Source organism: Myotis myotis, unplaced genomic scaffold, assembly GCF_014108235.1.
Source record: "Myotis myotis isolate mMyoMyo1 unplaced genomic scaffold, mMyoMyo1.p scaffold_m19_p_15, whole genome shotgun sequence".
NCBI classification, from domain to species: Eukaryota; Metazoa; Chordata; class Mammalia; order Chiroptera; family Vespertilionidae; genus Myotis; species Myotis myotis.
The window spans coordinates 28,644,059-28,716,147 of NW_023416319.1; positions in this window are offsets into that span (position 1 = coordinate 28,644,059).

The window sequence follows — 72,089 nt, forward strand, 5'->3', positions numbered from 1 at the left end:
ATTTAGTTTTGCATATCTTAACGTGCTTCAGAATTTTAAACATACCAGGACAAAATAAAACCTGAAGCACTCCGATAAGCAGTGTCAATTGAAATAAAGAATGAAAAAGGAAAACTTGGTAAAGATTGGGGAGACGTGAAAAGTGGCAATTCATGTGATAATACAAATTTCCACGCATTGTACTGAATGTTTGGTTTCTGAATGTTTAAGTTCAGCTATTACTAGTAGTTGGAGTTTGTCGGTGGCTATATGTTAGAACTGAGCATAGCAGTTTTAGAACTCACTTATCGTACTCAAACAGGCCTTTCTCATTCCACAGTCAGATGTTTTAGAATCCACAAAACAGCAGAATTCACTGGGAGTAAACTACTTTGTAGTTGCCCCATGAAGCAATAGGAATCACACAACTTTCATTAAACTGCTGGGGGTAAAGTGGATTGCTGGCCTTTTATCTTTTATCTCTGAAATTGGTCTCTTAGTAGTGGCTTTGTTAAATCTGACACATCTTTTTTGTCTTTTTAAAATGCAAATTTAGCAACTAGTGGTTTTAACTTTTCAGCACCTAATTTTTTTACATTTTGGAGAGACTATTTTTAATGACCCTATTGATAAACACACACACACACACACACACACACACACACACACACACGCACACGCACACGCACACACGCACACATTTCAGTTTTTACCAGGTTCAATTGGAAACTTTCTCCCAAACACAGAACATGCACTTACAAAACAGACAAAAATAAAAGATGAGAGGAATAAGTATGGATCATCTGTGATATATGGAGATATATTTTGAAAAACAAACAAATAAGCATTAAGAACAAGGAAGGGAAGTTTGTCCAAAACATTTAAAATAAGCAATAACCTGACTTTATATACTTTTGCTTGTCTCTTCTCCTGGCACCTGAAGAAGTATTACTTTTTAACTGTTTTCACTAAAAAAATAAAAACCCATACACAACATATACATTTATCGTCTATCAAGCGCCTCAGAGTTTTCTGATTCAGATGGTTTCATTTAAGACCGACTAAATAATTGTTAGAATTTTTATTTTTACATTTTCAATTATGTTATTTTAGAGGATAAATTGTCAGACTCAATCAGCTTTCGAAACTGATTGTTTTTGCAGAAGCTCATTTAACTTTAATGTATTGGTTGCATTTCCTTCCTCAATTGCTAATTACCAAAGATTAATGTTTTCAAACAAGGCCTTTTCTCCATATAATCCATCTCCCCTTCCTGCTCCAGTCGAGCAGGAAGCCTGCTGAAAGCGGTCATAATCCTTTTGTTTGCAACGTTATAGCCTGTGACACTGGGAGTGTTTAGTGTGTAATGGTTGCAGTGAGAACATTTGTGAATAAATAGAATGTATAGATCATGAAAGAAATGAAAGTGGGTTTCTGTGGTGGGCAAATTAACTGTGATGGATTCTTTTCTCCTCGATGTAACTAACCCAGTGCCTGGAATAGGTAGTTTACTTCATTTATAGAAAAAATAGCATGATTTTTAGAGACTAGGCCATCCAAAAAAATATTAAGCATGAATAAGAAAACATTCAGCTGTATAATTTACCAATATGAATCTCCATTTGGGAAGTACCTGCAGTGTAGCAAATAAGGTATTCTAAGAAAAGAACTTATTATAGCTTCTGAATGCTCACCCCACCCATACATCTCACTTGGGTGAGTACATGTGCACGTGTGGATACGCACACACACACACACACACACACACACACACACTCAGACAGGTCATGGTCAGGGAAAGAAAAATTCCTCTTCCTGACAAGGAATAAGGACTACCCTCATCTTGCCATTAAAAGTCTGGGGGTCTAAATCATTAGTGTTCAAAGTAGAGTGTTGGAAGAAAATAATATAACTTTTTATATTTCTTTTTTCATCACTTATAGCGGTTCTCAACCTGTGGGTCGCGACCCCTTTGGCAGTCGAATGGCCCTTTCACAGGGGTCGCCTAAGACCATCCTGCATATCAGATATTTACATTACGATTCATAACAGTAGCAACATTACAGTTATGAAGTAGCAATGAAAATAATTTTATGATTGGTTCACAACATGAGGAACTGCATTTAAAGGGCAAGAAGGTTGAGAACCACTGATTATAATTTTCATTTTATGTTTTATACAGTGCACACTATATTAGCAAGTGGCACATTCCTTTTTTTAAATAAATATACACATATTAAAAAAAAATGTTTAAAATGAATAGTTTGGAGCCCATTGAGTTAGATAAAGAAACAACTGAATGTTTTCATTTAGTAGGTAGCTTGAAGAAGAAAGATAAATACACATAATTTGGCATTCAGTCTCTAGGGTTTTTGGACTGAAGTTTCACACAATGGCTACTGCTTATGATTATGTACAGTGGGCTTTGCACAGTTCTAGGAGTTACCCTTCATGTCATGGTCATCGTAGATTTCCACAGCTATTCTATTCTCAGGAACGTGGCGATGAATTTTCTTGAGGAAAGGGCACCTTTTCTTGCAAGGTAGAGAGCAGGGTAGCCTTCCACACATGGTGCACTAATTCTGGTACTCCTAATACTCCTATGCTCTTGCCCAGAGATTGTGAATATGGGGCCATGAAATCATATACTCTGGTTCCTCAGTTAAGATATATCTTCAGCGTTCCAGAAAACAATGTTAGACTTTGGTCATTTATTATTGCAATCAAGATATTATTTCCTTAATTTGCCAATCCAATGGTAATAATCAATACTACTAATAAAAAAATCATTGCCTTGCATCATATGACTAGGGGCCTCGTGCACAAAATTTGTGCACGGGTTGGGGGGTCCCTCAGCCTGACCTGCACCCTCTCCAATCTGGGAGCCCTCAGGGGATGTCCTACTGGTGGCTTAGACCTGCTCCCTGTGGTTCTCTGCTCTCTGTGGACCTGCCTGCTTGATGCCATCGCAGGCCCTACTGTCTGCTCTCTGTGGGGGCCCTGCAGGAGACTGCTTGCCCCTCGCTGCCACGGCCAGGGGCAAGCAGTCCCCCGTAGTCTGCTGTCTGCTTGCTGCAGGGGACATTCCCACCCTGTCCCTGGCCGCGTGGCGCCTAGGTGCATAGGCTTGGAGTGGCCGGGAGCGTTCCGGGACTCCAACCACTCCGGGCCTAGGTGTGGGCCTACAGGCTCAGAGCAGCCTGGCTCCCGAGGACACCTGTCCCCGGGACGCAGGCTGCTTGGTGCCAGTGTGCACACAAGTGCTCACGGGATGGGAACATCTGCCGTGTTGCCATGACAATGCAGCAGATGTTCCCGCCCCACCCCTGGATGCTTGGCACCTGTGCGCGTAGGCCCGGAGTGGCCGGGGGTTGTTCAGGACCCCAGGTGCTCTGGGCCTACAAAAAGGCCTACAGGCTCAGAGTGGCCTGGGTTCTGAGAATGCTAGTCTCCGGGACTCAGGCTGCTTGGCACTGGTGTGCACGCAAGCGACCGCCCCGCCCCCGGCCACTTGGCGCCTGTGTATGAAAATTAACACGCCATCTTTGTATGATTAATTTGCATATTCACTCCTGATTGGCTGTGGGGCGTTGTGAAGGTCTGGTCAATTTGCATCTTTCTCTTTTATTAGTGTAGATTTTTAACAAATCTTTGCTTCTAGTGAGCTCTTATAAGCCATAGCTTTAATTAGCTGTGTCAGAAGTTTTTGAGAATTATGTAAATATATTATTTTGCAATTTTGGAAATGCACCACTTTAAAAAAAGTCAATACAGTCAATATAATGCTCAATTAATGTTTAATCACTTTGAAAGAAATGTAAATATTTAGATAATTAGCACAATGGATTTTCTAAGTTGGCAAATGCTTACTGACAATATCATATTTAACAAGAAATATTTATTATGCATCCACAGAGGTAAGACTGTAAATATTTCATTATGGACAATGCCCAAAGGAAGAGTCTTTAGTTTGCACATTCCATGGTTTAGTTTTTAATTTATGGGCTTTAGTTTTCTTGTATTTTGCTTTTTTTGTTAAACCTCACCCAGGGATATTTTTTTTCATTGATTTTTAGAGAAAGTGGAGGTGCAGGGGAGAGGCAGAATGAGAGAAACTTCAATATGAGAGAAATATATCACATAGGTTGGTTGCCTCCTACTGGTGCCCTGACTAGGGCCGTGATCAAGCCTGCAACCAAAGTATGTGCCCTTGACTGGAATCGAACTGAAACCCTCCAGTCCATGGATGCTTTCTCCACTGTGGCAAACAGGCTAGGGCTATGGTTTAATTTTTAATATATATTCTCATCCAAAGGAGTTCTGTGCAGAGAAAATGCCCATCTTAGTCTTAGATCTGCTGTGTACCAACCACATAAACTGGAGTAAATTACCTGACTACTTAGAGCCTCCGTTTTCTCAACTATAATTTGGGAAACATAATGTGTCCCTCAAAAGGTGGATGTGAGGATTAAATCATATAATTTACAAAGGAAACGACTATAATTCTTGATACCTACCCATGAATAGAGATTGTATATGCATGTTTATATTACTGTTTAGGCCCCTTTCTCTGTGCCAGTCAGTAGGGTGCCTCTGTCCCATCCCATTCAGTCACCCTCCTTTTTCTGGTTCTAAGAAATGTCAAGGAGACCCTGTGCTGAGGCTCCCAATGACCTTGTTTCTCCTCAGACTGCAGGACCCCTTTTGAAGTTAATTTCAGTTCTGTTTTAGAAAAACACATATTTAAAGGAAGGATGGAGCACAATCCCTGGATTTCATGCTTCCTGATTTATGAAAATACTCTATCACTGTGTTGCTGTTTTCCCAGTCATAGTACCTTGCTTCATTTAAGGGGAAATTTTAAAAAAAATAATAATCCAAGCTAAACAGGAACTCTTTAATAAGCTCCCATTAGGGGGTGCCATGTGGTTCAAAGGACTATTATTAAACATTTATATAGCACTTTGTATTTACAAAGTAGTTTATAATTACTTTTATAAGTAATTTATAATTCACAAAGACTCTCAGCTAAATTGATATTATCTCCATCTGATAAACGGGAAAACAAAGGTAGTTAACTAAAGTCATATAATTTGCCTAAGTCTTCAAAAAGGAACTACCTCAGAGCTTGCACTTTTCCTAAAGCAGTGTGGTCTCAAACTCTTTCTCCTATGGGGGCGGGGGGGGAACAAGTAAAATAAAATGCAGCACCTTACTTATCATAGTCACATTACAGGGTCGCTTTTATTCGGGTTGGCCATTTACCATTTGAATTTGGCTTTACATTCCAGATGTTTGGAGCCTTTGTCTGGCTCATTTGCCCTCATCAGAAATATCTTTCACAAGAACCTAAGTGAAACAAGGAAGTTTCTTTCCAAAAACAAACCTTTTCATCATGCATCCCAACCCTTACCGCTCTGCAATTAGTAGTGTGTTCCCTGTAAGCAGTAGTTTAAGGGGCGCGGTAAGGAGTGAGGTACTTCCAGTGGAAGTCTAGAAGTCCCCAAATCGGTCTACGAGCAACATGTCTCCTCCCCTCCCTCACATATTGGTTTTTCTTTTCTGCATCAAAAAGTCTAATGGGTAAGAACATTTTCTTTCTTTGAAAGTTAACTCAGTTATCCACAGAGTCTCTCCTGTTAATTAGCCCCATCCCCTTCCTCATACTATCCAAACTGGTCCCCAGTGCTTTAAAATGCTATGTGCCCATGGCTAGTCAGAATCCAGCCTGCAACCTACTTCCAAATGGTTTAGAAAACAATAAATAAATGTATTTCAGAAAACAAAAATGTTTACTTAATCTTCACAGCCATGCTTTGTGTGTGTCTGTAGCATATACCTACTGATGTATTTATATAAACAATCCTATATAATAAAAGCCTAATATGCTAGTGTCTAGTCATCCATTGCCCTTTCAACAAATCAAAGCATAATATGCTAATGATATGCTAAGGCCGCTCAACTGCTTGCTATGGCGTACACTGACCACCAGGGGGTAGACGCTCTGACCGGTAGGTTAGCTTGCTGCTGGAGTCTGGCCAATCGGGACTGAGTGAGACTGGCTGGACATGCCCTGGAGCCATCCTGCAGTCCCTCCCTGGCTGGCCAACCTCCTGCATCCCTCCCCAGCCCTCCGATTGTGCACCACTGGGGTCCCTCAGCCTGGCCTGAGCACTCTCACAATCTGAGTTGAGCCCCTCCCCCCCCCCGCCCTGAGTGCACAAATTTTGTGCACCTGGCCTCTAGTATATACTTAAAAAAACTATACATTAAAAAACTATACATTTAGATATATTTATACATTAATTAATATAACATACACATATGTATAATGTGTACTATATTATATGCAGATATACACTGAGTGGCCAGATTATTATGACCACCTGATGTTTGTAGGCAAATCAGCCATACACTGCATCATATGGGATATGGAAGCCGAAGGCCTGTTTGAACACCTTTGCTGTCTGCAGTTACCAAGATAAAACGTCTCCAATTCGTATAGGAACACAAGGGTTGGACAGTTGAGCATTGGAAAAAAAGTCATGTGGTCCGATGAATCACATTTCCCGTTGCATCATGCAGATGTCAAAGTGAGAATTTGGTGGAAACAGCATGAAAGCATGCACCCCACATGCATGAGTACAACCCTTCAAGCTGTTAGGGGCATTATTATGGTTTGGGGCATGTTTTGGGCCCTTTAATTCATGTGGAACAACGTCTGAATAGCACAACATACCTAAGTATTGTTCCTGATCAAGTTCATCCTATCATGTTGATGGTGTATCCCAATGGAGATGGCTTCTTCCAACAAGACAATGCGCCATGCCACGGTGCTCATATTGTGCAGGAGTGGTTTCAAGAACATGCGGGAGACTTTACCTTGCTTAGGTGGCCCCCACAATCACCAGATCTCAATCCAATTGAGCATTTGTGGGACAAAGTTAAAAGAGCCATCAGGTAGCTGGTTCCACAACCATCAGATCTCACAGAACTGGACAGTGCTATTCATCAGGCATGGTGTCAGATTCCTCGCATCATCTTTCAACATCTTGTGGAGTCAATGCCAAGAAGAATCACCACAGTATTGAAGGCAAAAGGTGGCCCAACAAAGTACTGATGGAGTGGTCATAATAATCTGGCCACTCAGTGTATATTATATACATGCCTAATATATAAAGGTATGCATTATGCACAAGTATTTTATATTATATATATACTAGAGGCCCAGTGCATGAAATTGATGCATGGGGAGGGAGGGGGGTTGTCCATAAGCCTGGCCTGTGCCCTCTTGCAATCTGGGACCCCATGGGTAGGATCCCTAGGCCTGGCCAGCGATCAGGGCCTATCGGGGCTTTCCTTCCCCAGCTGCCAGCAGCTGGCCCTGACCCGACTGCTGCCACTGCTTGCCATCTGTGCAGCGCTGCCCTCCTCCCCCGCCACCGGTCACCTCCCTTTGCGGGCCACAAGCGTGGGGTGCAATCGCTTGGCTGGCCTGGGCCTCCCTCTGTGGGGCAATCACTGGCCAGCCCTGCACACTAACCACAGTGTCGCTGGCCAGTGGTCTGGGCCTCCCTCTGTGGGGGAATTGATCACGGGGCCCCCAGATCCATAGCCCTGCAGAGGGAGGCCCCGCCCACCTGCTGCAGCACTGCCAGCTGGGTGCCACCCCCTTCTCCCCAATCAATCACCCTGCTGGCTGGTAGCCTGGGCCTCCCTCTTTGGGGCGATTGATCACGGAGCCCCCCCATCTATCACCCCACAGAGGGTGGCCTGAGCCTCCCTCTATGGGACAATCATGGGGTGATGGCGGGGCCCCCTGTCCAATCACATCACACCCACCTTGGCTGGCCTGGCGCCAGTGTGTTTCATAGCGTGGTCATCTGGAAAGTTATCCAGATGGTCGTTCTGCTGTTCGGTCATTTGGTCAATTTGCATATTATGTTTTTATTATTATAGATAATATATGTATTGATTTACACAAAATAAAGACATTTTATGAACATGTATTTATATTAATATATGATATACAAACATATTTATATATAATATATAAATATTTACATTATAAGTATGTATTTAGTATTTAAATATATAATGATCATTTTTCTAGAACCATATTTTATGTAAATATATTACTTTTAGATATAACAAGTAAATTTATTTATTATATTGCAACCATTTGAAATAAAGTTTTAGACATCACAACACTAGAAATATTTCACCTTTAAACATGGCATACATTTTCTAAGAATAAGGTCATTTTTCTATATAACCATATTACAATGATCACACCTGAAAAGCATAACAGTAATTCCTAATATGTTCTAATACCCAATTCACCCAATTTCCCCAACTGTGACAAGAACTCTTTGACAGCTATTTTTGTTTGTTCGCTTTGTTTGGAATCAGGAATCAGACTGAGGTCAGATGATTTCAAACTTATTTGATGACCTAACTCTCCCCTCCTCTACAAACCATTTCTTTAGGGTAAGTGTTTTGTGGAATACACCTGAAGAATCATGAACATGGAAACATTTCTGAAAAACAACAACAACAAAAACAATCCAGCATAAGACTGGCACAGAATGTGAATTAAATAACAAATTATCAAATGAACAATGAGTTGGGAGAGTTGAAGCAAGGCCAGCCAAGGAGGCATGACAAAGTCACTGCTTTTTAGGTAGGAAGGAAAAATAAGTCCTATAAAATGAGATATGGCATCAAGCACACATTTTCCCTTGTTTACAATTCGCATCTCTGGAATTGTGCATGTGCTAAACAGCTAGACAAGTCCGTAAACCCTAATAGATATCTCTAGGCACACACACATATATGCACATACATGCTCACATACACATAAGCTCATATAGAGAGCCAGTGGGGAGAAATAGAGAAGGAAAACAATAATGGAAGGGAGGGATGTAGGAAGGAGGGGAGGAAGGAAGGAAGGGAGAGAGGGAAGGAGGGAGGGAGGGAGAAAAGATGGAAGGAAGGAAGGAAGGAAGGAGAAAGAGGGGAGGGAGGAAAGGAAGTAGCACAATTGATTATATAGAGAGAGAAAATTTGGAAAATATAGGAAAAAAGAAAAAAAAGCAATGAATTGTTTAATACTGATTATTATCCTACCTCAAATAAAACCTAAGATGAAAGTCAATTTTGTAGAGTTTGGAATGAAGGGTAGGGAGAGCCAGAAAAAGTAAAGAGAGAGAATATTATAGAAATTTAGGGTGATAAATGCCATACCCAAGAATGAGAGCTTTGCCATTGTATGTTGTTCTTTACTCGAAATACCCTTGCAATTCGAGATCTGGGCCTTGCTTGGACATAATCTGTCATTCTTGCCAAATGTGTGGTATTTTAGGGATGTGGACAAATATCCACAGGAACTTGGCTGAGACCTACAGATATATTTTTACCTCCAAAGGCAAACAACCAGGGCATTAACTGGCTCTGCCCATTTAGCACTTAACATCTGAACCACAGGGGACCAGTCTAGTGCAGTCCTTCAAAAAACTGAAATTCAGAATGCTGTCATCTGCTTTTTAGGTTTTGATTTTCCCCAGAGTCACAAAGAAGGAGATCACAGAATTTAAAGCCAGATGAACCCTCAGAGATATAACTCCTTTGTTTAATAAACGGGGAAAACTTGATCCAGAGGAAAGAGCACAGGGTAGAAAGCTGGGGATTAATTAGCTAAAAAGTTCTAGGCAAATCATGTAACCATTCTGTGACTCAGTTTCCTCATCTGAAAATTCATGTCATTGAGCATCATAAGGTCTAAGTGTCACTTAGATTTAATATTTCAAAGATCCAGCAATCTATGCTTTTGTGATTATATGAAAGTTGAAAACAAGTAGTTTTACTATAATTATTCACCTGGAACTTTGACTTTTTCTTTCTTTTTCCTTTGATCAAGGCATAAGGACTACCTTGGGGGTGGGTATGCTGAACCAAAGGTGAAAGGGTCCCATAACCTGCCATGTCTGACTTGATAGAGGGTATATGAAAAAAAAAAAGGATACTTCATAGAGTAACTCAATACTACTGACATCTGCCCTTATTTTCTCTTTTCTAATTAAAATGGGAGGGTGGAGGGATTGATGGATAAGAACAGATATATCACCTCCAAACGAGGATTGATTTTTCGCATTTATAAAGAGTAGGAGTGGTGCCCTAGCTGGTTTGGCTCAGTGGATAGAGTGATGACCTGCGGACTCAAGTGTCCCGGGTTTGATTCCAGCCAAGAGCACGTGCCTGGGTTGCAAGTTTGATCCCCAGTGTGGGGCATGCAGGAGGCAGCCGATCAATGATTCTCTCAAATCACTGATGTTTTTATCTCTCTCTCTCCCTTCCTCTCTGAAATCAATAAAAATAAATAAATAAATAAATAAATAAATAAATAAATAAATAAATAAATAAATAAATAGTAGGAGTGGTATAAAAATATCTGCATGTATTAGAAATATTCCTTTGGCAATTGTCTAAAAGATCATTACTCTTGAAATCATCAAGTTCAGAAAAACAAGGAAAGGAAAGAAGGAGAAAATGAGACAGTCAGGGTGTATATTCTTTTACTGAGTACGTACAATTTTGAGAGTAATTGGCTCATTCTTAGAGATAAGAAAGCTGCAGCTCCCAGTGGTTAAAGTAAATTGCTTATTTTGCCATAACTAGTTAAAAAGAAAAGCTGAGATCTCAAACTAGTCCTGCCTAATCATGTGGATTATTCATTCGTTAGGAGTATCTGTTTGGCAGTCTTTGGAAAACTCTTTAGTTCCTCTGGCCAACCAGGTCCAGCACCTGCACCATATGCATCCCCATCTCTGAAACGCTGCACACAGTTTACAGTGTCTGGAATAAATATGACCCAACAAAACCTACTTTCTGTGCGAGATCTCTCCTGATTACCCAGGACTCTGGGCTCTCTCCCTTTTCTAAACTTTATGGCATTTATCTGTGCTTCTCTATACTGAGCATTTCATTTTTTGAGTGTGTTCTTGGTTCTCTTCTCAGTGGTGGGCTTCTTACTTGAATCACATTGTGAATCTCTTGAGAGGAGACCTTTTATTGTTTAGAAAAGGTGACACATGGTATAGCTTCACCACTAATGCTGCTGCAGGTACATCTCTCTCCATCAGCATCTGAGATTAAAGGGGCTTGAGTTCTAGTTTGCATGGGTTTGGGATGGGTTAACACTGGGGCTGATTTTCTATTCTATCATCTTATATTCCCTAGAAAGTGATCCACATTTTCAAAGAGAAATAAATGACCACCGTATCTGCAATCCTGCTTCACTCTGCTCTTAATGAAAACGTGGTTGAAAATTAGAAGGCCCCTCTCTTCCTTTTGTCTTTTGAAGACATAAACACCACATGGAAAAAGACATAGGTTATACATATTCACCTATTCTAGTCAATGATTTAAATGTAAACAGTTAACAGACAAAGAAACAAAAAAATGAGGGAAAGCATTGATTAGTGAACCTTGTACATCCTGTTCAGAGATCAAAGGGGCCAATGAGCAGGGATCAAAGTGGGAGAAAATACAGAATGTAGCACCCTTGTGAAGCAACGTTTCTCACGATGTGGTATGGCTTAATCAGAACCACTCCATTCAACAGCTGCAAAGAAGAAAAGAAAAGCAACCCTGAAAATTATTAATTAGGTAAGCTTATGCTCAGTGTGCCTTTAATGACATAGAGTCATTTCATTAGCTTCTGCCAGCTTTCAGTGGAGAGGCATTTTTGGAGAAGGCCAACCTGCATTGCAGGTAGGTTTCTTTTAGAAATGAGCACAAAAGCACATTGTCACAGCAGACATACAACCACACCCAGCTTGGCTCAGGTCTGCAAAATTCCAATATTTCGTATTATGTCTGGGGCTTGGTCACACCACAGGAACATGCTTCACAGCTACTTCATCCATGAAAGGCTAAAAAATAAAGTCTTAAAACAATAGAAATACATTTCAGAAAGTTATAAAAATTGAAGTAAAAATGGATGTCAGGATAGTGCTTCATAATTTTCAAAATACTTTCACACACATCTTTTCATTTGCTCATAACAACCTTACTTACCTGAAGGTTAAGCAACTTGCCTTCACACTACACAATTGGTAATTAGAAAAACAAGGGCTTTCATCATGGTCTGTTGAGTGCAATGAAACTTCTACCTGTGCTAGATCAGAAAATACATTTCAGAAAAAAATATTGGCAATGTCTATGAACACAAAGTTCTGAGGAACTTGGGGAGGAACGGTAATGAAGGAGGCAGAATGCTTAGATCAGAGCAAAGCAATGTGTTGACAAGCCTTTGGTTTCTAAGGCCATACATTGTACGTTCTGTGCTGAGCACCATCGCCTTTCGTTATCACATTCGGTTCTCCAGAGCACATTAGTTGGGTAGGTTTAAGCTTTTGTTATTTATAATCCCATTCCAGACACACCTTTCTGAGGGCCCTCTAGTCAGCCATTATCAATTAGAGTGAATTCTTCCTGAAAGTAACTTATCTCATTCATTATTCTGCTTTTCTCTTAATTTTATTCTTTTGTTGTTGTTAATCCTCACCTGAGGATATTGTTCCATTGATTTTTAGAGAGAGTTGAAGGGAGGAAGAGAGAGAAACATCCATGTGAGAGAGGCACATCCATTGGTTGCCTCCCATATGAGCTCTGACCAGGGCCAGGGATTGAGCCTGCAACCTGCAACCGAGGTACCTGCCCTTGAAGGGAATCAAACCTGGGACCCTTCTGTCTGTGGGCCTATGCTCTATCCACTGAGCCAAACCATCAAGGGCTTAATTTTATTTTTAATTTCCGGATTGAGGAAAATTGTGCCATTAACACATGGCTTTCATGACACAGGTATTAAAGTCATGAGCATTTTGTTAAATTATTCTTTATTTTTTCTTCTTTATTTTTCCTGAGTGTGTGTGTATACACACACACACACACACACACACACACACACAGTGGGGCCTTGACTTACAAGTTTAATTCGTTCTGAGACCGAGCTCGTTAAGGAGCTCGTTAACTCAAATTACTCTATCAACTCAATGCAAAAAATCGGCCAAGAGACAGCTGGTATCTCAAAAAACTCGTTAGCCGGGACACTCGTAAGTCAAGGCCCCACTGTGGATATATATACATATATATATACTGTTTCTCTTAGGTGCCTCCCTGATTTCTTCCTCTTGTGGATAATTTAGTATTGCATTTTAAAGATTCTAAACTCTATTTGAGTTGTCTTTTATTTTGTAATTTCAAGATATAGTCATGCTTATTTTTCTCCAAAGTTTTTAAAGTCAACTGTCTGTGTTCATACCCCACTTCTACCATGCTACCATGATCATTCTTTCTCATTCAGCTTTAAAACCCATATTTGTCTGCAGCATTAAGTTTTCTTATTACTTCTTATGCCTTCTTCATGAATAAAGTTAAAACATGATAAGAACCTGTTGACTACACTGGTTTTAGTTTCATGACTTGAGTTGGAGTCCTTCAGTGCTGCTGGACCTTTCCTCCATGCCAGTTTGGTGAAGTATAGTGCGTGTAGCATCGTTTCCTCATGTGGTCAGATAATCTGTGTCACTTCTATTGTTCTCTTTTTAGTCAATCACCTCCAGTATGCTGCAGCTTTCCTGATCATGAATTTCTCCATACGCTTTATTGATTTTCTTAGGGACCTAAGAGACCAGAGAAGCTTTCTGAGGACATGTTATTATAGTCATGGTGATGGTGGTGGTGGCAGTGGCTTTGCTGTCGTGTTGTTCAGCACTACAAGCACAGGAATTTAGAATACTCCTGGCCCCTCTGCAGTGATTCCTACAGAGTGATGAAGTCACCAGAGATATGGTGGATGCGAGACTCTATGCTCAAATATAAAGGTGAAAAGCATAAGGATAGCACATGTATTTTTCCCCCTTTGTTCCCCACCCTGGAAGAATAAATACCAGCTGTCTCAGCTGGAAAATATTAATCCAGGAAGTTTGACTGTCCCTAGAAATTCCTTATGGAGATATATATATATATATATATATATATATATATATATATATATATATATATGACTTGCCTGCAACTATTTCCCCCCTTTCCTTCTTTAAATTCTTCATTTTAATTATCCTATATTTTAAACTTATTTTATGTTCTTTTGGATGATTTAGTATGTGTTAGCATAGCTCTTAATGTCCCTGTTTTCTCTTTAGTACCTGATGACATTGACTTTCAATATTTTGACACCTTTTTGTCAAATGTTTTTCTCATGTACATGATAACTTTTAAATTAACATTTAGCATTTTTATGTAACTTAGTCTATTTTCCCCTACCTGGCTTTGCAATACTTATTATTAAGTCTCATTTGTTTTATTGATGTTTTCTCATTTATCTATTAAATAAATATGTATTCATTACCTGTAATATGTCAGATTATTTATTCCTTATATGTGTTCTCAGAAATAAAATATGTCTTAAACAAACAGCACCAGTATACTTTTTTTCTCCCCAAAAATCTGTTGCTATACATAACACAAACATTTTATATTATCTTATATAAATTTTAAGTTTTATTCTAAAGGCTTTGAGTGAGTAAACAAAACCTCAAATTTACTTTTTTTGTCATGCTCTGTGCATTGTTATATGAAGATCTAAGATGAAAAATATCTGTATTCTTTTTGGTTCTCTTCCAAGTTTATTATTTCTTATTATATCACTGGATACTTTTAACTATTCCTTCCTTAGATATTCTTTCCAATCCCTTCTGATGGTTTTGTTGATTCTCATGAAAGTAAAACGGAGTGGACAGTGGTCCCTGTGGGCTGTTACTTCCTGAATATGTGCGTCAGAAGAGCAGGACACTTCAATATTGGCCCATTGGTCCACTGGTCCATCAAGCCTCTGACGGTGTCAGTCACCCTCCATATATTTTCCCCAGACCACATCAGTTTTCTAGAACTTGGGGGCAGTCCCTCCTTATTAACCTGGCCATCTATTCATTCAACAAATCTTTTTTAAGGAACTTTTATATGTAAATTCTGTAAGAGAGAGTCTTGCTTTGAAACACCGGATTTGTTCTTCATGTATGAGCTCGACATGTCAGTGACTCTCCAGGAGGTCACTCTGTTTTCTTGTTCTCTTCTGTGCATCCTTCCAAAATGCTGCGGTAAAAACAGGGTTTCTATTTCTCTTCTTATTTGACACTACATGTTTTTACTAAATGTTCTTTGTAATGGTTCCGAGTCTTGACTGTGTAATCAGAATCCTGGTTTTCTGACTTCCTTTCTGAATTATTATGACCTCTCTTCTACTAAGAAACGCATCCTCTCTAACACACCAGAATGTCAAGAGGCCTAGCTTTTCAAGCAATATGGCCTCATAGCTGGTACTCGCAGCAGAAGGAAGACAAATGTAACACATTCCCTTCAACTGTTTAGAAATAGGCCCCTTGGTTTCTCTATTTTTTTCTTGGTTAGTGTTAAATCTCCAATGGAATTAGCAAGCTTTGTAACTCCCTTGATAGCTCCCCCTTAGATGACTCTCTAAGTGAACAATTCTCGCCTATTTGGTTCAGGCTTTGATCTTCTGGAGTTATAAGAGTTTGCTTTATGTATGAACCACTCCCTTCTCCCACTATCCTGAACTGTTTTCCTCTACAAGGTAATGCACAGTTGGTTGGCAACTGCCAGCAAATGACACCAATCGCCACCAAACTTCTAGCTCCTCAGAGCAGCCACCAGATTGCAAGAAAGTTGCTCACCTCTTCCAACCTCTAGCCTCTGCTGCAAAGGCAGTCTGTATTGGTTCATTATTGGGTTCATTACTTTGAAATGGCAGCCCATAGAATAGAGGGAGTTCATCCTAGGCTCTGGCTGGTTGAGATCAGGTGATCTCAGCATCCTAGAGAGAGAGAGAGTTTAAGGAAAATAGGAGGGATGGCTAATACTTCACTGGCTTGTCAATAACCTCTTACATTTTATCTGGGGAAGATTTTTTTTTTTTTCTTGCTAACAAACATTGTTCTATATTTAGATGGACATGTGATTCACTTTATAGAAACACACTTTGTGTTTAGTAAGAACTGAATAACAGCTTGTTCTGAAAGTTTATTTGAAAGAACACTCAATATGCCATGTAAAAACGAGAGATTTTGTCAAAATATAGTAAATTCAAACAAATTTTTGGAAATCCAAATGCAGCAGAATCACTAATAGGCACTCATGAAAATGGGTGTCTCATATCAACAATGATTATTATCAACAATAATTGAAATAATAAGATTTTAATTATAGTGCTCATTGTTTTTTCCGCGTTTGCTGCTTTATTACCATTGATATGGATATCAACATTAAAGAGATAATTTGAGTTCATCATATCAAGTTATTATACGTTACCTCAAAGTTTAAGTAATTTTACCTGTGATACTATTTCCTTGATAACGATTTTATTTTAGGTTATTCTTTTACTTTTGGGAAATTAAAGAATGGGCCTCAATTATTTTACATGATTGATACAAGAGAATTGTGACAACTGCTTACTCATCTACACTAGTCCTATTGAATATTTTGTGAAAAAGAGTTATATAGTTCAGTAAGTTTCAGAGATATATGCTTCCTTATCTTGGAGCATGGTTTAACTTAGCGTATCTTTCTCAAAACTAAGTTTAAAAAATACATAGCTGATAGTTTCCTTGAACTATTCTGTCTTTATAGTTATTAATTGTCCTAAGCACTCCATGTTTTAAGCATATTTTATGGATAAAAACCCATCTCATTCATCTTTTTTTCCCCAAGCTGTACCTTGTAAGAGGACCTAGTAAAAATTCCTGTACATAAATATTATTTCAGAAATTAATATTTATTTAGGGTCTTTTGAATTATATCTGTCTTCTTTGTCACAGTGTAATTTTCATCAAATATACATTTAATCCAGTGAATATGAATCATTAAGGTATTAATTCATTAGAGATGATTTGAAATGCTTAATGTCAAAATTAAGGACAAATACAGAGAGAGGGTAGGATATACTGGATTAGAAATCAGGAGCTAATTTCTAGTTCTATTAAGTCTGAGTAAACGACTTAAGTTCTTAAAATATTAGTTTCTTCATTCCTGCCTTTAAGAATACGTATAGTTTGAACTTTATACAATATGGGTCTGTGGAACATCACAGTCTTCTTTTATTTTACTAAATAAATTTAATTTGTTTCAAGATCCTGTTCACTAGGTAGGCAGGAAATTAAACCACCACCCTTATTGGGAATCCCTCACCACCCAATCCTCCAGGTTGTATAAGAGTCTGGAGTTCTTATATAATCCAGCCCATCAGGGAGGAGCCTCTATCTTTGCCCACATGGTAGGTGAATGAATGCACATTGTCCAAGTGAGCTGGTCCTTTGAGGCCAGCAATTCTGCTTGTTTGGGATGGAGTTGGGGCATAGAAGTTTTTGCCTTGGCTGGAAGTCCTAGAACTTCAGATCTGGCTGCCCTCAAGGCATGGCAGAGTCATGCCCTCTGAGGCTTTGCCATTTCCTCAGGAAACCTGGTGCTCAAAGAGTCTAATGGATAAAATTGCCCTGAGCTGTTTGCATCAAACAGACCACACTGGGATATTACGATCGTTTCTAGGAACAGCTGTCAGGGAGGATGTGGATAGGTCCCTACTATCCAAGAAACTCGCAGAGCTTTATCCCCACTGCCTTTGAAGAGATGCTTCCTCTTCTCCACAGGTCAGGTCTTGCTACTTTTTCACTGCTCGTTGCCAGTGTTTCTTCCCCATCAGATCTCCTTATGGAACCCCTCTTTATCATCTTCCCTTTCGGGACCGATAGAAATGTTATGTTGGCCTTTTCTTCCTACAGGTGGGCTTGGACAGAATGAGACCCTAAACATTTTATGAGTGTTTAGGAATGACATTCTGAAACAAGTCAGGCCCTCCCCGCACCCTTCCAATACCAACTTACCTTGGTATAGGTTAAACTTAACAGTGTTCAAACAATAGTGTATCGGAAAGAAGACAACTTTTCTTACTTAGAGAAGTCAGACATCTCAGATGGTTTTGTAGACATGACTCCCTTTCTCAGGTTATATAAGTGGCTCCCAATTGTATCTTACACTTGCTTTTCATATCTGATTGTGTCTTTATTTCTCACTTATCCTTCTGCTTATAGTTCATCCCAGCAGATCCTTGGTGCAGATCCTTTGATTCCCTCTTAATGTATCTACTATTATATTAGGAAAAGAAGAAAGAAATGTTAGGAAAGAGTTGGGATGATATTGTCATTCCTAAGCAGAATAGCATGAGGATTCAACTGGACCATAGCTTGGATAGAGCTAAAAGGATAATGAAAGTTTTGGGTTTAATATTAGGGAAGAGATTTGGGGAACACCATATAAGTTATCTTGTTCTATGTATTGTCATTGTGTGTGTACGTGTGCATGTGTTTTTAATAATTTAGTTTAGCTCTGGGACACTAATGGTGGATATTATAGAATGAAATTGCAACTTCATAATAAGGAAATATATTTTTCCAAAAATGAAGTGGGATGGCTTCTAAAGTAGTGAACTTTCTGTCTCTGAAGATGTTGAAGTGAATTCATAATACTCATGGGCCAGATAGGGCATAGAAGTGATTCTTAAATTATATCTATAGCCATACTACATGACCTCTAAGGTCATCCTTTCACCCCCCCCACACACACATACACACATATGCCCACACCACATTCACTTATTCCTTTGTACTCCCTTCCCCCCAATCTGAAGTCTCTAAATGGTCTTGGATCCATAGATGACTCTCAATTATTGGATGATAAATGGTAGTGAGTTTTTTAAAGCAAAAAATTTTTTACAACCCCCCCCCTTTTTTTTTTAACTCTGTAGGGATGATTTTAATAACATTCTCTTGGTCTTTCTTCCAAGGTCAATTCCACACATATATGACATTGAATTAATACTTAAGTCTATTACTGTGCTGAAATCCTAGTAGACATTTCCTGCCACTTTCACAATTTCAGTTTGCAAGAAAATACAAGTCACCAGATGCCCTGACCTATGCCAATCACACCCTGCATTTTTGTTTTGTTTCTTGGAAACCATAGAGGCCCAGGTTTCTTTTTCTGCTTCAAGTCTCAGCCTAGGCATTTTCTGTGGCTTTTTCCTATTCTGTTTCTCTTAAATTTTAAAAATGTCATTTCAACCATTTCCTAGTTGCTTTCTTCTTCCTGCAAAACCAGAGAGGGGAAAGGGAATATATGCATGATCATGTGACCTCTGGGTACTTGCCATGTACATCCTGATGCCCTTCTCCACCCCCACTCCTAAGGTTAAGGAGCAAAGTAGATTTTAACTGAGGTTTAGAGCTGGGCTCTAGTTTAGGTGTTCTCTTCCTTTCCCCTGCCTTTTAAGATGGCATTCAATTGTTTTGTTGTATTTTTAACTAAAATAATCTTTACTGACAAAGAAAATTGTGTCAAATCTTAAGCCATTAAAACCACCAGTAGACAAACAGACTTGGTATTTGTAAAAGGGACAAGACTCTTGGAAAAATGTGGGTACATTTTGAATATTCAATTCAATATTTACTCATAATGGCCCAGTTAATCCCCAGAAATACCCATGGTCCCCGGTAATATTCTTGCCAGTAGGAATATCATGAGCTGCCATCTGAAAGAGTGAGAATGATATTCTTTTATATCTAGTTATTCCTAGAAAGAGCATAAGTTGGCTCAGAACCTTAAATTATGACAATTGCCCCATCTAGTATAATCTTTTTAGCCCATGATATTTAGTTCAATTGAATTAAAATCCTACCAGATTTGGAGAACATCGGACAAAACTGAACATAAACAAATAGTTAAAAGAACATATAGGTTCAAAGAGTTACTCATGACTTCTCTTTGCTCTTAACATGAATTTAAAGTTACCTGTGCATTTGGTGGGAAAAAAAACATGCAATATGAGTAAAGTTCTATAAAAAAAAGGCAGCATTATTTATGAGAGAGAAAAAAAGTTAATTTGAAATGGATAAAAATACATTAGGGTCATGGGGGATCCATTCAGAAGCAAATTTACAATTGCTGTGAATGTCATCTCTTTGGTGGCCAGCATTCCATAAATGCTGCATAACAACACATTCATTTTTCATGTTAAGCAGTTCCAGGGTTATTTTAAAAGATATTTTCTCAACACATGAAGTTTAAAGTTACAGCATTATGAAAATATCCCTTGGTAAATTCATGTGTTTAAAATTTACTTTAGGGGCATTTGTGCCTACAGCTCTGCCTTTGTGAGCAGTATTTAGGTGGTCCAGACTAAGCATTCCATATCTATGGGAAATTGTAATTTGCTGAGGAAAATAAAAATAAAAAATTGCAGTTAACCCACTGTTGGCATTTCTGCCTTACATTTCATTAAGCTGTTTTGGGGAATGAGTAGTCAGAACTTTTCTGTTGAAATAAATGATGTAAAATATAATCCTATATAATAAAGAACTAATATACTAATTAGACTGAACAGCAAAACAACGGTCCCGATGACCTTCTGGATGAAGCTGGGGCTGTGAAGACCGGCCAAGGCTGCGAGGGGCTGCGAGGGCCAGTGGGGCAGCCAGGGCTGCAAGGGCCGAGCCCCTTGCACAAATTTTGTGCATTGGGCCTCTAGTCCTACATAATAAAAGCCTAATATGCAAATTGACCAAACAGCGGAACAACTGGCAGAACAACCAGTCACTATGATGCTCACTGACCACAAGGGGGCAGACGCTCAATGCAGGAGCTGCTTCCTGGTGGTCAGTGTGCTCCCACGGGGAGTGCTGCTCAGCCAGAAGCTGGGCTCACAGCAGGCAAGCCCAGTGGTGGTGGCGGAAGCCTCTCCTGCCTCTGCTGTAGGCAGGTGGTAAGGAGTGAGGGGTCCCAGACTGCGAGAGGGATGTCTGACTGTCGGCTTAGGCGGACATCCCCTGAGGAGTTCCAGACTGTGAGAGGGCACAGGCCGGGCTGAGAGACCCTGCTCCCCTCCCCCATTGCACAACACTTTGTGCACCAGGCCTCTAGTTATAACTATAAATGAAAAATGAAATTAATAAAACTTTGTCTTCTTTTTCTTTGAAAAAGATTTAAATTTATAGAAATGCAGACTTTTTTCTTTATGCCACCCTCTTACCCCTATTACCTGCTCATAACGTATATTAGAAGTAACTTCTATTTCATAATTTTCATTTAAATTTGAAGTTTCAATGTACCAAAAATTTATGAGATTTTTTTAAAATTGCAGATATAATACACCATCACATATAAAAACTTTATTGTGCATTTCACCAAATCAAGGATAATCTCCAACAAAGCACAATGTAGCCATCACAATTAAGAAATCAACACTGGTACAACCGACAGACCTACAGTAAAACCTCCATATAACAGACTCATTCTGTTAAAGCCGAAAGCCCATTACATAATAAAGTAGGTTTTCTGAATGTGTATGTTTAAAATTTGACAAATTAGTTACTTTACCTGTTTTTACTTATATAGACATGTTTGTGTAATTAAAAATATCTGAAAAGTTTAATTTCACAGGAAAGTTTTCTATATGTACTACAGTAATTTTAAATTTATACTGAGACTCTAGTAGATGCGTGCATTCACCAGACACTGTGAGCAAACAAATGCACACGGTATTTGATCCTATGTTTTATGCATTAGTGTTAAACTGGCCTTGGGTTTCCCTAGTCACTTAGCTTTCTGTTTATTCACTGTGCCATCTATTTTTTTTGTGCTTTTCTTGGATTTTTTCTGGTTTCTTCACCAGAGTTCATACACTGGTATCCCAGGGCCAGATTTGGGAAGTAAATTTGTTTTGTTTGGCACACACAGGCTCAAATTTATTTTCTAAATCAGTTGTCAACATTTGGAGATTTTACATAAAACTTGGAAAGCAAACTCTTTAAAAATCAGATCAAGCAACACTGGTCCTTGCATGACAACATCCCGCTGGAATCAGTGACAGCTGGTCACCTTTAGATGGGCTGTAGAGTCTCCAATTAACTGTGGACTCCACCAGTACACATGACCTTTGTTCCAGTTTGCTTTACTATTCTGCTTCTCCTTGCTTGGTCTTTTGGGGCATTGGTTTGCAAGTTTTGCTTTATGCTCTTAAATCACAGCACATAAAATGTTAGCTACAGAGCACGCGCTAACTTTTATGTGCCATGCTGCTTATAAGAAATCCATAAGCAAAAGTGAAACAATTTTTTAAGTGTGACACTTCCATAACAATCTACAGGAATAGCAAAAATTGGATGGCAATATTTATCGCACTTTAAATTATTAGTAGCAAAAAAGGTCCGATTCATAATCTGCGGTAGTGCCTAAGAATTCCAGTTCGACTTATGTACAGGCAGTACGGTTTTTCTCCCGTTTTCATACAATTTGATCTTCAAATCAAATTGTATAATATTCAATATATTTTGATTCCATTCCTGTTTTTAATGAGTCCCTATATACTCTGTGTTCTGTCCTATATTCCACAGACCATTTGGATTTTTTCTCATGTTATAGTGTTTTGCACACCAAATGAGATTCTATGCTTAAGCAAGCCTGAGTACTTTAGTACACTCTCAAAATGGTCTTTATCTTTAATGTCTGTTAGCATTCAGTCATTGCATTTCCACCCCCCGCCCCACTTTGGTAAGGTACTCGTGGCTTCTTCTCAAAAGCTAGTTGTTTATTTCTTAGACAATCAGGTAAATAGGTAAATAGTTACAAAATAGCTTTCAGATGATCTCTTAGGACAACCTTAGATTAATGGTGATGTCTCAGGTATTTTGTTACTTGTGTTTAGGTATGAGTGAGGATGATATCCGGTAAATTCCCTTAAAGTGAAATAATGATGTGAGGTATTAAAGAATCCGCCTGGAGGAACTGAATACATTGCTCTCATCTACATCAAATAATTATTTCCAAGCAAAAGAGGTTTAGTAGCTAAACCTCCACTGGACAGATTTTATTTGCATGTCTTCAGACAAGAATTACTTTTGGTTACTATCAGTTTTCTACAGCTTACGGAGTTGTAAAATAGCTCCCCACAGACAATGCATGGTTTTCCAGTGAAGCACTAAATATTCCCTAATACTTATAGCAACCCTGTACCATCTACATTTCCCCTCTTTGTTTCTTTGCTTTCTCTCTGGGGATATTCAGAAGTAACAATAACTTAATCCTTGTCAACTCTTACTAGAATTAAGATTTTTTGAATGACACTGATACATGTGGAAATAGACACATTTCAATTTTGAAATTTGGTGTTTTGCCTTATAAGGTTTTTATCTGAATTAAAATAAAAATTTAAAACTAAATTTTAAAAAGTGTTTATGAGAAATTTCTTATTGTTTGGGCCTGGATAATACTGATGAATAAACGAAGATACAACACATTTGCTCATTAGAGATTATAATTAAAAGAGAACAGACCATTGTATCAAAGTTGAAACAATATGGAAATTCCCTTCTGCTAAAATATACTTGGCTCCTGCAAGTGGGGAATGCCTGCATATTTGTCTAAATATTTAAATTCCCTTTGGGCTTTGTCTCATGATAAAATGATATTGTCTGTTCATTGTTTCTCTATCTGTTGGTTTCTTCTCTTTCCAAACCCAAAGGGCATGTCTGAAAGGGTCTTGCCCATTCCCTGGATGAATAACACATTTGGAATAAGCGTTTCTTTGTTAGAGGGTGGAGTCATTTCACAACATAGTCATTGATATTAAGATAGTAAAATTTGTGAGCTTTTTCATGAATAGAGGCTTACAATTACTTTTAAAATGACTATATAAATAGACTATGGAATTTGACCAGGACAGTTTTGAAAAAATGGTGAGATTAGCTGAAATACCTGGGAAACTTTCTAGTTCTGAGGCTTTATTCCCTTGAAACATTCCTTTTATTTACAACCTCCTTCCAGGGTCAACTATATCTGATCCCTATTACCAGAATTGCATAGTCCAGAGCCTATGTTAGGCTGTGAGCTCTCAGGTTTCCATATTTCCAAGAGTTTAACTCTGGTTTATTTTTGATCCCATTATACACTGTAATTTATCACTTCTACATTTTACCTCTTTAGAATCAGATTCTTCCACTCTGGACCTTCATTGGTGTCAACTGGATAAATCTGCCTTGCTTTTGTATCTGCTAAAATCAGTAATTGCTTTCTGTAGCTTAAATAGGATGTTAGTTATGTGGAATTCTACATGTGCTGCCTATGTCTCAATTCCCATCTATTCCACAAAATGCTAAAAATAAAAGAAACTAATTGGTAACCAAATCATGTTAATGCATGGAAAAAATTATTTTCTCATTTTACTAGCAGGTGAAAAAAAAAAATATATATATATATATATATATATATATATATATATATATATAAAATCTATCTATCTATCTGGTCTATGTATATACATATAGTCATATTTTGCATGCCCCTTTGGAGATCATGTCTTTGGTTATTTTCTTTCCCTAAAATTATTTTTTCTCACTATTACAATACTGGTATTACCATTCTTATAAATGTACCAATGCCATTTAAACCAGTTGTTTGTTGCAAAATTATCTCATGGCCTCTGATTAAAGAAAATAATTTTATAGTTTCTGTGAATGACTAGAAATCATGCTGCTTTGTAATTATCTCTCTATATAAAGGCCTAATCGACCATCTGACCGTTCAACCATTTGACCATCCAACTTGTAGCTATGATGCACACTGACCACCATGGGCAGACGCTCATTGGAGGAGCTGCCGAGCTCTGGTGACTTAGCAGCTGCAGTTCTTGGGTGATGCACCCAGAACCAGAGAGGAGGGAGCCCGATTCAGGGGTGCGTCACCCAAGAACCGCCCTTTCACAATCCAGGACCCCTGGGGGATGTTGGAGAGCCGGTTTCTGCCCGATCACTGCAGGCTAGGCCAAGGGACCCTACCAGTGCACGAATCCATGCACCAGACCTCTAGTAATTCATAAGCATCAATGACAATCATATTCTATAACTCTTTCCCCAGGAAGAATTGATTAAGCACCTATTTTGTCTTCTGCTTCATGCTAGAGTTGAGGTTTTAAGATATTTCTCTAAATTGTGATTTAATAACCCAAAAGCTCTGAAAATATTTTTATAGGTTTTCAACACTCCCCAAGCTTTAGATGGCCCTCATGACCACTCAGTGATAGCTGGTGGGGAAAAAAAGAAAAATTACAGAATGCAGTTTTAATAAGCCACCTTAAATTTCAGCTTGAAACCTGAGCAGTCCAGTGAATAATGTCAGCCTTTTTCTTGCTCCACAAACATCTGTGGAATACTTCTGCCTCAGGGCCTTTGCACATTCTCCTCTTCTTCATTTATCATTCCCTTACATTTTTCAGTCTTCAACAAAATGTTATGATTTCAGTGTTGTCTTCTTTTGAACAATTATTTTTAAATCACAGAGTATGCTTTTATCATCACTTGTCACCATTTAACATGTATTTTTATTTTCTGTCTCTCTCATTTGATTAGAACCTCCACAAGGTCAAGAATTGCTTGTGTTTGGTTCATTTTTGGTTCTTCATGACCCAGAGCAGAGCATGGTACATAGTAAGCACTCAGTAAATACCTGTTAAATAAGTGAGTGCATTTGAACTTCCTAGCCATGGATTAGCACACAAAAGCACATTTGACTAAAAAGCATTAAGACCAGCTATTGTATTGACTCAGGGAATTTGCCTTCCTCCCATAAGAGAAGCCCTTATTCTATCAGCAGCTTCCAACCTCAGATTCTTAATGGTGTCAAGAGAGTAAATGATTCCCAGTATTTTAGAACCTGAAAGGAAATTGTTTGTACACGTATGCAAAGATTAAATCTTCCCTTCTCCCCCTCCACTCAGTATGAGTATGGGGAAAGTTGTGAAATAGGGTTTTTCAAGAAAGCTTTTTGCCAGATATAAGTATGTCTGATTCATTAAAGATGGAAAAATAAATTATGTAACAAATACAGTGTATTTGACTTTAAACCACATATTTCAAACATTTTTCAATGGTGAACATATTAAAAGGGTGTTTAGTAGTAAAAATGTGAAAATTTTCATTTCTTCTATTTAATTCAGAATTAATATGTCCTTATAAAATATTAAAGTGGTATGGAGGAATAGTTTATTGATTAATCCTATATTTCAAATTGTTTACAACCTATTTAGAACAATAGAAGATATGTAATGCTAAAATATGATATATATATCAATACTATATGTTATACTTTTACTTATTTTTTAATATATTGTATTGATTTTTTACAGAGAGGGAGAGCGATAGAGAGTTAGAAACATCGATGAGAGAGAAACATTGATCAGCTGCCTCCTGCACACTCCCTACTGTGTATGTTCCCGCAACCGAGGTACATGCCCTTGACCAGAATCGAACCTGGGACCCTTGAGTCTGCAGGCCGATGCTCTATCTACTGAACCAAACCAGTTAGGGCACTTTTACTTATTTTTTATCTTGTATAAATATATGTATAAAACACATAGATGCATATATAAATGTATGAATTATATATGAAAATCACATGTGTAATAAAATGCATCTCTGAAATATGGCATTAAATGAAACCATACACAGAAAACGTAAGTGTTGATAAAAAACATTTGAATAATCCAAGTGTTACTTTAAGAGCACAGTGTCCAAATCAATTTTAAGAGAATTAGAATATAATTTAATCTCTCTAATGATCATTGAGCACAGCCTCGGGAACTGTAGGCGATTCAGCTTTGTAATTATAGAGATAACTACATTGTACTTTGTACAAAGACCATTCTGGCGGTGCCCACCTTCTAGCTACTTCAGTTCTGATAAATGGAAGAGCATTGAACAAATGGCACCTCTAATCCTCCAGGTGAACCCCTTTCTCTAAGTCAGCCAGGAATCAGCATCCTTATGATAAGATCTCTGAGAATCAGGCATCCTGCCAAATTCCTACTCAGATAATTACGTTTTATCTAACTAAATCCCCTATGTAATTGCCTTGGAATAAAGGCTTAGTTTTCCATCCATTAGTTTAATTTTATTTTATCTTAAAAGTGTTTGCATTTTTGTCATTCAGAAAACAATTCCAAAAAAAAGATATGAGCTTCCGGTATGACCTGGAGCAATGGAAAGCTATGAAGATGGACATCTGTTTTCTCCAGCCTTCCAATACCATGTCTCCTTTTTCTGAGAACAGTTCAGTGTCACTGGAGGAACATGCCAGCCCCTCTCTCAATCTGACATGTAATAAAATGTCTCTAAAATGTGGTATTAAACAAACTATGCACAGCAACAGAGGTTTTGGTGGAAAAGCATTGATGAGATTTGGGGTAGTGCGATCACTTGACCTACTCGGTATTTTCCTCGCCCCTGGCCTCAGTGATTGGTGCAGGGAAGACAGGTGTCCTAATTTAGCTCAGTCTGACCTCAATCATTTATTCAGTTAACGGAGCAACCGCTCTATGGCAGGCACCGTAGGTTCTGGGGATGTAGTAGTGAAAACCATCTCTGCCCTCATGGGCGAGTGGGAAATGTTTCCTGTGGTAAAAAAGGCTTTCTTTTTTTTTCATCTCTGGAGAAATAGGCATTCTTTCATCCTGTTGGACTTGGAGCATGTAAGGCTGGAGCTTATGGAACCTAAGAAAACCACAATTGAGATAGAAGGGAGGGAGCTCACATCCTGGAGACCTGAAGTCAGAATGTCCACAGTCCTCTTTTAAACCCTGGGGCACCTACAGTTAGCTCAATGGGGTGTCAGTGATGTGAACCAATGAATTCTTCTGTGCCTCTGACTGGAATCTAATGGAGCTGTAGTCACTTGCAGCTGGAAGCCCCGATTAGCCATGTGCCTGCAATGAGCTGGCAAGTGCAGCCCCTCATTGTGGCGAATGGGATAAGTCAGACCTGAATAATCAATAATCACCCCAGGGCTCCTTGCTGGACTTTTGATTGGCCTGGCCTGGCCGGAAGAAGGGAAGGTCAGGGGCCACACTCCAGGGTAGGTGCCTGGTTTGGTGCCAGTCATTTTGCTAGAACGACCCGGGGACACTGAGGTGGGTTACAACACTTCACCACAGTGTTTTTGTTATGCTTTACATTTTCAATTGCTTTTATTTTCAAGTATTTTGTTATGTCTCAATAGATAACCAATACTTATATAAACAAAGAATTCATGTCAAGGGCAATATACTCATTCAACAAATATTTTAAAAGTTTAGCTAATAAAATGCAAGTGAAAACCTGAAAATAACCGATTTTAGATTAAAAAAAAAAAAAGGCAAGTTGCCGAACTCTGTAGATAAACAGTGTCCCCACTTTTCCAAAGCCCACTTTAGGCCAATTTGCTTTTACGAAAGCCTTGCCTTCGTACCTGTTTTTGTGGACCAAAAGAAATGTGAAAAGCACGGGTGCTTTCAGGAAGAAAGGCGAAAGTAACGGTCAGCATTTGGCCTGCAGGGAGCCCTTCCGGAGGCGCCGGCAGCCCCAGCAGCAGCGTGGCCGGCCTGCTCCTTCCCTTCCCCGCGGGACAGCATCTCAGCCTCCGGCGCCAGCTCCACCTCGCCTGTGAGTCTCTGCGTTGTCTCAGGTTTGTGCATTCGTTGGAAAGACGTGTCTACGTTAGTTCCGTCTTCACTTTGTGACATTTTGGCTTACAAAAGTTCTCACAGGAACGCTCTACTTGCAGAGAGTGGGGGGAACCCATCCAGCAATGGTTTTTAATGTTTTTAAATAATTCAGTTTGAGAATCTGATCCAAGCTGTAATTGTCAAGTATACAAATTGTAGTCAGATTTTTTTCATACGCCTTCAAGGATTACCAAAAGTCCCTATAGTTTTAAGTAATGCTCTTCCGTCCTTTTTATTTTCGTGTCCTAAAATTCTCAGTACAGTTTATTCAATGTCCAGATTTTTTAAAAATATATTTTTATTGATTTCAGAAAGGAAGGGAGAGGGAGAAAGAGACTGAAAAATCAATGATGAGAGAGAACCATTGATCCGCTGGCTGCCTCCCACTCTGGGAATCCAGCCTACAACCCGGGCATGTGCCTTGACTGGAAATTGAACCGGGACCTCCTGGTTCATAGGTTGATGCTCAACCACTGAGCCACCATAGCTGGGCAATGTTCAGAATTTTTTTAAAGCTTCCCTGTACTTGCTGCATTTCCTTATACCTTCACTTTCAATGCTCTTCACAGTAATGAATGCCTACAATTCATGTTATCTTCCATGCACTCCATACCACTTCCTGTCTCTTGCAAAATAATAGCTAACCTGTATGAGCATGCACTAAATGTTATAGGACCATCTCACTTAATGTTCCCAGCTGTCCTAGGAAGGAGTAATATTATTGTCCCCCTTTGACATATAATGAAACTGACCCTTAGAGGTTAAGTAACCCATCCAAGGTCAGTTAATTAGTAAGTGAAAAAATTAATTCTTAAATCCAGATCCATTCATCAGTGTACTTGACAATTTTACAAATTCCCTTTCTTCCTGCCTATATATTTTCTGGTTCCAATTTGTAGACTTTTTCTTCTACCATATATGCCTTTAATGCTGCTCTCATTCATTGGATCATGCTGCCTTTGAGCTTGCCTCCCTTGTATCGCTGGCCTCCTTGTGAAAAGGCTGCACACACTGTATGGTTCTGCTACTTATTTTTTACTTAAGCCATAGTGTAGAAAAAAAAAAAATTCCTGCAGGAAATAATGAGCTCTTTAGATCAGAGAGCACTGTTTCCTGGGAGTGTCTAGGACAGTGGTTCTCAACCCTGGCTGCACATGAGAATCACCTGGGAATCTTTTGAAAATCCTGATTTCTGGGCCTCACCTCCGGAAATTCTGTTTCTTTGTTACTAATGTTGTGGCCCCACCCCATAACAAAGAAACAGAATTTCCGGAGGATGAGGCCCAGAAATCGGGATTTTTAAAAGATTCCCGTGTGATTCTCATGTGCAGCCAAGGTTGAGAACCACTGGTCTAGGAGACCATGCCCATGAGAAATGAAATTAACTTTCCTATTATAATGCTTTCTGCTTCTCTTCTTTAATGTGACTGCAAATACAGAAAAAATGGCCAGTCTTTATCCCATATTCCAATGCTTACGGTCCACAGATTGTAGTTTGAGTAGCCAAGTTTTAAGTAGTTGTTCTTAAAATCACCAGAAGCTTTAAAATGCCCATGACCAAGCAGCACCTGGGACTAATTGAATCAGAATCTCTGGGGATAGGACCCAGGCATCTGTACTTTAGAGAACTTCTCAGATGAATGTCTTATGCAGCCAGGTTTGAGATGCAATGGTGTGAGGCAAGGGTGGGGAATGTCCGGCGCACAGGCTGCATAAGGCCCGAGAAATCATTTGATCTGGCCCTGCCAAGGCATTAGGGGTGAGCCAATTAAATGTCTGACCAAATATAACAGGCTAATTTTTAAGTTGATAATTTTGTCTGGTGTGCCAATTATGTTATAAATATCCAAATGGCCCTTGGCAGAAAAAAAGTTCCCCTCCCCTGGTGTAAAGTGATGATTCTCAAACTTTAGCCTGCTCCAGAATTACTGGGGAGGGCTTGTTAAAACAAAGATTGCTGGGGCCCCACCCTGGGTAGGTCTAGGGTAGAGCCAGATCATTTGCATGTCTAACAAATACCCAGATGATACTTATGTTGCTGGGCTGGGGCTACTCTGAGAACCACTGATGTAAAGTCTTGGTACCACAGCCTGGGAACTTCCTGTAAAGTTCTTAGAGATGCAGAATCTGGAGGCCCATCGCAGACCTACTGAAGCAGAATCTGCATTTTAACAAGATCCCCAGGTGATCCGAATGCGCACTAACATTAGAGAAGCTCTTCTGTGAGGCACTCGGGGCGGGGCGGGGGGCGGGGGGGGGGGGTGGTGCCTTTAGTTGCTAATCCAGTTGAGAAAGACATTTTGTCTTTGCAGTGGAATCACTAGTGAAGATGCTGGACACAACATAGCTCCTATGGCACAAAGTTACCCTAGTGCAGTGGCTCTTGAAGTGTGGCTCTCCACCTGCAGCGTCAGCAGCACCTGGCCCACCTGCAGACTCTAGTTCTAGATCAGATATTCTGAGGGTGGGGCCAGGCAAAATCTTTTAACAAGCCATCAGATGTTTTCTTGTGTTTGTTTGTTTGTTTTGTTTTTCATGTATGCTCAAGTTTTAAGAACCACTGACTTAGCCCACTTGTGTGGCTCCGTGGTTGAGCCTTGATGTATGAACCAGGAAATCATGGTTCAGTTCCCTGTCAGGGGACATGCCCAGGTTGCAGGCTCGATCCCCAATGTGGGGCATGCAGGAGGCATCTGATCAATGATTCTTTCTCAGCATTGATGTTTCTCTCTCTCTCCCGTTCCCTTCCTCTCTCTGAAATCAATAAAAATTTTTTTTTTTTTTTTAAAGAGAAGAACCGCTGACTAAGTGGTCAAAGAGGTGTACTTTGGAGCCAGATGTACCTAGTTCAAATCCCAGCACCACTGCTAAAAAATCACTAATAACATTATGATTTTGACTTATTATGTTTTTATACTGATTTATTTCCAAACATTTTTGGAATGTCATATCTTCAAAATTCTTTAACACAATTAAATCTATATTTTAGGAGTTTCTTCCTAAAATAGTAGGGACTGTATATTCAGTCATGTTCTCCTATTGCACTTGTCTCTTAGCTCAAAATTTATGTTAAAATGTCAGTCATGTTTAAAAACCTCTAGAGTTTTTAGTACAACTAAAGGTTTATGTGAATCAGTTTGTGTTACTATTTATTCATTTCAAATGAAAGAGGAAAGGATGAAAAAAGCTTTCAAACTTTTTGGCTGTTTCCCTAGTAACACCTTTTCATTTAAACATTTTGAGACTTTTAAAGTTCTGAGAAATGAGCTACAAAACGTAAGCCTTCCAAATGAAAATCTGAAGCAAGAGAAAGAAAAGTCTCTTTCTTTTTAATAAATCATATTCAGGAGAGGTGCATTTTCTCTAAATTCTGTTCTGTTTACTATGAACTAAGAGAAAACTTGGCAGGTGGAGAAGTGTAGGCAGGCACACACCTGGGCTATTTGAAATTAAACCCAAATAGGGGGGAGGGAAAGTCCTAGGCACTGATACAGACTAAATCATAACCTATAACAGTCTATATTTCTGCCCCATTCAATATATGCAATTTTAGATTTTAAAGATATTTCCTAGATTACTATAAAAAGTAAATAAGTAACTGCGAAAATCAACTATATGAAGATAAATAAATTTTAAGCCGATGTAGCAATACAACAGTCCTCCTCTATGCCTGGTTTCGCTTTCTGTAGTTTCAGTTACTGGTGGTCAACCACGGTCTGAAAATATTACATGAAAAATTCCAGAAAAAATTCCTAAGTTTTGAATTGTGCGTCATTCCGAGTGGAATGATGAAATCTCGCGCTGTCCCACTCCGTCCCACCGGGTCGTGAATCATCCCTTTGTCCGGTGTATTCAGGCTGTCTACCCGCCGTTACTCACTTGTAGCCATCTTAGTTATCAGATTGACTGTGGTGGTATCTCGGGGCTTGGGTTCAAGTAACCCTTCTTTTACTTAATAATGGCCCCGGGAATAGTGATGCTGGCAATTTGGGTATGCCAACGAGGAGCCAAAAGTGTTTCCTTTAAGTACAAAGTTAAAAGTTCTGGATTTACTACAGTATTTTATCAGCTCACATCATCCCAAGAAGGGTGAGTACCACACAATAAGATATTTTGAGAGAGAGAGAGACCACATTCATATAACTTTTAATAAGTATATTGTTATAATTATTCTATGTTATTACTTATTGTTGTTAATCTCTTGCTGTGGCTAATTTATAAATCAAACTTTATCATAGGATGTATGCATAGGGAAAAATAGTACATATTGGGCTTGTGTTATCCTCAGTTTTAGATATCCATTGGGGGTTGCGGAAGGTTTCCCAGGCAGATAAAAGGGAACGACTATATGTATTTCATTTAATGCTCTTTGTATTTTTAATGAGTTTTTGTGATATTTTGCCAAAGAAAATTTTTACAATTCAGTCATCCGTGTGATGAATTCAAAGTTGCATATTCTTCCAATTGGAATGTACTGTATTAATTTGTTTCCGTTTCACACTACTAAGCAGGATGTCACACTTTTAGAAAAATCAGAATAGCAGCAGAAAGCAGTAAATGTAAAACTCTACTGAGAAGTTTCATGTTCTGGCACAATCGGATGTGTTTGATTTTGTTTGTTTGTATTCCATACTATACAATAAGCACTTTTAGAACAAATTGAGAACTGGAGTCCTTTTGTTTGTGCTTTATGTATGCTTTATAGAAACCCCATTGTCTCTTCGACTGTCAAAGACCCACTCTGGCTCAATACAGCAGGTTTCAGTGGAAATGCAGTGTAAAGTCCTGGGAAATCATGTCTCATGCTGTGTGACCTCACGATACTCACACACACAGATTCCCCACAAGTGGAAGTGGTAGAACCTCCCTGCAGGTGACTGAGGCTATTAAACTGTCATTTAACAAGTGAAAATAACATGTCAAAGGGGACACTTCTGAAATGATCGGTATCTTGAGTCAGGCCACTGCACTGGTTCAAATATAATTTTATATCCTTCAGAAGAAGGAAGGGAGTAGAAAAATAATTTAAAATTTAGCTATCATAAAAATGCATTTTAACTAAATAGAATCAAGTTGGAAGTTGGGGGTTGTGCTGGAGAATGGGAAGGAAGGAGTTACTGGCCCATCTCTCTCTCTCTGATGCATGCCAAGTAAATTACGTTTTTAACTTCAATGGCTTTATGTCCAGTTTTTCAATATTGGCATCATTGACACTTGGATCTGATAATTTTTTGGTGTGGGGGGCTGTTCTGTGTATTATGGGTTATTCTACCCACTAAATAACAAAGGCACTCCCTTACACACACACACACACACACACATATACACACATACACACACACACACAGAGTTTGTCAACCCATGGTGTCTCCAATCCTTGCCAGATGTCCTCTGGGATGCAAAATATTCTGGACTATGTTTTGCTTGTTTTCCAAGTACAGAGATAGTTTGCTGATGAGTCCATTTACCTATTTGTGATTGCTTTTTGTTTAAACATTTTTGGCAGAGGGAAGTCATAAAACTTTTTTCACTTATGAAATCAGGATGATTTAATGCTGTGAAGACACCGTTAAGTAGGATAAAAAGGAAATAGTACATATTGAATAAGGTTGACAAGCTTATCTGGGGTAAAAATAATTTCATTAGTAATTGCCTTGACCTAACAAGTAAAATGTTGTTATGGTTTGGAGGGGTATAGTCAAGGAATAGTATTATTATTTCTCTAGAAATACTAAAAGTCTGTGGAATTATTTCTTCTTTTAGATAAACTTACACAAGGGAGAGAAGAAGGTAGGGAAGGAGAGAGAAAGCTGACCCTATTAATAGCTGAGAAAGATAGCTAGCATATACTGGGTGCTTGCTATGTGCCCGGTACAGTACTGAGCACTTAAATATTATCTCATTCAGGAAGGTCCCACTCTTATTCCTATTATACAAAGGAGGAAACTGATGTTTAGAAAGATGGAATTATGTCCCATTTCACATCCAGAAAAAAAAAATTAGGATCAGATAGACTCAGCTTCTATGCTATAGCACCATGAGGGACTGACTCAGTTTACCTCTAAATTACTGCCTTATTCATAAAAAAAATTATCTCTCAGCCATTTTAAGATATTCAGTGGCCCCTAAATTTTATCAATGTGTATTCAGTAAATAGAAACTTATGTTTAATACTAATTAATCTAAACATCTTTAGGTTAGTAAATATGGTATATGTGTATGAGTGTATATGTGGAGGGGGAAGTAATGTAATACACTGAAGAAAGATACAAATAACTTCTCTAATGACCACTGTCTGAGATTTTTTTATATCATAATTCTCCTTGTCACTGTGGGAAATTATGCATATTGAAAAATTTAACCCTTTAGGAAACAAAAGTACAGAATCTCCTACATATTTTGTGTTGCTAACTTATACTTTATCCTATAGAATAAAAGGGAAATATGTAAATCGACTGAACAGCGGAACCACCAGTGGAATGACCGGTCGCTATGACACATACCAACCACCAGCAGGCAGACTCTCAATGCAGGAGCTGCCCCTTGGTGGTCAGTGCACTCCCGCAGGGGGAGTGCCGCTCAGCCAGAAGTCAGGCTCACAACTGGCAAATGCAGTGGCAGGTGAGGGCTCCCAGACTGCGAGAGGGCACAGGCCAGGCTGAGAGACCCCTCTCCCTCCCCAAGTGCACAATTTTCATGCACCGTGCCTCTAGTACAGTGATGGAGAATCTTTTGAGCTCGGCGTGTCAGCATTTTGAAAAACCCTAACTTAACTCTGGTACCATGTCACATTTAGAAAATTTTTGATATTTGCAACCATAGTAAAACAAAGATTTATATTTTTGATATTTATTTTATATATTTAAATGCCATTTAACAAGGAAAAATCAACCAAAAAAATGAGTTCACGTGTCACCTCTGACACACATGTCATAGGTTCACCATCACTGCTCTAGTATAACATAAAACAAGTGTATGTCCCTTAATGAATTAGATACAGTCCAGGAGTTTCCAGCCCATCAAATTTAGGGAGGTTCTAAGATATAATGATGAAGAACATAGGTTGTGGTGTCAGAAATCTTTAATTTTAAATTCCATTTTCACTACATATTCCCTATAACTTTAAACTTCAACATGTTTATCCATAAAACAGGGATAAAATAGTACTTACATGTTTTTTGTGAATATTACATGATCATATATAATGTATTAAAACAATTACTACCTTCTCCTTTGCAGTAAGTTCTCATTAAATGGTAGCTGTATTTTATTGACGTATCTGTGTGCTTAGAGTCAGTGATTTTTATGAGGAGATAATTAAATCCAGTCATAATTTTAGAGAAGGGTTATGTAGTAGCTATGGTTACCTTACTAAGAGTCCCTTGAGAACTTTTTCTGTTATGTTCTTAATTCAAACATTGTCCAAATGTCAAGAAAGCCATGGCCATGGTCTTGTAGCTGGGATGGAGCTGATGATCTCCTGGAACTCACAGTGCTAGTGGCATTTTCTAGTAGAGAAGTGATCAGTGGTGGGTAAGTGGCACTCTACCAGGGATTGTAGACATGAGGCACCTGCTTCATATCTTCAATCAGTAGATGCTTCTTATTTTCCAGTCAAGATACCTGTTGAGCAGGATCTCTAGGGATCCAAGTTTCTTACTCTCTCCCATCCCCCAACCACTCTCAGAATTGTTTCCTACTGTGAGGCACATCCTTATTGCCTGTCCACCATTCGTTTTCATTCCTTTGGGTAACACAATCCTAATTTTCTTTGGGAAGCCACCCTTCTATTCTCAGCCATGTGGTTTTGGTGGCCTTGATCCATTCCCTAACCCAAGGGCTGGGCCCTGATTGGCTTAAACCAATTAGAATGCCCAAACTCCTGGTAAAAATGATTGGTTTGGGGTGGGGCACTGAAGACAATCATAGTCCAGGAGATGAGAGGATATTCTGTTGGGGTATACATGAAACAGAATCTTCCTCTTCTTTCCTAGATTGTGGGGTAAGAATATGTGAGCTCTGGAACATTTATAGCCATGTTGCTACCATAAGGAAAGATCATGGAGCTCATGGTAGCTCCCAGGGAAAATATTTAAACTGCTGAATGAAGCCTAACATGCAACTAGATTTTCATTTGAACTTTATGGTTAAGGAAGACTGTATGTAGTCTTTATTTATTTATTCATTGTTCAGCTTTAGTGCAGTTTTCATTGGCAACTAAAGATCTCCTGGTCTACCCACATTTTATTTTCATAACATCTTAATCTTAATTTTTTATTATAGAATGTGTACTATGCCTTACATTATGGTTATTTATGTAAATATATGCACTAGCTTCAGGGGTGAGAGTTGGTAGGAAAAATAATCTAGGTGGCATTCTTCTTTCTCTTCCGTTGGGACATGATAATATTTTTACAAGTAGTCAGTCCTCAGTAGGGATAATTTTTGAATGCATGAATGAATATACAGCTGCAATAATACAACTGTACTTAAATACAGCTTTGTATCTCTTTCAGGATTGTCAAGGTAATATTATTTGTAATTTATTTTCAAATGCCCAAACAACTAATAAATGAGTTGAGAATTATTTATTTAACTTATTTCCATTAAAAAAAATAAGACAAGTAAAGGAAAGATAAAGGGTTCTGAACATTGCTCTGATCCTGGGTCACAGAAAATTGTGTGGACTCTGAGTGGAAATTGGAACCTAACCCATCTGTTATCTTTAGACATGTTTTTATTTCTAGGAAAATGCTGTGTGATGAGGTTACAAGTGCCAGTGGATGGCAGCTTCATTGTTAGCTACACTGGTAACAGGTGCCCTGAGACTTGTTTAATTCACTGGGAAAGCCAAGAATAACAGCCCAGCATCCACAGAACAGCAGGTGGAAGTCTCAAAGGGCATGAGAATAGTGAAGTCTGCACCTTCCAACATGTATTCATGGTCCTCCACTATTTTTCATTGTTGTGTTTATGAGAATGATTTGGTATCTGTAAGAAACTAGAGAAGTGCTGCTGAAACAAAAAACCATTTTTTTCAAAGATTCAGTTTGAGCAATATCAGGCTGTTGGTATGTTCTCACATCATCTCATAGGTGGTACAATTATGTAGTAAGGGGAGTAGTGACTTACTTATTTGGAGAGTATGTGCGTGTGTGTGGGTATGTACAGGGCAAGTACTTCTTCATGTATATGCGTAGGGTGGCTCTGGCTAAAAGAAAAGAACAGTAGCAGCCCTCATTGGTGTTGTGTGGAGGCCAAGTGTTTCCCTTGTAAAGGGAAAGGCCTTGGTCACAACCACTTAAGTGCAGCTGATGTGACTGCATTGGAGCTCAAGTGTTGGCTGAGACCAGCTGCTGTTTTGTGAAGACTAAGCTCAAGTTTCTCACTGTATCAGAGTTCACCTTCCCTTTGATCACAGAGCACCTGGTCCTTCCTTGTTATTCTTCATTATGGTCATTATTTGATGTTTATGGAATGCCATGAGACTGGTGGATTCGATTCTCAGATCTGTTCTAAAGAGAGGATCTAATCACTTAAAAAAATTCGTACTATCTCTTTATGTAGATTGCAGTCATGGGGCCATGAATATGTCCATCGAAGTAGAGCACAGTGGCAGATTATACCCTGCTTGGCTTTGAGCTTGGCTTTGCCACTTAGTAGGTCTGTGACCTTGGGCATGTCACTTTTTTCCTCCACATCTCAATTACTCATCTGAAAAAATGGGATAAAATGGCACTTCTTTCATAAAGTCAAACAGATTAAGAGGTCTGCAACCCAATTAGCACAGTATCTACTGGCACTGGAGGGTAGCAAAAGCACAGAACATGGTAGCTCTCTGGTGAAAACTTTATGTTCACCCCATTGAATTTGTAAAAACACAGAAACAATAAGAGGATAAGCCAATGCTCATATTTATTCATAAAAGGCTCTTTGCAGTGAAATTGAATTTCTAACCTCACCTATCAACTGACCTAGGACTCTCCCAACCACTGTCAAGACATACTAGTAAAATCTGCATCATTAAATTTGAACTGGTGGGTTGGTAAATGTATTTCTACCCTGGAAGTTATCAAGATGTCCACATCTACACTTCAGTCCTTTAAAGACACAGCTGCAGTAACACCCTCTGTTATATGACCTACGGGACCCATTCAGGGGACTATTTTGTTTTCTGCTAAGCTTTTTTCACTCTGTTACTTTTCATATAAACAAATGAAACTTTCTTTTAATTAAAAAGAAATCTGTCAGTTTGGGAATGTCCTTTTTACTCTTTGTAGAATATAAAATAGACCCTGTGAGGAAATGAATCCTGCTAATTCTGGTTAGCTGGTTCATGCTAGGAAAGAGACAATAAAAATACTGACTTTCAGGTCATTCTCCCACACCCTCTTGCTTCCTTCCTCCTCTCCTCGCCACATTGCTGCAAGAGCATGTAGTTACTGCCTGAGTATCAGCCCTCCCTGCCAGTTTGTCAGGTCCAGGAAGACAGGGACTGTCTCTCTTTCCTCCACATTTTATCCCCAGGGACTAGTGTGGTGCCTGATTTACAGTACTATACTCAGTAGATAGTTGGTAAATTGATAAATGAATATCCAAATATTAGCTAGAAAAATGAAACATAGTGAATGCCAACATCAGATGGATTGGAGATAATGGGTTAACTGTTGCCCACTAGAGATAGAAACATCAATGTTAGAGAAACATCAGTTGGCTGCCTCCTGCTGGGGGTTGAGCCCCAAACCCAGGTATATGCCCTGACCAGGAACTGAACTAGTGACCTCTTGGTGCATGGGATGATACTCAATCCACTGAGCAACACCAGAAGGTCACATCAACTTTTATTTAGAATTCATACAGACCTAAAGCTGGAATTGAACTAAACATATACAAGATTTCCCCTGTCAGAAATGCCATCAAAATTAAAGTAAATGGAAGTAAATGGTTTTGTTAATCCAACTTGGTAACAGTCTTTACACTGTTCTTCATCTGTTTTGTGATGGATAACATTTTTACCTTATTATACATGTAATACATACCCATTAATCAGGAAATACTGAGAAATACAAATACTCCTCTTCCAAAAAAGGGAAATACTTTCACTTGTTTTCAACCAGGGTGCTGGGGTCCAACCCCAGCAGGTCCAGGGGTCCCCAAAGGTGTGGATGGAGTCAGCGAAGAAGGAATGACACAGAGACAGTGTTCAGTTGATCAGCAGCCTAGCCAGGATCTCTAGCCAGGATCTCCAGCGAAGTTCTGGTCTGGATCTCCAGCCAGGTTCTGTGTCCATGTTCTCTTGCTAGGTTCTCCAGCCAGGTTCTCCAGCCAGGTTCTGTCCAGGTTCTCCAGCCAGGTTCAGTCACCAGGTTCTAGTCAGGTTCTCTTGCCAATTTCTGTAGTCAGGTTCAGTCCAGGATCTTTTGCCATGTTCTCTCCAGCGACGTTCTTCTGTCTCTAGGTTCTGTGTAGGTTCTGTGTCTAGGTTCTGTCTCTAGGTTCTGTGTAGGTTCTTCTTCTTGGTTCTGTCTTCTTACATCTGTATTTATACCAGTTGATTCAATCCTACCAATCTCTATTACAAAGGTTAGGGCGTTTCTTATCTCCATTCCAGGGAGTAAAGATTATGTAGCTTAAGCATGATTGTTCATAGTTAAAGTGATTAATTACTCACCTGGCACTAGTTAAGAGGTTTTATTCCCTCCCTAAATCCAGGGGAAAATCCCTACCTGGGGAAACAACCTTTCTCAGAGACCTTGGTTAAAACACATAGTGCCAAGAAGGTGAGCAAACATATTAAGAACAGTATGCCATATAAGCCAGGTCCATTGAAACAGCAAGGATGGACCGGCTCCCGGCAAATTCCCCCTTTTTTATTTTTTTAAAAGCCAGGCATTAAAAAGAAAAACCCCAAATGCTCTCTTGTATCCATTTTAAGAGTAGGATTGGCGCTTTCTGCTATCACCTGAGTCCTGATCTATCATCCTAGGGAGAGCTTGCCAATCCTGCACTTTCCCAGGGTGGAAAGGCTGCAGTGGGGTTAAGGATAAGGCTCCTTGGGCCTACCTTCTCCCATGCCTTTACATTTACCTTTCCTTCCTCAGAAAAGCATGGACATACTTCTTGTATAAAACGTTCTGTCTGACTGGGAGTAACCTTAATTCCTCTGCTAGCAAGCATATGTGTTAAAAGATCAATACAGAGTCTTTTTTCTTTAGACTCAGTATGGCACATCTTCTTAATCTAAAGATCAATACAGAGTCTTCGTTCTTTGGACTCAGTATGGCACATCTTCTCAATCTAAGTTCTGTACTATCCACCTTCTTACCCTACTTATCCTCTATAGGGGGGTTTGCAGCACCCTGGTGGAGTCCTATCCATCCCGAATGTGGGGGTTTTCAATGGGGGGGGGGGCTTACCTAGGGGAATCCTGTTCCAGGGCTTCCCAAAGGTGTGGACGGAGTCGGTGAAGACTATCCACCCTCTTCCTACGGTGGAGTCCTATCCATCCCAAGAGTGGGGCTTACCTAGGGGTCCCTGTTCGGGCGCCAGATGCCAGAGTCCAACCCCAGCAGGTCCAGGGGTCCCCAAAGGTGTGGATGGAGTCGGCGAAGAAGGAATGACACAGAGACAGCGTTCAGTTGATCAGCAGCCTAGCCAGGATCTCTAGCCAGGATCTCCAGCCAAGTTCTGGTCTGGATCTCCAGCGAAGTTCTGCTTAGGATCTCCAGCCAGGTTCTGTGTCCATGTTCTCTTGCTAGGTTCTCCAGGTTCTCCAGCCAGGTTCTGTAGCCATGTTCCCTCGCTAGGTTCTCCAGCCAGGTTCAGTCACCAGGTTCTAGTCAGGTTCTCTTGCCAATTTCTGTAGTCAGGTTCAGTCCAGGATATTTTGCCATGTTCTCTCCAGCGAAGTTCTTCTGTCTCTAGGTTCTGAGTAGGTTCTGTGTTCTTCGTTCTGTGTTCTAAGCTCTTTATTCTAAGTTCTGACTCTTGCTGTCTTATTACATCTGTATTTATACCAGTTGATTCAATCCTATCAATCTCTATTACAAAGGTTAGGGCGTTTCTTATCTCCATTCCAGGGAGTAAAGATTATGTAGCTTAAGCATGATTGTTCATAGTTAAAGTGATTAATTACCCGCCTGGCACTTAGTTAAGAGGTTTTATTCCCTCCCTAACTTCAGGGGAAAATCCCTACCTGGGGAAACACCCTTTCTCAGAGACCTTGGTTAAAACACATAGTGCCAAGAAGGTGAGCAAACATATTAAGAACAGTATGCCATATATGCCAGGTCCCTTGAAACAGCAAGCATGGACCGGCTCCCGGCACCAGGGATAACTTTAAAAATTAATACTATATCACCCTAGTCATGTATATGCATGTATGTACTAAATTTATTTTATTGATATTCATATTGCCTTTTTTCTCTATTATAGAAATAAAATCTATATTAAAATTTAACTATATAGATAATAAGAAGAAAATGAAAGTTTCATGAAATCTTTTGACCTAGAGACATTCTACTCAAAATGTGGTCCATAGACCTATAATAGTTTGCTTCAAACTGTTACAGGTCTGTTATGAGATATGTAAAGATAGGCTAAACAGAAACTTTAATAGCAACTTGTCATTTAAATTATATTTTATAAAACTTTTGGTCCCCAAAGGATTAGAAATAATAATAATAATAATAATAATAATAATAATAAATTTTAAAAACCCTGGCTCTTCACTACAGAGAGATTAGAATACATTGGTCTATATTCGTTCAGATCATTTTCAATATATATATGCCACTATATCTATGTATCTATGTATTATCTACATACCTATATATACACACAGACACATACATCCATTTATCCATTCTATACCAAAACTGAAATTTTAACAAAATGAAATTCCAATAATAAAACACACTTATAGAGTATAGGTTCTCCTGTTTAATCCTCAAAATAGCAGCAGGAATCTGGTACAATGGTTATTCCTATTTCATAAACAGATAGCTGTTCTATAAATTTTCAGCAGAAGATGTTCAAAGAAATTTTTAATTTAAGTATACACTAGAACTTTTTAAAAAAAACAAAAAATACCTTGAAATAATTAAGAATTAGAGCTGTGATTTCAGAGTGGACTCTAAGAATCAAAATACTTTGTTCTTTGCCCCAACTTGGTAGCTTACGTGGTTAGAATGGTATCCCAATATGCCAAGGTTGTGGGTTTGATCCCTGGTCAAGTCACATATAAGAATCAACCAATGAATGCATAAATATGTGAAACAATAAATCAATGTTTCCCTCTCTCTCTCTCTCTCTCTCACTAAAAAAAATATCTCACTGCTTTACTTGATAGGTGAGGATGCTGAGCTCTCTGGTAATAATGTGTAGGTTGTGTAAGTTGACAGTGTGTAAACTTGCCAACTTGTGTGTGGACATTGTTAGATCCATGGCTAGATTCCAGGCCTCCAGATTCCTTTTTCTTTATTCTATGAAGGAACTGACAGTGGAATATCTGTTAACTGTAAATAATGCCTCATGGCTTCTCTTCCTCAAATAAAAGGAGTTGATTCCAAAAATGGAAGTCAGGAATGGAGTCAAGGGCAGGTTATCTTAGGGGCAGTCACAGAGATTGTCTATGTTGACTATTCTGCTTTGACCAGAAACACTGAGTAAAAATTCTCAGGAAATCTGAATTAAGTCTTTATTACCAAAGAATATAATCTATGTTTATAAAAGCCTAAGTGACCATTACAACTGGTCAACCAAATGACTGGTCGACTGGTCACTATGACATGCACTGACCACCAGGGGGCAGAGGCTCAATGCAGGAGCTTCCCCTGGTGGTCAATGCACTCCCACAGCCAACCTCCTGTGGCCAGCCAACCTCCCACTGTCCTTCCCCCCAGCCAGCTGGCCCCAATTGGCTCCAATCCCTGGCTCCAATTGTCCCTGATTGCCAGCTAGGCCAAGGGACCCCACCCATGCACGAATTTGTACACCCAGCCTCTAGTACAGACATAAAAGATCATTTTGCCAATAATATATTTGACACTTTGTTTTGCTTTCTGTGAACACATCCCTAAATTCTGCCTTTGAAACAAATATGTGGGTCACTGATTTTACTCACTATTGACTTACTCTTATTTTGTAGAGGAAAGGAGGTTTTACCTATAAAAAGTTTACATGCATGCTATTCTCAGAATTTGAACATTCATGACAAATTATTTTTTTTCTCTACTTTTCTTTCCTCTGAAAGAAAATGTAATATCTACTTTATATATATATTTGTTGAAAATTCTGGTAGAGGAATGTGACATTTTCCCACTGAAGAAGTCACTGATTTATTTTGCTTTTAATCTGCATTAAGAATATTTTTTTTGCGTGCACTGCTCTCTCTGACAGTGATTCATAATGATGACCCCAAGCCAGTTTATTTCAATTTGGAGGAGCATTTAGTCAACCACACCTGTATCATCCTGCAGCCATTGGAAATACTTCCTGTTACAATGGGGTTAGCTATCTGATAAAGGTAATTAATGTCAAACTTCAAAAAGTAGAGAATTTCAGTGGTAACTCATTCACATCCGGTATGCTACTTACTAATTTTTGCAGTCTAAATCTTGATAATTGATTGCCAAATCTCTATCATTACCTACTAGCCCCAACACAAAGAAAAAGTGCTTTTCTTTTTTTTTTAAATTTCTTTATTGGTTAAGGTATTACAAATGTGTCCTCATTTCCTATTAACCCCAAACTCCCCTTCCCTCCCCTCACCCCGCCCCCACACACACTCATGCCCTCATCCCCCTATTGTCCGTGTCCATTGGTGTGGCCTATATGCATGCATACAAGTCCTTTGGTTGATCTCTCCCCCTTACCCCTTTCCTCCCCTACTTTCCCTCTGGGGATTGATAGTCTGATCGCTGTTTCTCTGTCTTTGGATCTGTCCCTGTTCATCAGTCTATGTTTTTCTCTATATTCCACAAATGAGTGAGATCATGTAGTATTTATCTTTCTCTGAAAGTGCTTTTCTAAGTCACTTTCCATTGAAAAAGATAGTACTACTAATCCCGTTTTTTAAAAAGCAATGTATACCTATTTATATAAAAAGTAAGAAGTGTACATAAACTAAATGAGAAAGAAAATTATCTTTGAAAGAGGATTATAAGGTATGTTTTTTTCTTTTCGTTTGCAGTTAAACTTTTTCTGCAATAACTATTATTGCTCATTTAAAAGTTTTTAGGTATAGAGTACCATACATGATTTCATTTAAGTAATAAAATTGTAATGAGAAGATTATTTTTATTTAAGAAAAAATATATTGTGCTTCATGATTGTTAAGCATGTAGTAATTATAATAGGAAAGAAATGAAATATACTTGAGCTTTGTATCCATCAAACCTGGGTTTAAAATCCCAGATGTATGTCATCAGTAGAGTTGTTGAATACAAGAAAAGATACCAAGTAAAATGTGAATTTCAAATCCCAATGGAAAATTTTTAATGTAAGTATGTTCCAAATATTTTACAGAACATACTTACATTAGAAATTATTTGTTGTACATCTGAAATTCAAATTTAACTGGCAGTATTTTTATTTGCAAAGTCTGGTAACCCCAATAACTGAGTAAGTTAACCTGTGTCTGAATTTCAGTTTTGTCCTATGTCAAATGCAGAAAGTTACCTACGTCACTGGTTGGTCTGAGAATTACAAGAGAAAACATCAGAGAGAGCTTTTTTCCATGAAATGAATGACTTTATGCTCCACCTTCCTGGTGTGGGCTAATTTTATATTCATCATCTTCTTAGAGTGTTCCCCCCAAATTTCCATCTCCCTTGGCAAATGCATTAGTATTTACATAGTAGCTTGCACTGAGTGGATATTCAGCAAGAGTAAGATCCTTTTTCTAACAAAAGGCATGTTATGAAATTGAGTCGTCCTCCACCATATTGTAAATGGGAAAGTTGACTGCCAAATGACTGCACCTGAATCTGCCTTCTGTATCTCTCAGTTACAGCCTCTAGGACAGCGGTTCTCAACCTGTGGGTCGCGACCCCTTTGGGAGTCGAACGACCCTTTCACAGGGGCTGCCTAAGACCATCGGAAAACACATATATAATTACATATTGTTTTTGTGATTAATCACTATGCTTTAATTATGTTCAATTTGTAACAATGAAAATACATCCTGCATATCAGATATTTACATTACGATTCATAACAGTAGCAAAATTACAGTTATGAATTAGCAACAACAATAATTTTATGGTTGGGGGTCACCACAACATGAGGAACTGTATTAAAGGGTCGCAGCATTAGGAAGGTTGAGAACCACTGCTCTAGGACAAGTCTCCCAATGTCCCCAGGTTCTTGACCCCTTCTCTATGTATTGAGAATGGGGACACATGGAAATTTCCAGAAATTTGGGGGCTCCTAAAGGTTTGTAAATAATAAATAGCGAGCCTGATTGTTTGGTACACGTGGGCTAACTCTGATGAATTTGAAATAAGGCTGCCCAGGGCTCTAGGCAGAAAACTCCATTCCCGTGAATTTAGCTCCTGTACAAACTGCTGGACTCCAGCTCTCCTGGATTCAAGTACACATACTCAGACCCGGCACCACACACTCAGTAGTCACTGCAAGCTCACAAAAATGTGATAAAGGAACCCCCAGCATCACCCTTCAACATTATCACTCACTTCACCTCCAAAAGTCTTTCCCACAAACAGTTTCTAAGCACTCAATATCCACTTTCTGAGGAACCATGGCAAAAATTCCTTGCATATTACAGGAGCAGCCACAATTTTACTTCTTTCAAAAGGATTCGATTTTGGCCAGCAATATGGTTAGTCTCATGCCTGTTTGTGCTTCTGATTGTTAGGGATTGTTTTCTGGATTGTTAGGACAACCTGTTTCAAGATTACCACACACTTAGCACATCTAGCAGGACCCTGGGGCCAGCGTTGTGGGCACATTTTTTTCTTTGTGCTGGGGCTAGTATGTGATGATAGAGATTTGGCAATAATTTATCAATGCCTGTCTATCTACCTTTTCCATTGTCTTAGTTTCCACAAATTGGTCTGTTTTCTCTCATTGTTATGTATCTATTTCTGGAAACTACCTCAGGTTCTCTTTTCAAAGGATAAATGTTGCATAAACACAGAAATTAATATTTATTTAGCAGCACTGAGGGAGCTTGTGGTTAAACCTTTGGTCAGGGCTCCTTTGAATCAAGAGCATTGAGGATCTGATTTTCTTTTTTCTTTTTTTTTGATTTCCTACCATTCTGTGGGGTGCAAATGGTAAGTGACATATTATTTGCTAAAATTTCAGTATGGTAATACTATTTGCAGCTACATAAGTGGTAAATAATGAAGTAAAATTAGGTTTGCTTCAGTTTGGCACTCTTGAACAAGATGGAATTTGAGTGTCGTTCGAAGGGGTAAAGCTTGATTTATGAGTTATGAAGTAGGTCAAAAACTGTTTTCTTTTCAGTTCTCACCACTGGCCAGCCTAGAGATGGGGTGCGCAAGGACGGAGCGGATGGCTTTTTGTGAGTGCCCACAGGAATATAATTATATGGATTCCAAGAGAATAATAACCCTTCTTTGTGGGCAGCCAGATAAGTCAACAGATGCTCAGGAGAGTCCTCTCTTGGTTTGGGAAAGAACTTAGACCCAGGAAAGAGCCAGTGAAGAGGGGACTGGAGAGAGTTGTTTACCTCCCTCTCAGCGAAAAGAATGAGCTGTCAGTGCCTTGCTGGGGGGAAAAAACACAAAAAAACAAAAACCCCAGAATAACTGGATCCTTTGCATTCAAATATGCATTTGCCCCTCCCTCTTCTGGTCAATAACTCCAGAAATCTCTTACAAAAGGAAACTTACAAGGTACATGTGCTGTGATGTTTCTTTAATAATGATTCCTTAGTACTTAAAAGAAACACATTTTCTACTACTTTTACTGTAAAATAAATAAAAATGTACACCATTTCAGGGCAATTTATTAATAATAAAACTTACAGAAAAAGAAAAAAAAAAACGGTTAGCATCTTTGAACCTGAGCAGGCCACCACTCTGAATATTGTATTTCTACTCCATGAACAGGATCGTTTTTTAATGGGTGAATATTAGAAGCTGCATTGAGAGGAAAGGAAATTCAAAAGAAAACATTCCTAAAAACAAACCAGGAGACTATTCACCTTCAAAAGATATTTGCTCACAAAGGTGACAAAAATCAACATGAGTTTTGGTAGCTAAGACCTTGTTCCAGCTTTCCACATCAGGTACTTTCAGGACTTCGGCAGAGTTTGGTCCAGGGACCCAGGCTGCACTTGGGGGGCTTGTGTAAACACTGCATTCGGGCCAGGGTGCCCAGCTTGCTCCGTTATGGAACGGCATCAGAGTTCTGCCTTCCTCCCTCTTCCAGGGTCACGTAGAAAACAGAAGTGAGCATTGTCATATACATTCTCAGAGTTGACATGCTGCCGAATTTTTCATCAGAGCCCAAAAAGGGATGTAATATGAAAGCACAGGAACTGATTATATTTTTTTAGTAGTTTTAAGCAGAAAAAGGAAAGGTCCAGTCATAGCTCATTAACTTCAGAGACATTATTACTAGGTTGAGACTGAAGATGAAGGGTCTAAAAGTGGCATCAAACTGCGTGAAGTCTGAATAGCCAGGTAATTTATGAATGAACCTCTGTGACTTCACAGTCTGCACTGGGTTGGAGAGAGCTTCCCAATGTCCATTTCAGGGAAAGTAGGGATGAGGACCAAAGTGAAAAGGGATTCTCCCTGCTGGGCTCCCTAACTTTCTCCTTCATTTAGATGTGTAAAGTATGTTTCCTTTGTGATTATTCTAGGCCCGTGGTCGGCATACTGTGGCTTGCGAGTCAAATGCAGCTCTTTGGCCCCTTGAGTGTGGCTCTTCCTAAGCCTTAGGAGTACCCTAATTAAGTTAATGACAATGTACCTACCTATATAGTTTAAGTTTAAAAAATTTGACTCTCAAAAGAAATTTCAATCGTTGTACTGTTGATATTTGGCTCTGATGACTAATGAGTTTGCTGACTACTGTAGGCTGATTAGGGTAATACAGGTGTTCTGCTGAGATAAAACAGACCACCTTCTAAGACAAAATATATATATTTATCAGCACAGAAGTATCTATCAATATATTTTGTTGTAATTGGATCTTCACAACAACTCAATAATATAGAAAGGCCTGGATTGTTGTTACATCAGATATAAGGAAATTGAGGCTCTTTTAATTTAAGTGACTCGCCTTGGTTACATAAATTAAAAAACTCAAGCCCTGATGGATGTTTCTTTCACCTTCAAATATGATGCTCCTTTGTCTATACTATGCAACTTCCCCTTGATTTAAAAAAGAAGAAGAAGAATAGTCAAAAACAGTGTCCATACTAGTTCCTATTGCTTTGCCAATCCTAATTTTCACCATAGGTTAAATTTTCACAAGTAACTGAACAAAAGTATAAGTGAGGTCTGTTGAAAAGTGTTCATAAGTTTGGCCATTTACATTCTTGCTTCCAGATTGAATGACTAATATGAAAGACATGATTACTGGGCAGTCTGAAATCAATGACTTCCTGTAAGTAATTTCTATTCTCTCATGTCTCAAAGTCTTCAAAGGAAACAAATGTCACTTTGGATATTGGCCAATGGAGCTAAAATGTGCTTCAAGGCAAGGAAATTTACTTAATGAACAAGTAAAGTTCTGAAATGTTGTATTTTTAAAAAGGTTTTATTTAGGGAGATTAATGATGAACTTTTCTATGTAACATAAATAATAATTATAATGGGGCTTGAATAATTGTAGGGATATAACAATAAAATACAGATATTTCTCTTCTAGAGCAAAATAAAATAAAAGTCTCTTGTTCTTAACCACCCCATCCTGAAAAAGTATATAATTCTACCATTTGTTCTCCTCAAAAGAAAGATTTGGGCTGGAGAGAGACAGCTTAAACTAGTCTCATTTGCCTGTTCAACTCTCCAAGTAGGTAATTGCAGAAAGAAAAGACAATTCTTTGATCTCAGTGAGGTGCTAATTTGTAAGATTTTTGAGCTGTTTGGGCCGTAGGAAGCAGGGATCAGTACGTAAACAATGGCATTTATCTGGCAGCCTATTACTGACACATTACTATCTTAGTGCTTATTCATTTACTCTGGTGTTTGAAGACAGAACTATGTGTCAATAAAGGAATTAGACCAGACACCTCAGTCCATCAGGGTTATCTCAGTTTGCTGACAGGAACAGTAGGTGACATTAAGCAACAGAAAACACTTCAAAGTTTTCTTGTCTTGGTTTTGCAACTAAGACAAACAACGTTTACTGCTTTAGCAGCAACAGACAATGAGCGTAAGACTGCAGAGAGAAGATGAAAGAGCAAGCCACGTTATCAAAAGCAAAGCCTGTCCATACCCCACTTCTAGTTGTTCTCTGAATTTCATGAGACAGATTTTGTAAAAGAGAGATTTCAATGATAAGTAATGTTCATTCGGCCTCTAAAAGGAAACCCTCTTGAGAAGGATGGTAAGAAATAAGGGATGAGAAAATTTTAACTGATTATTCTTTCACTTTTACCATCTACTCTTAATTAAAGATTTCAATATTTATTCATTTCAACATCTTTTCAATAAGCAAACAAGGTGGTCTCCTATGTGCTAGGACCTACGTGAAGATAATGCCATTATTATTATTATTACAGATGCTGGAGATTTGAAAAATAACATGAGGCTATAGTCCAACACAGTTCTTTGGTGAATGTAAGGTCATATTATAGATGAACTCTGTATTGAATGGATTGGTAAATACTGTTTATATTTTAGCATCGTGTAAATTGGAAAAAAAAAACTAGAAAAATACTTTAGTATCCTTAAATAAGAAGATATCTCAGATATTTTCCTCTGTACTTCTAAGTTTAGAAATATTATTTGTGTTGTTGTTGTTAATTGTCACCTGAGGATATTTTCCACTGATTGTTTTATTTATTTTTTTATTTTTTTTTTTAGAGAGGGTGAAAGGGTGGGAGAGAGACATAGAAAGAGAAACATCAGTGTGGGAGAGACACATCGATTGGTTGCCTCCCAAGTGTGCCGAGACCAGGGCCGGGTGTTAAGCCTGCAACCGAGGTATATGCCCTTGACCGGAATTGAACCCGTGACCCTTCAAGCTCTATCCAGTGAGCCAAAGCAGCTAGGGCAAAGTTTGGAATTACTTACGAAAGTATTTTATGCAGCATTTTGTTGATTTATTAAAATATAGATTGATTTGTTTGTTCAGCAAATATTTATTAAATCCAACATCAGTCCCTGCTCTGGCCAAGGATAAAGCAGGGGACAAGACAGACTACATCCTTGCTCTATGTGAGGAGATATAGAACATACTTGTAACATTGGAGTGTCAAAATGACATAAAGTGAATAGAATAAAGTGATGGGATACGCTAGAGTAAATGGGAGGAGATGGGAATACTGGTGATACTGGTATTTTAGAGTGGGTGGTCATGCAGAGAAACTGAAATGATTAGTAATAATGAGGAGAAAGAGCATTCTAGGCAGTGAAAACAGATAGGACAGGCAATGGACATGCTGGAAAAACAGAAAGACCAGTGATATAGCTAGACTGCCGTGAATGTGGGACAGTGAGGCTGGAGAGGTACAGAGGGCAGGCCATATTGAAGAAGGGAAGAGGTAACAGGAGGTGAAGTCAGAGAGGTCATGGGGATCTGAGTGTGGGTGCTTTCAAGTAAGAATTGTGGGAGATGCTGTATTAAACATGTATCCTATTTTACTCAACCCTTATGCAGCATTCAACATAGTTAATGTATCCTTCCCTCTGGAAACCCCTTCTTCACTTGGTTTTCAGACACCACATTCTCCTGATTTACCCTCAGCTTCGCTGGCTGCACTGTCTCAGTGTCCTTTGCTGGCTACTCCTCATCTTCCAATTTGCAACCCGGGCATGTGTCCTCACCAGGAATTGAGCAGGTCACCTCTTGCTTCCTGGATCCCAGCTGAGCTACACCGGACGGGCACGTTTTTCCATTTATATTCACTTCTTCATGATCTCACTCACTCTCATGACTTCAAATAATATCTGTATATGAATGACCCCCCCCCCCAGTTTCTATCTCTAACTTGTACCTCTCCTTTGCACCCCAAACTTAAATATCTATGTACCTAATTGACGTCTCTGCTTGGATATCTAATACTGCATATGGCAAACACATCCCTTGCAATATCAAGTTGCTAATATGGCTCCCACCCCGCTTTTTCCCCCTCATACTTCTTGGTCTTAGGTAATGGCAACTTTGACCTTCCAGTTGATCAGACTAAAATCTTTGATGTCATCATTGATTCTTCTCTGCCCTACTTCCCAGAAGCTGAACATATCTTGCTCACTTAATTCTAATATTGCCCCTAAAGTGCTGCAATAGAATGCTAACTGGTCTCTTTGCCTCAGCCCTTGTTCCCCTGCAGCTGATATGCATCACAGTAGCCTGTGTCCCTCTTAGACCCTAAGTCAGGACATGTCTCTTCACTGCTCAACACATCACTCAGAGTCTGCAAGGTGCTCCGTAGCCTGGCCTCTGTCATCTCTCTGACTTCTGTGATTTCTCTCCACTCACTCTGCTCCCATGCTGTTCCTCCGCACTTGCTCTTCTTCCCAGAATGCGATTCCCCACAAACTGTACCTACCTGCTGCCGCACCTCCTTCAGTTCCTTACTCTAAAGGCGCTTGCCCGGTGGGGACTTTCCTGACCACTGTATGTAAAGTTGCAAACCCTAATCCCAAACTCCTTATTCACCTGCTTGGGGTTTTTTTTGCCTTAGCATTCATCACTACCTAGTATGCGACATAATTTACCCTTTCTCTGTTTTTTGTTCTTTTTTTTGGGGGGGGGGGCTTGAAAAACCAGGTGAATGAAGGTGTCATTTACTGAGACAAGGAGATCAGGGTGGACAAAACTTTTAGGAATTGATTTATTTTAGATATCTCTAAGCAAAGGGTATATGATAAGGAAAAAAATTGGTCATATAAATATATCCTGTAGTGGAGGGATCAACTACAAAAAATCAGAAGACATCACATGTAGATGGTTTATAAAACCATTGGGCTAAATAGTTTTATGCAAGAAAAAAATATATACTTAGAAGGGAAGTGAGTACCCTGAGGAAGTGACATGCCTATATTTAGAAACTGAGCAGAAGAGTTAAATCCAGCAGAAGAAGTTGAGACAAAACATTCCAGAAGCATTACATTTATGGTAAGAAAAGACTTTTGAGATTATATAGATCCTAGACCAAGAGTGGACAGTCTCCAGCAATGGAGCAAATCTGGCCTGATGCTGGCTTTTGTAGAGCCCATAAGCCAAAGATGGTTCTTACAAATGAGTACCTGCAACTGATTTGATAAGGAACACTAACTTTGAACTTCAGTTAAGTAAAATGCTCCCCTAAAAAGGGAATTCCATTTTCCTCATTAGCATGACCATATTAATATATAGAGAGATTTTCAATTACTATTATATTTTGAATTTCATCAGTAAAACTATTTGTGAAGATTTTTCTCGTTATCTTTGATTATTTTATCTCTTGTCCCAGAAAGTTTAAAAGCCTAAAATATTTACTGTTTATTTGGTCCTCATAGAAAAAGTTTGCTGAACCCTACTTGAGACTAATTCTCTCATGTTAATGAAAAATAAGCTGAGGCAATGAGATACTAAGTTATTTTTCAGGGTTACCCAAAGAGAGAGTAAGACTCAAATTCATGCTTGGATTTCTGGTTGCATTCCTGTATCAACATACTATTCCATTCCTCTGTTGTATATACAACAAGCTCACAAAAATTAGGAAAAAGTTAACCATATCATGGAAATATCTTTTCAAGAAAAAGTGAAATAAATGCAGCAAATTATCAATGGCTTAATACATTTAATTAAAAAGACAGTGTTAATTTAAAGAAAATCATTCTACCTGTTTAAATAAAATTTGAGTGGGAGAAAGCCATATATCTGATTGATTTTTAAGCTCTTTAAAACAGTGTGAAGGATTGTGGGAATTACCCAAATAATTTTTTTCAAATAATGGCATAAAACCCTAAATGTTGAGACTGTTGTCCTACGTACTCTATCTTTAGTCATCACATACTGAAATCTTAGACATTTAGTAAAATCACATTTCTGATACATTTACTATCGCTTTTTAAAAATTATGGTAAAAGACACAACGTATAATTTATTACCTTAACAATTTCAAAGTGTACAGCTCAGTAGTGTTAAGTATATTCACATTATTGAGGAACCAATCTCTGGAAATTTTTTATCTTGTAAAATCAAAACTCTATACGCATTACCCAACCCTCCCCCAACAACCTCCCCCCCCCCCCAATTTCACCTCCCTAAGCCCTTGGAAACCACCGTTTTATTTTCTATTTCCATGAATCTGACTATTCTAGATACCTCTTGTAAGTGAATCAGATAGTATTTGTCTTTTTGTAAGTGGCTTATTTCATTAACATAATCTCCTCTAGATTTATCTGTGATGTAGCATGTGTCAGAATTTTTTTCAGTTTTAAGCCCAAGAAATATTCCATTGTATATATGTAGCACATTTAGTTCACCCATTCCATTGTTAATAAGCACTGGTTGCTTCTGCCCCTTTTTGGAACAATGTTGCTATGAACTGTGGGTGTACAACCATTGGTTTTATGACGTGAGTGGCATGTCCTCAATTCTGACTGCTTTCCTCCTTACACAGGGACTTTTTCACTATTTTTCATAATGTATGTGACACATGAGAGGAATCTTGGAACAGATGAAGAGGCTCCTCTCAATCAGGCAACCTGGGAAAGTCTATGAAACCCTCCGAGAAAATGACTCTCATCTTTTGGACAAAGATTTGAGGTGTCCATACCTAAACCAATCATTCTGAGCATATGGTATTATTGAAGAAAGTGGGCAAGAGAAAGGGTGTGGGTTTAGGAAACAAGTGTTCAGGTTCATTGGGCATATTTACATCCAGGCCTGCAGGAGGGGTTGCTGAGGACCCCACTAAGAAATATTTTCTGCCTTGAGCAGTTGGCCAGAGGCAGGGCACAGTCCTGAGCATGTGGGAGGGGATCAACAGTTGTACCAAAGAGCATAGAAGGGAATAAAGCTTTAAACCTTTATAAATACAATAAACTTTCCATGCAAAATGTATAAACCTTTGTAAGCCTAAACTTAAGAACTAGTACTAGGTCAAGAGACTTTGTAATCAGGCAGTTTGAGTTTTGGTTCAGCTACTAAACAATGGAATGACTTTTGACAACCATTGAGATCCTCAGCCTCCATTTCCTCCCTCTCAAACAGTAATAATACTTACCTTGCAGACTTATACCGAGCATTATAATATAGATCATATAGTGTACATCCAACAAATGGTAGCTCTTTTCCTGCTATGATTATTAATGAGAGGCCGATGGCCTAACTAATGAAACTTTTTTTACAAGGAAACACAGAAATTATCAATGTGAAAGAACAACTTTAGAGTTTTAGTAAAAATCAAAGTCTAGCTTAACACACATATTTGTGGAATCACAGATTTGACCCAATGTGTCCATCACAAATGTCTTTTGTTAAGAAACTTTGGATGCTAAACGTAGGTACTCCTGAAAAAAATACACATATTCTAGGTTAGTGAGTAATTTTGTATTTATAAGGCTGGTGTTCAGACATGAGTACCATTCAGAGAAATCATACTTTTCATTCTGACTGGGCCTGGATTAATGTTACACATCATAGTCGAAGAATCCTCTAAATAAATACCATATGCCCTGAATGTTGACTTTCTGGTTCCATAGCCAATCCTTTTAATGAATTTCAATGCACAACCCAGTCAGCATCCTGTTCCCTTCAAGGCACATAATCAAGTGGTGGACAAAGAGATTCCTCAAAAAGTTGAGTGTCCTAGTTAGACATATACACTATCTGTTAAATCCTAAGTTCTCCCACTCATAAATTCATATGCTTCAAAGATTGTTTTCAAGGAAAATGTAAATGGGATGAGATTTCCCTGGAGCTACTGCCCATGCATCCTCTCCTATGAGTCCTTGCCACCAATGTTGCTAACCCTTTGGAGAACCAGAATGATCAAGAATGTCCCCTCTCACCATCATCTAGAACAGGAAATATCCTCATGGGGGACATTGGATTACATATCTCAAATCTCATTCATTCTTTTCATCTGCATCATAAGGAAGTGGGGGAAGGCTGCTGAGATCATCAGGAAGCAATGGTCTTCCACAGCATTTGAATGCTCCCTGAGTCACTGGGAGTCACAGAATGGGACTTTGCCTTCAGTGTTTATTCAACATAGATGCGCTGAACACTGGTGTGCTCCATCACTTTGGTGAGCCACAATGATAAAGTTCCATCCCAAGGTCCCACTGTATCAGGAGAGAGAAGATGTACACACTAATAGCTTGCTTTTACATTGAGCACTTGCTAGAGGCATGTATATTAACTCATCATCTTCACAACAATCCTGTGAGGTTGGTACTATTAGTCTTCTATCTTCCTATAATATTGGGACACTGAGGATTTGTCCTTCCTCAGGATCACAAAGTAGCCAGGAATTAAACCTCAGGAAGTTTGACCCCTGAGGATATAGTGATCCTCTTACACACGCACATACACACATTGATGTAAAAGGTGATAGGTATTATAGAACATGGGTAGGTATAATGAAATAGAAGTTCAGAAACAGCATTACAAAGGCTAGTATTTATATGGAGGTCTAAAAATTAAGTAATATTTGGATGTGAAAAGAGGAAATTGGGGAAACTGAGGAAGACTGGTATATTAGGAGCTGCTATATTAGGAGTTGCTCTCTTTTCTTGGAGCATAGCATGCATGAGAGATTGTTGGTGAAGAAGGTTTAAGTTGCATCAGACCATAGAAAACTATAAAATTAAATAATTATTACTTTATTTGGTAGGCCATGAGCAGCCAGTGAAAAATTCTGAACAGAAAAATAACATATTCTTAGTGGTTCTTTAGTAGGATTAGCTGTAGATACTTGCAAATGGAATTGGTGTTGAAACAGATTGATGGCAAGGAAAAGTTAGGATGCTATTGGTATAATCATAGCAAAAAGTAATAAAGCCTTAGGCAAGAACATTGTCAATAGAGACAGAGAAAAGAGATGGATTTGGAAAAAATGCAGATACAGAATCAACAGGACTGAGCAAAGGAATAGATTTCAGAGGAAGAAGATGGCAGTTCTTAAAGAATTTTGAAATGAGCTTTGATACAGAAAACTGGCAACTATCAGGGGGCAAGGTGAAAAAGGTGAAAGGATTAAGCAAAAACAACAACAACAAAAACAAAACAAAACAAACACACACACACACACACACACACACACACACACACACACACACACTAAAGCCCTCATAGACACAGACAGCAGTGTGATGATTACAAGAAGGAAAGGGGGTGGTGGAGGTGGGTTAGGGTTAGGGATAAATGGTGATGAAAAGAAACTTGACTTATGTGGTGAACACACAATACAATATACAGAAAATGTATTTTAGAATTGTATACTTGAAACCTATATAACTTTTTAAACCAATGTCACCCTAATAAATTCAATAACGATTTTTAAAAAATGAGCCTTTAAAGATGCTCTTGCTTTTTATTTGCAGAAAACATAGAGGAAACAATCTAGATGGGGAAATAGACAAATATTTGATTCCTGTCTTTCTCTAGCTATTCTGAGAATATCCAGGCTTCAAAATTGACTTTCATTTCTGCCATATAGGTCTTGACCTTCCCCCAAAGATAACTGTGGGTATATAGTGGCCAACCATTACATTTGTAATGACTTTCCAATAAAGAACTGTGATTTATTGAAAATTATACTTTCATGTTTCCCACATCATTGGAAATGGTTTCCAATGGTGTAGCAATGTTGTTGTCCCCCCTTTTTTTCTTTTATTAAAATCAGAAAATGACTATTGATTCAGAAACTTTAGAGGATTCAAAAACAAGTATTTTCCAGGTCAACACTGCTCTACTGTTAGAAGTTAAAAGAAATATTGTATTTATGCAAAATATTTATCCAACACAGATCACTATTATGAAATCATCTTTTAATATATAAAACTTCTCATGATTGGGAAAACACACAGTAGCCACCTGGTTAGTGTCCAGAATATACATGCATATAAAAGCTATTTTATGTATTTTACAGTTTCTTAAATAACATCTATTACTTGTGGTTAGTGATCTTTCATTGCCTTTAATTTGTGGACACTTTCTAACCACCACTTGTGGGTCTTCAGGGAGCAAACTCCTTCACAGAAACGTTTATTTGCCACCACGAAGACCATGAGGATAGAGAGACAATTCAATATTTATTCTGTGTTTAACAGCATCCTTTGAGAGTTGGAGCAAGGCTTTCAAAATGTAAAACCAAAGGAGAAAATAATCCTCCCATCCAACAAGCCCCCCAGAGTTCTGTGGAGCATGGAACAATGAATGGGGCTGTTTTTAATACATACAGTCTGGGAGGTACTTCATTGTATATTTGACAGAGTAATGGCATTGAAAATATGTAATACAAGAAAAATAAAGTGAAGCTCTAAAGTAAAATATAAAGACCATTGGGGTCTCTTCTTATGCACCATAGAGTTATTTCCTAATCTTTCGGTGTTCCAGAAATGCAGTTACCCACAGGCCTAGCTGAGCTGGCTCTCATTTCTTAAGCACAGAACACAGGCATATACTCCACCTTTCTGAACTCTCGTCTTCCCATATGTAAATGAAAAAAAAAAAAAATGATGCCTGACTGACTTACATATACCCCAGGGTACTGTGTGGGTCAGAACCCAAATGAAATCATGTATGTGAAAGTGCTTTATAAACTGTAACATATTGCACATAAGCAAGATATTATCTTGAAATAGAGACACTCATATTCTTCCCTTTTTACTTTGTAAGGATGCTGTAGAGAGAAATAAAGTAATATATATTAAGGACTGAAGACTTGGAAGAAAAGATATGTAAATGAATGACATTATTATCTCTTATTAGCTTATAATTAATTATATTAACTTTAGAATAATAGTTCAGAAAACACATCTCTTTAGGCTGTAAATCTATGAGAAGACAATTTCCAAGAGCTGAAGCGCTGGATGGATTTTCTTTTGAATCAGATAGATGACTGAAATCTGGGGAAAGATACTTTAGGGAATTGAGGTCAACCTGAACTATGGCTAGAATACATCTACCAAACAGGGCTTTTAGGTGGATAGGAGCGAGCAAAAGTAAGTGCGCGGTGCCATTCTTTTGGGTTAAAGCTATTGTAATAATCATAATCTGCATGCCTTTTTCCACACAAATAGCTGTAAACCTACTTTTGCCCACCCCTGTATATTCTTTGGGTATCTTCATGCCTGGAAACACTGAAGATCTCTTTTCTTCTTTAAATGAAAGGCCATAACTCAGACCTTTATCCCTGAACTTGTTAAGAAAACATGCTTCTTCAAACTGTAATGCTTTGTTGAATCTGAAGAACATTCAAATATTTAATAATGGGGCAAAATTTGTTCTTATGATGTGCCCTTTAAAATTTTCTAGCATATTCTCTCCCAACAGAAACACATTCAGTGCCAAGTAAGAGACTCAGAACAAAGCAATTTTAATAATTACATTTTTTATTTGTTCATTCTTCAATTTAAGAAAAATAGTTGGATTAAGTGCTGTCAAATATGGCAACTCCATTGATTTTCTGATCAAGGCAAAGCACAGAGTTGGCAGTGAGAAATATTGTTTGTTTCTCCTTTACCTCCTAAGTTGAATTACCTTGAAAAAATATGGGCACAATGAAGATGTTCAAAGGCTCCTGAGATTCCTGAGGAAAATAAAATAGGCTTAAAACAAAGATAATGCATTGTTTCTAACATATAAGGTCTATGTAAACCATTCTGTTGACTCAGTCTTTATGATGTCTACCGGGAGGCACATAGAGGGTTCATTGTACATTTATTTCTTTATTTAATTTACTTATTTATTTATCCTCACCCAAGGATGTGATTTTTTATTGATCTTAGAGAGAGAGGGGAAGAGAGAGAGAGAGAGAGAGAGAGAGAGAGAGAGAGAGAGAGAGAAGAGAAGAGAAGAGAAGAGAGAAGAGAGAAGAGAGAAGAGAGAAGAGAGAAGAGAGAAGAGAGAAGAGAGAAGAGAGAAGAGAGAAGAGAGAAGAGAGAAGAGAGAAGAAAGAAGAGAGAAACAGAAACAGAAACATTGATCGGTTGGTTGCTTCCCATACACACTCTGACCAGGGATTGAACCTGCCACCTTTTGGTATATGGGACAATGCTCCAACCAACTGAGCCACACTGGCCAGGACATGTACATATTTTAGAGTTATAAAGGAGTATCACAAACACATTCTGGTCTAAGAAAGCACTATTTACTGTACCTTATAAAAACTCTAATTTTCTAAAATATTAATAAAAAATAAATAAAACTGGATGTTTGCTTGTGATATCAATAAGTTTTCCCATAGATCAAAAATTAATAGTAGGACAATATTTCAGAATAGCAATCCTGTCCTGTCATCCACAATCAAGGTAGCTGCTAGTCTATTTGAAAAGAATGCAGATAACAAAGTTCTGATTTTTGAATCCAAAGCCTAGCATGGTCATAAGGAAAAACCTGGGAAGAACAATGGAGACATAAGTGCAGGCTCATGTCCTCTGTCTTCCTGATCTAGCCACAGATAACAATAACTTGAGCTGGGAAAAAGACCCAGAGAAGAAGCCAGATCCCTCCAAAGGGTGGTTGTACTCTGCTTCACATTTCAATACCTAGGAGAGGGCACAACCAAAGGTATGGGAGACCTGAGAGCAGAAAAGGCTGTGTAGCCTGGTAGGCATGGCTCAGCCATCAAACATCGACCTATGAACCAGGAGGTCACTATTTGATTCCTGGTCAGGATACATGCACAGGTTGCGGGCTCGACCCCCGAGTAGGGGGTGTCTCGGAGGCAGCCTATCAATGATTCTCTCTCATCATTGATCTCTCTCTCTCTCTCTCTCTCTCTCTCTCTCTCTCTCTCTCTCTCTCTGTCTCTCTCTCTTTCTCTCTGAAATCAATAAAAATATGCCGGGAGCCGGTCCATGCTTGCTGTTTCAAGGGACCTGGCATATATGGCATACTGTTCTTAATATGTTTGTTCACCTTCTTGGCACTATGTGTTTTAACCAAGGTCTCTGAGAAAGGTTGTTTCCCCAGGTAGGGATTTTCCCCTGAAGTTAGGGAGGGAATAAAACCTCTTAACTAAGTGCCAGGCGGGTAATTAATCACTTTAACTATGAACCATCATGCTTAAGCTACATAATCTTTACTCCCTGGAATGGAGATAAGAAACGCCCTAACCTTTGGAATAGAGATTGATAGGATTGGAATCAACTGGTATAAATACAGATGTAACGACACAGAACTTAGAACACAGAACTCAGAAGACAGAACCTACACACAGAACTTAGAAGACAGAACCCACACAGAACCTACAGACAGAAGAACTTTGCTGGAGAGAACATGGCAAAAGATCCTGGACTGAACCTGACTACAGAAATTGACAAAAGAACCTGACTAGAACCCGGTTACTGAACCTGGCTGGAGAACCTGGACAGAACCTGGCTGGAGAACCTAGCGAGGGAACATGGCTACAGAACCTGGCTGGAGAACCTGGAGAACCTAGCAAGAGAACATGGACACAGAACCTAACTGGAGATCCTAAGCAGAACCTCTCTGGAGATCCAGACCAGAACTTGGCTGGAGATCCTGGCTGGAGATCCTGGCTAGGCTGCTGATCAACTGAACAATGCCTCCGTGTCCTTCCTTCTTCGCCGACTCCGTCTACACCTTTGGGGACCCCTGGACCTGCTGGGGTTGGACCCCGGCAAAAATATATTTTAAAAAAGAAAAGACTGTCGTCTTTCTTAGGAAAGACGACTAGAGGTGACTGTGTGTTGGGTCTAAACAAAATGGTGGCACTTCATTGGAGTTCTCTGCATCTAGGCTTGGGATAGTAGTAGAATGATTCCCTTGCACTCAAGAGCAGCAAGGAATTGTGAAGGGTCTTAGAGTCTCAGGAAATACCTGCAGTGTCAGAGTGAAAGAGAAGTAGCAGAAAATCCCAATATCGATGAGGGTGACACTAAATTGAACAACAGAGCTGCTGGATGTGAGTAGACTTTTCTATTAGAAACAGAATAGGGTTTTCCCTGCTCTTCTTAAAACTTTCTGGTGCTGTGTGAACCTTCTACTCTAGGTACAACCTAGCGAGTGGGTATAAAGTGACTGAGATAGAGTTTCCATCAGTGGCAGCGAAAGAGCTTGCAATGTTGACACAGGAAAATAAAGAGAATTTGTATTCCTGCTCCTTACTCCAAATCTACACAGAGCAGATTAGATTTCTCACAGTGAACTAGGGAATGTGTAAGCCCTTTCCTGGAAATGCTCCCCAGGTCCCCTTACCAAGTCTCCGTTCTCTTTGGGCTTGGTTCTGGGTAGCTCCCTGCCAGATCACCTTCCGTTTCCCATTCCATGGAAGTCTATCTAGCTCAGACAAGAGCATGCTCAACCCTGAACCCTATTCTCTTTATCATGGCTTCCAAGATAGCATCCCTTTGAACACATTTACTCAGGTACAACTCCCCCCCCCCCAATTTACTTTATTTTTATTTTTTAAATTACAGAATTTGAAGTTTAATGTTTTTTCCCCCAATGCATTGTATTACCTTCACCAAATACTATAGAAGAATCAAGTATGTGGATGAAAACTGTCATCATGTGATTATTTAAATAGTTTGCACTCCCTGAACTTAGCCCTTCCTCTATATTGGTTGGCTGAATTTGTGCCCAAGCATGGGTAGTTACCCCCAACATACTAGCATGTCTTTAAGGGTTGTGTGGCAAACTTTCTTGCCTCCTCTTCTTCCTTCTTCCACCCACAACTTTAGTGCATATGGTTGCCACATTTCAACTCATCAACACACCTCTACCTCCGCTTGCTTCCTTCAGAAATCAAGCTTCTTCATATAATTTCTTTGGAAAAAACATTGGGCCTTTTTTAATTTTTAACTGCTCATTCCAGCTGTCTGGTTTGAAGGAACCTTCTGCTTGGGAGAACTCTAAGAGTAAAAATAAAGTCTTACTCCTATAAGATGAGTGAGGTACAGTGTTTCCTTGAGCTACCAAATAGTACTAGTTAACCAAAAATGAGCTCTTCAGTTTTTAAGTGGTCAATTTAAACCACACCCTGTAAAAGATTCCACACTATATAGCTCGTCTAAACTTTGAGAGTGGTGTCTATAATTAGAGTACTGCACTGAGATGGCTTGCTGGTATGTTGTCATCTGTGCATACTGAATATATTTCCATAAAATTGTTTCAGTTAATCCTCTTTCAGGATCCATCGTGGGGGGTCTGCCATTCATTGCTCTTATATTTCTTCCACGACCACTGAGCCACTGAACACAAGCACGTTGCTGAACTCTTCTGAGAAATGTGAGTGGTCTGACCATGGTGTTTTACTCTGTGTGTGTGTGTGTGTGTGTGTGTGTGTGTGTGTGTGAGAGAGAGAGAGAGAGAGAGAGAGAATCCAAGCACATATAGGGGAAGATGGAGTATAAAAAAAAAACCACACCCAAAAGTAAATCTAAATGCTATCTTAAGTATGAGAGCTAAACTCCAAAAATAGCTTTTCCTCAGTGTGGTGTGAGCTACAATCGAGAATGGCAGAACATTTAAAAATGCAGCACAGGAAAACCAAGATGGCGGCATAGGGAAACACCTGAAATTGCTGCCTCGCACAACCACTTCAAAACTACAACTAAAGACAAAACAGACATCACCCAGAACCACAGGAAGGCTGGCTGAGTGAAAATTCTACAACTAGAAGGAAAGAGAAAAGCACACTGAGACTCAGGAGGTGCGGAAGTAAAGTGGAGAGGTATGGAGGTGCGCGCACGCGGAAAGGGGCTGGCATCGGAGGACGCCGGTGTCTTTTTCAATCGGGAGGGAGGCACAAGCTCCCGATGGCCCTGACTTCAGTTCCGGGCAAGTCTCTGGGGACCCAGACTCAGGGAGAAACTGGACTGTCTGGCAGTGGGTGGAACTTGAGGGCAGCTTTCTCAGAGGTGCTTGCAGAGATTACCATGGGACACTGAGACCTGGGGGCCTCTTAGGGCAGGACTGAGGACCAGCCATAGCTGTTTGCTCTGCCCTGTTGATTCCCTGAGACCCTGCCCCACCCAAGCTGTGAGCAGAGGCTTTTGAATATGAATGGGCTGGCACTTTGAGATCTAAAATTACCTAACAAACTGCAGCTGGGTCAGAGAGAACCAGAACATCCAAAAGAAGGCTCAAGGCCCCACAGCAGCTTGCATTGCTTCACAGCTGGGCCTCATCTGAGCACCTCCAAACCCCAAACAAGGAAGAGGAATCTGCAGATCTCTCCATAGCTCCTGCTGGGTAGCCTCAGGCAGAGGCTAAATTAGCACCTCCTTAGAGATCCAAGAGCCCATGTACCTAGTGGTCAGAGTGGGACCATCCAGATTACAACTCCTCAGATCCATAAGGGACACACTAAGGGGACAGACTCAGTGAGCACCAAAGCCCCACTGAAGCAAGTCTTGCCCCAGAAGGGTGTCTTCAGCACAGAAATTCTCCCACTGTAGACACAGCTGATTCTCACAGACAATTGGCCTGGAAGTCAATTCCTCCCAGTGATACCAACAACAATCAAGGCTTAACTACAACAAGACTGTGCACACAGCCCACAAAGGGGTGCACCAAGAGTGTCCACCTCAGGTAATTGGGGAGGCTGAGACACTGGGCCCTATAGGACACCTAGCATACAAAGCCACTCTATCAACACAGGGAAGCAGCCAAAATGTGGAGACAAAGAAACAGATCACAAATGACAGAAATGGAGGAAAGCAAACTACTGGATATAGAGTTCAAAACCACGGTTATAAGGTTTTTCAAGAATTTTCTAGAAACTGCTGATAAATTTAGTGAGACCCTCAAGGATATGAAAAAGAACCAACTAGAAATTAGGCATACACTGACTGAAATAAAGAATAATATACAGAGATCCAACAGCAGACAAGAGGATCCCAAGAATCAAGTCAAAGATTTGAAATATGAACAAGCAAAAAATACCCAACTGGAAAAGCAAAAAGAAGAAAGAATCCAAAAATATCAAGATAGTGTAAGGAGCCTCTGGGACAACTTCAAGCATACCAAAATCTGAATTATAGGGGTGCCAGAAGAAGAGAGAGAGCAAGATATCGAAAACCTATTTGAAGAAATAATGACAGAAAACTTCCCCTACCTGGTGAAAGAAATAGACTTACAAGTCCAGGAAGTGCAGAGAACCCCAAACAAAAGGAATCCAAAGAGGACCACACCAAGACACATCATAATTAAAATGCCAAGGGCAAAAGACAAAGAGAGAATCTTAAAAGCAGCAAGAGAAAAAAAGTCAATTACCTACAAGGGAATACCCATATGATTGTCAGCTGATTTCTCAACAGAAACTATGCAGGCCAGAAGGGAGTGGCAAGAAATATTCAAAGTGATGAATAGCAAGAACCTACAACCAAGGTTACTTTACCCAGCAAAGCTATCATTCAGAACTGAAGGTCAGATAAAGAGCTTCACGGATAAGAAAAAGCTAAAGGAGTTCATCACCACCAAACCAGTATTATATGAAATGCTGAAAGGTATTCTTTAAGAAGAGGAAGAAGAAGAAAAAAGGTAAAGATAAAAATTATGAACAACAATTACATAACTATCAACAAGTGAATCTAAAAATCAAGTGAATAAAAAATCTGATGAGCAGAGTAAACTGGTGAATATAATAGAATCAGGGGCATAGAAAGGGAGTGGACTGACAATTCTCCCGGGGGGGGAACGGGGGGGAGAAGGGGTGTGGAGGGTGGGGGAAGAGACCGGACAAAAATCGTACACCTATGGATGAGGACAGTGGGGGTGGGTAAGGGCAGAGGATGGGGTGGGAACTGGGTGGAGGGGAGTCATGGGGGGGAAAAAGAGGAACAACTATAATAATCTGAACAATAAAGATTTAATTTAAAAAATTTAAAAAAAAAGAAAAAAAATGCAGTACAGAGCCCTAGCTGGTTTGGCTCAGTGGATAGAGCATTGGCCTTCGGACCAAAGGGTCAGGGGTTCGATTCCAGTCAAGGGCATGTACTGTGGTTGCAGGCTCCTCCCCGGCCCAGGTCCTTGTGGTTGCAGACGTGTTTTTCTCACATCAATGTTTCTCTCTGTCTTTCCTCCTCTCTTTCACTCTCTCTAAAAGATCAATGGAAAAATAACCTCAAATGAGGATTAAAAAAAAATGCAGCATAGAAAAAAATATCCTTATTTTAAATCTTTCACACCCACTACTATTTCACCTTGCCCTTGCTCTTGGTCACAGTGGCCACTACTTTAGCACAGGGGTTGAAACTCTTTCTAAAGGACCAGATAGATATAAGTTTAGGCTTTGTAGGTCAGAAGGGCCTTCTTGCAACTACTGAACTCTCTGCATTTGGATCTTGAAACCAGCCAAAGACAATATGGAAGCAAATGGGCATGGCTGGGCTCCAGTAAAACTTGATTTGTGGGCAATGAAATGTGGCTCACAGGCGGTAGTTTGCAGACCCTGGTTTTATCATCATTTGATAGAGGAAATCCTAGTCACTTTTTTGGCTCTGGGCAAACAACTACTGTCTGCTGTAGAACTTCAACTTGACTACTCCCTCTGGCCACAGCCAAACATCCTGTAGAGGAGGAGTTTTCATTCATCTCTCAAATGCTTCCATTTCTTAAGCCAGCAGCTTCTATGATGCAGCAGAAAAGTTCTAAGCTACTTATAGCCTATGCATGTGCCTCTTGGGTGTCCCAGACACCAAATGTGATTATTACTGCATGGCTCCAGTGTAATTCATCCAGCCAATTTGCTTGGCCATCTATAAAAAGCTTCCTCTGCCTGTCTCAGTGAGTAAAGGCGGTAGTGGAAACAGGCAGGACTTTGCTCTCAGGAGACAAGCCCAGGGGGCATTTTGGCCTCTGGGGCTTGCTGCAGAGACGCCAAACCACAGCTGTGAAGGGAGGAGCCCACAGCAGCCCAGGAAATAGCCCAGCTGTAGAAGGATGCCAAGAAGTGCGACAGCTTAGGAACAGGCCAGGCCTCAGAGGAGCATGAGCAGCTGGCACGGGGACCCTCTGTTAACGTGTTAGCATCATGTGAAACTTCATGGCTCTGGGACTCCCATGAACTCACTTTCCCTTCCTCGGTGGTCACTTCAGCTGTCTGTTCTCCTAGCATTCTCCAGTTCTGACCAGGGAAATGAGTGCTCAAGGTTGTACATGACCTCTTCCTCTCTTTGGTCCTAGAGAAAGGAGAGTTCATCCTGTGGAGACAAGGGAGGCTTTTCATAGTTTACTCCATCATCAATGGTCTTAAACATCACCTCATCCCAGAATTCTTGCCTGGTTGCTTTCCCACTCTTACTCCTCCTTTCTGCCCTCTGCACCCACAGAATATTATATGTATCTCTAGTCAGCCTTTGCGCCACTCTGATTTGTAATATGTATACTTTTTATGGCTATCTTATTTAGATTTTTAAAACTGAGGGGTAAGAATGGTGCTTTATAGTCCTTGTATCATATATTACCCTGTACAACAATGTGGATCCTTCATTGATTAGTACATTTCATTGATAGGAGGAAAGCATTTCAGAAGATGCTTATGCAAGGCAGATTGTCATTGTTTTAACTCACATATTCACTCTCCTCAGAGAATCCCTTACTAATATGTCTGCTTTATTTGTCTCATTCTCCCGATTCCCACTTTACCCCTGGGTGTGAGGATGATCTGGCTGTAGCATTCATCACTTCACTGACCTCCCGCATCAATGTGATGGACCTGGCTGTTAGGATTTGTCATTTTACCTTTTCCTTCACCCTTTGGATCCGTCTAGTAAAGTACTTATGCATTCAATTACTAGGGCATTGTAAAACAGGTGCACGCTATCTTTTCTGTAGATAATATTAAATTTTTGCTCTGAAACAGAAAAATATCAGCTGGATATTTCAATAATAATCAATATAGTCTTAAGTATAGTAACTTGGACATGTCTTTGAGGTTAGTCTTGTTTCCTGATAAAATAGCCCAAGCATGGCTCCTAGATGATTCTTTCATGAAATTTTAAGGATATAATTTTGGCAAGGGATGGCTGTGGTCTCAGTCCTATGATTCTACATGCTCTGCACTGTCTATGAAATTGTGGCTTACTATGGTAAGGGAAAATAGAGAGGCTGTAGACTGGATTGGATTGCAGAGATAAATAGTACAATTGGCAATCACATGGTTAAGAACTAACAGCACCTATGAGGTACTTGGTCTTTTTGAGAAAATGGAGGAAGGGTAGAGAAAGTGAACTCTTTAATTGGTTCTAAAATCCATTTCTTGTAAAATTGTATGGTCACTATAGAAAACAATATGGCATTTCCTAAAAAAAAAAAATAATAATAATAATAAGATGAAGGAGAACTACCATATGGTTCAGCAATTTCATTTGGTATATACCCAAAAGAAATTATAGCAGAGACTTGAACAGATTTCTGTACACCTATGCTTATGGCAGCATTATTCACAATAGCTAAAAAAGTAGAAGCATAAGACACTGGCGGGTAGGGGAGGCTGGAGGATTGTCAAGGGGGCGGGGGCGGGGAAAGGAGACATATGTAATACCTTTGTAATACTTTAAGCAATAAAAGAAAAAGCAAAACAAAAGTAGAAGCAGCCCTAACAGGTTTGGCTCAGTGGATAGAGCGTCAGCCTGCGGACTGAAGGGACCCAGGTTCGATTCCGGCCAAGGGCATGTACCTTGGTTGTGGGCACAGAGTGTGCAGGAGGCAGCTGATCAATGTTTTTCTCTCATCGATGTTTCTAACACTCTATCCCTCTCCCTTCCTCTCTGTAAAAAAATCAATGAAATATATTTTAAAAAATAAATAAATAAAAAGTAGAAGCAATCCAAGTGTCTTTGATGGAAGAATGGATGAATAAAATGTGATATATGTATATATGTACATATACATATACATATACACACTCATGAATATACATACATATACACACATTGGAATATTACACAGCCTTCAAAAGGAAGGACATTCCGACACATGCTCCAACCTTGATGAACCTTGATGACTTTACCCTCAGTGAAATAAACCAGTTAACGAAAGGACATGTACTATATGATTCCACGTACATGAGGTACCCAGAGTAGTCAAATTCATGGAAATTCGTAGAGACAGAAAGTATATAGAATGGTGGTTGCCAGGGGCTGAGGGAAAGAAGAAATGGGTGGTTATTATTTGGTGGGCATATACTTTCAGTTTGGAAGATGAAAGAAGTTCTAAAGATTGAGTATGGGGATGGTTGCACAACAATGAAATGTATTTAATGCCACTGAACTATACACCTAAAATGTGTAAAGTGATATATTTGTGTTTTGTGCATATTGCTACAATTTCTGAAGGGAAAAAAATCTATTTCTGCCTGCCTTGTTCTTCTTATGCCTACAGTAGCTCTCTCCTGTTCTTCATGTGTAAACACAGCCTCCGTCAGTGGCCCACATTGTGTGGCAGCCCAGATGCAATGCATGTGTACAATGAAGGGGTCATGTTTCAATGCTATTTTTAAGAGTAACCCCATAACAAGCCCTTTGCTTCCGGACAGCCTTACTCCTGTTGGAATTCACTTCCTTGAAATGGAAAGTTCTACCACAGCACAAGTGGCAGATTTTTTATTTGATCCCTGAAATGTTGTGGGCCACAGTTTAACAAACAGTGGTGGAGTTCAATAAAATTATCCTTAGACAAAAGGTCTGCTAAGCAGTTTGTTTTCACCTTTACCATCAATGTTTCTTATGGGCCTCAGTTTCCTTCTCCATGAAATGGGCATTGAGTGTGGCTCAGAGTGGAAGTGAATTTTTCCAAAATGGACCCTATTGACCAGGAAATATACAGACAAAGCAATTCCTTGGGGAAAGATGACATTCCCTTTTCTCCTTATAATTTGCCTTGAAGCTTACCTAGAACAATCCTCCCCTGTTACCATGACTGATAAAAGCAAATAGGCGCACCCTAAGTGTAGTGGTTAGGTACACAGACTCTGAGGTCAGTCAGCCTGGGTCCCACTTTTACTCCTAGCTGTATGATCTTGGGCCACATTATATAACCTCAGTTTTCTTATCTGTAAAATAGGATGCTAATAATGGTATGGACTTCGCAGGGCTGATGTGAGGATTAAATGAGTTCATATTTAGAAATCACACAGAGCAGAGCTTGGCACCCGGTGTGGACTATGTGAATTAATATTAATATCAATATTAGCTACTACCTGCATGGATAGGCTCTTCCAGGCCTGATGTGATGCACAGGCCACTTTTAAGAGTCTAAGAGTTGGGCAACTTGTTTTCCAGTTCAGGCCCATTAATTCACTGTATGGCCTTGAACAAGTCACTTTTGAGCCTTAATTTCATCACTATTAGGATCAGTAATATAGGACACTCCTTTTTAGTACCTTAATATGTAACTCTATGCACGTAAGTTGTTAAGGCTGTAATGTTTCAGTTAGAATTATTATTATAGGTTCCATTTTTGCTCCCTGTACCTTCAAATCTGAATTAAGGCAGAAAGAAAACTTTCCTATTTAAAAAATAATGGTTATTTTACATGATAGAAGTGGTACATGTTTAATGTAGAAAGTATGGGGGGGGGAAATTATTTTAAGCAAACAGAGGAAAAAATACCTTAAGAATCTATCATTGTACCCCTTTGAGAAAACTTTCTTAACATTATGCTTGTTCTCACTTACTATAAAGTGTGTAGCTTTTTTTCTTTTCTAGGCAAGATGTCAGCTAGGGAAACCTATGTATGGAAAAAGTTTAATACACGTGAACTTTGTATAAGAAAATGGACTTTTAAAAAAATGTTCAAACTATTGCTACATGAAGAAAATAATAAGAATCTGGGTAGATTTACAACATTATATGAGAGCTTTCAAATTAGCATAATTCTAATAAGCCATAATATTAAAATGGCTTTAATTTAATGTATTTTTATTTCACTAATGCTATGTAAATCTAGGCAAGGAAGATAATGAATTTTAAATTTCAACAATGTTTGAATGAATGTTCTTAACTGTAAACAATATAGGAACTTCCTCAGAATTAGCCTGTTTCTCCCCATGAAAGCAATCAGTCAAAATGAATATCTAGTTCAGGAGAACTAATCAGTTTGTGTTAGGAAAGAATGTTTTACCACGGCTGGTAGTGTCAGTGGATGTCTGCATGCCCGTGGGGAGTATGGCTCAATTTCTCCATGGGCTACTGAAGTTGCTATTGGGGTGAGAAGCTCTTGGACAAGGCAAGGAGACATGAAGATGCTAGCTGGCTTCTGGCCTTTTCTTGGAAAACTTGACAACTCATGCTCTTTGTCATCTGTTGTCCCTCAATCCTCACCCTTCTCTTCCCTAATTGCCACACCCTATTCAATGAAAGTGGCAGATTCATGTTATGTATGGTGATTACCCACAATATAGAAGGAATATTGAATTCCTTCACCAAGCAGAAAAGAAGAGAAGGTAGAGATTGGAAGCAGTGGGGAACCTGTTTAAGGCCACCAATGTACCTAGCAGTAAACATTTTCCCCCAGAAACATCTTTTGTAAGAGTCATTAGTCTTTGGTATTAATTGATACCAGAAATTAAAGATATTTCTTTTAATTTAACAGAAAACTATGACTTGATTGTGGGTAAGCAATAATGTACTTCATCCCCTGCCTCATATAAAATGGCTTGACTGGTGATGGTACTAGTAAATAAAACAGTCTCTTGGCCTCCCCCTGTCCTTAGAAATGGAACTTGGATCAGACTGTCAAACCTCAGAGGGAAGGCAGGGGAGGGTGGGGAGAAAGGGAAGAGATCAACCAAAGGACTTGTATGCATGCATATAAGAATAACCAGTGGACACAGACACTAGGGTGGGGGGTGAGGGCATGAGCAGGGTGGGGGGTGGGGGGATAATGGGGAGATAAGGACACATATGTAATACCTTAATCAATAAAGAAAAAAAGTGATTAAAAATGGAATGGCGGTATTCCTTCACCAAGCTGAAAAGAAGAGAAGGCAGAGATTGGAAGCAGTGGGGAACCTGTTTAAGGCCACCGATGTACCTAGCAGTAAACACTTCCCCCCCAAACATCTACCTTTTCTAGCCAGCAACAGACCAGGGGCTGCGAAGTGGACACTATTCTAACCTGAATGCTACCTGTGTAATTGAGGCCATGGGAT